This window comes from Oncorhynchus masou, chromosome 15 (genome assembly GCF_036934945.1).
Source record: "Oncorhynchus masou masou isolate Uvic2021 chromosome 15, UVic_Omas_1.1, whole genome shotgun sequence".
Classification (NCBI taxonomy): Eukaryota; Metazoa; Chordata; class Actinopteri; order Salmoniformes; family Salmonidae; genus Oncorhynchus; species Oncorhynchus masou.
In genome coordinates, this window is record NC_088226.1 from 19,295,485 (window position 1) to 19,356,432 (window position 60,948).

General features: G+C 42.6%; 3 protein-coding genes across 3 annotated transcripts; all 3 read left to right on the forward strand.

Annotated features, from left to right (window-relative positions):
- The first annotated feature begins 3,380 nt into the window (after nucleotides 1-3,380).
- On the forward strand, nucleotides 3,381-4,272 carry LOC135555019 (heat shock protein Hsp-16.1/Hsp-16.11-like). Its single transcript, XM_064987394.1, has one exon. The coding sequence runs from the start codon at nucleotides 3,481-3,483 to the stop codon at nucleotides 4,201-4,203; it is 723 nt and encodes a 240-aa protein (XP_064843466.1). The 5' UTR covers nucleotides 3,381-3,480; the 3' UTR covers nucleotides 4,204-4,272.
- Nucleotides 4,273-30,765: 26,493 nt separating this feature from the next.
- Nucleotides 30,766-34,716, forward strand: LOC135555020 (peptide YY). The gene is made up of 4 exons (XM_064987395.1): nucleotides 30,766-30,909; nucleotides 31,596-31,783; nucleotides 33,873-33,953; nucleotides 34,259-34,716. The coding sequence occupies exons 2-4, from the start codon at nucleotides 31,596-31,598 to the stop codon at nucleotides 34,281-34,283; spliced, it is 294 nt and encodes a 97-aa protein (XP_064843467.1). The 5' UTR covers nucleotides 30,766-30,909; the 3' UTR covers nucleotides 34,284-34,716.
- A 1,071-nt stretch (nucleotides 34,717-35,787) lies between these two features.
- Nucleotides 35,788-60,692, forward strand: mpp2a (MAGUK p55 scaffold protein 2a). The gene is made up of 13 exons (XM_064987396.1): nucleotides 35,788-35,852; nucleotides 45,086-45,186; nucleotides 47,918-48,021; nucleotides 52,662-52,814; nucleotides 53,032-53,187; nucleotides 53,519-53,746; nucleotides 54,884-55,015; nucleotides 55,173-55,278; nucleotides 58,270-58,341; nucleotides 58,469-58,630; nucleotides 58,842-59,044; nucleotides 59,171-59,299; nucleotides 60,210-60,692. Exons 2-13 carry the CDS (start codon nucleotides 45,156-45,158, stop codon nucleotides 60,384-60,386), a joined length of 1,653 nt encoding a protein of 550 aa, XP_064843468.1. The 5' UTR covers nucleotides 35,788-35,852; nucleotides 45,086-45,155; the 3' UTR covers nucleotides 60,387-60,692.
- Nucleotides 60,693-60,948: the final 256 nt, after the last annotated feature.

Sequence of the window (60,948 nt, forward strand, 5' to 3'; positions counted from 1 at the left end):
TTAAGTTATCTTGTCTGTACACAATGCGTATACACTCTCCAAACAGCATATCAATCTAATCCAACACTGCAAGCCTATAGGAGTCCAATAAAACATCCATACATCATTTGGACTTCTGCTTATGTTAAGACATTCTTAAGACCAGGCAAGAGATAAACTGCATTAAGGGCCAGTTGATTTTTGGGGGGGTTCTCTCTCTCTCTCTCTCTCTCTCTCTCTCTCTCTCTCTCTCTCTCTCTCTCTCTCTCTCTCTCTCTCTCATGGCTTTCTGGGAGAGAGAGCTGTCAGATTAATAGATGTCCTTTCCCCCCTCTGTGATGCGAGAGGCCCAGAAAGCCCCTCCCTGCTGGGGACTCACTGCTGCTAAAAGCACCGTTTTTGTGTTTCGAAGGGGAAAGTGGTTGGGAGGAGGGTGTGTGTTGAAGAGGGAGGGGGGGGGGGCTTGTTTGAGTGTGTTTGTGGGGGGGTTACTTGCGTGCGTGTGCGTGTGTTTGTGTGCGAGTGTGGCATGCAACACATTCCATTGTCCTGTTCCCCTCTGTGTCTTGGATTGTTTTCATTAGTCCTAACAATCATGTAGTAGGAACGCTAAATACATACAGTATACACCTCATGACTTTGCTCTCCATGCCAGTGAACCTGTGGCGACGTATCTGGTGTATCGGAGAGTCTACAAACTTAACCAACAGTGCCACCCACCAGCCAATAAGTATCCTGCAGCTGCAAGGAAGTTGCTTTCATTTAGTAAAATGGCTCAGGGCTGACCTCTAGTGTTCTTATTGAAGTCATACAGATGCTCTCAAATCAAAAGACGCACTTTCATCTCTATTTGGTCATGTGGTTCCACATACTCTGAGTGTACAAAACATTTGGAACACCTTCCTAATATTGAGCTGCAACCCCCCCTTTCCCTTTTTGCCACCAGAACAGCCTCAATAAGTCAGGGCAACTCTACAGGTTGTCGAAGGCGTTCCACAATGATGCTGGCCCATGCTGACTCCAATGCTTAACACAGTTGAGTCAAGTTGGCTGTATGTCCTTTGGGTGGTGGATCATTCTTGATACAAGTGGGAAACTGTTGAAAAAAAACAGCAACTTTGCAGTTATTGACACACTCGAACTTGTGCACTTGGCATCTACTTCCATACCCCATTCAAAGGCACTTAAATATTCTGTCTTGCCCATTCACCCTCTGAATGGCACACATACGCAATCCATTTTTCAATTGTCTCATAACTTTAAGGGAACATAGCTTTCACCTGGATTCACCTGGTCATTCTATGTCCTAATGCTTTGTACACTCAGTGTATATTTCAAGCCCCAGCTCTGAGGCTTTGTCATCACCTAGTGGATAAAGATAGCACAGATAATGTGGGGCATTGGTATGCGGGTATTTACTGCCTACCAAAAAGCACCAGGTGTCTTTTTATGGCCTAGCGCAACGGCACCTTATCAACTTATCACCAAGACCTTGTTTGGCCGAATCAGGAAGTGCTGGGCTGAGACAAAAGCCTGCACACACATTGGCCCTTCAGAACCAGCAGTTAATAACACTGTGTTGAGCAGCACTTCTATATTCAATAACTACAGTAAAACCAAGGCAGTCTCCTTGAAGAAATCACTTAAGTAATATTGCTGAATTGGGGAATGATGCAATTTGACCGATTTTAACTACCATCATTGATCCACCAGCATCCAATCAGCATCCAATCAATATCCCGGGCAGCATTTGTGGGTCTTCAACTTACAGTATAAATGCTAGAAGTGTAAGGGGTTGTAATATGACTCTTCCTGAGTTCCTCAGCTATAAATACTCTCTCCTATCCTCTCCTCTCCTCGCTATAACTATGACTGAGTGTCTCTAGGCCCCATCAATCTCCCGACTCCATCGCAGGGAGGATTGTGGGTGACACGCTGACATATGGCCCAGCTCCCAGCAGGCACTGGGAGACACCTGCCACATGCCGCTAAAGAATGGAGCAGACTCAGTTCTTTATGGCTTCTGTCTGTGGGTGATCAATACGCGCACGTACACGTGCACACACACACACACACACACACACACACACACACACACACACACACACACACACACACACACACACACACACACACACACACACACACACACACACACACACATGCGGGTGGAAGCACAGACACACACACGGGTGGAAGCACAGAGACACACATGGGTGGAAGCACAGAGACACACACGGGTGGCCATGAGGGCACACACGCACATACACACAAATCCGCCACACACAATGTCTAAGGGTGTGAAGTTGCACTGAGGGGTTGAGGTGAATTTGTATGAAGCTGTTCGACTTTGTATAGAATCACTATATGTGATCCTTAAATATCTCCAATTGGAGCGAATTACTGTGTTTTTTTGTGACTGTGAATGGTAGCAACATTCGAGTGTACAAATAAATAATTCTAGGTTTTAGAGTGTAGCCTGTTTCTGACTGTGAATGGTAATAACATTTGCTGAGGGTGATATTCTTAGAATGGCAGGTCCCAAAGCGTCTGAAGGCTGAAAAGTACATGCTGTAAATTTAAATTCAAAAAAGCAGCGCTCATCAATGTATTTTTTTACGCCCCTGTCATGTTGCTATACTCATGGTGTCAGCATTTACACTACCAGGAAGTTGTCTAAAATAGACCTCACTCAGTCTGCGCTAATGTACCAACGATATTCAAACGGACTAACTTCCTCAGACTTCTGTTAGTCAGCGATGCATCACGCATGTCTCTTCTCTGCTTACAGACATACCTGGCACATGGTGCATTAGCTCATTGAACCCATCCTGAACTGTGAGGATAGCCCCCTATAGTACATGGTCACAACACTTGGCTCCTTAAAGGAGAGTTGTGGGTTCACGTCAGCTAACCCCGGGGTTGTCCGGCCATCTGTAGCCTTCACTTCCAGTATGTCGCCACAACCTATCCAGCACCTCCAAATAGACAGGGGTGGGGCTCCACAAACACATGTATGACACACCAGGGACAATATCAGCCCGTTGATCTCATCCAACAGCCGTGACTCAGGATAGAGGGTGGAGACTGGTAAGGCGACCCTCAGCTGTGGCACGACCAACCCGACGGCTGTGACTAATGGACCAATGACAAAACACAGAGGGGGAAATAGAAGCGCCTGCCTGTAAAAACACGTAAACAGGACATGGCCATAAGCTCAGTTTAGCCCACCGACTCGTCGCAGGGAATTCTTGCCCCATACCACTTACTGCCCCCTTCCCCCGTCCTCCTTTACTGAGCTCATGGGTTGTAAATAGGGCAACAAGGGGGAGGGCCATAGGAAGAGAGGGAGTATATAAGCCTGAGAGGTGCTGCCACAAGTTCAGAAACACTCACTGGGAGTAGCTTGCCGACCAAGAGATCCTCGCAGCAAGAGATCCAAGGAACTCACACTCTTCTTCTTCGAAGCAGACCGGAAAGGAAAACGGAAAAAATAACAACATGACTCAGTCCGCCGCCCCAGCAATCGAGAGCATCTTTGGAAACGACCCTTTCTTCAGTCAGGAGAGGATGGTCTTCCCCCCCATGCGCCACCAGGCCCTATCCGGGATCCAAGAGGACTTCTTCCAGAGGAGGTCCAACCTGGCCAGTGATCTCCTCAAAGAGCTCCGCGATGGGCTCCCCAGTATGTACCAGCTGCACGAGAGGGCCCACCTCCGAATGGGCTCCCCATTCCTGGAGAGGAGGAGCACAGGAGTTCCAGCAGGAGCTCTGAGCCAGGGCCTCAGCACGGAGGTGGCTGGGACAGGCCGGAGCCATAGCCCCCTGGCCCTGAGCCTAAACGCCCAGGGCTTCAACCCAGAAGACATCACAGTCAAGCTGGACGGACGGAGGCTAGCCGTGGTGGCCATGAAACAGGCCAAAGCAGAAGAGGCTAAATCCACCTCCTCTGCCATCTCTTCCTGCTCCTTTTCCTCCTCCTCGTCCCAACAGAAAGGCTTTGTTCAGAAAATTGACCTGCCTGCTCACCTAGACCTGACAGCCTTGACCTGCTCTCTGGGAGAAGATGGACAGCTGAGAATCGAAGCCCCCACAGCCGCCCCCCAGCTGGAAGCCCCTACAGCAGAGCAGGAGGTCCCCCTCCGTTTCAGAACCTCCCTGGACGTACCCATAGCCAAGGGCAACACGGACGAGTCCATAACAGTGAAGACCTCAAAACCTTGAATTATATTTTATGAATCATTTAATTGTATTATCAATCCAGTGGATTACATTGTGGGGAATTGTTTATAATATGCCTATTTGAATATATTTGATTTAATAAAGACAATCTGATATTGGAATGATGGTTGCTAGAATTGTGGTGTGTGTGGGTTTAAAACAGTTTTAAAATAGATAACTAGAAATAAGTGGTGGATCCTGTCATTACTGGCATACTATACATTTCAAACAGTCATGTGAACTAAATACTTTTACAGTCCGAAAACACATGTATTCTTGCACTCTGCAACTCAAAACATACAATACCGTTCAAAGGTTTGGGGCCACTTAGAAATGTCCTTGTTTTTGAAAGAAAACCACATTTTTTTGTCCATTAAAATAACATAAAATTGATCAGAAATACAGCGTAGACATTGTTAATGTTGTAAATGAATATTGTAGATGGAAACGGCAGAATATCTACATAGGCGTACAGAGGCCCATTATCAACAACCATCACTCCTGTGTTCCAATGGCACGTTGTGTTAGCTAATCCCAAGTTTTCCATTTTAAAAGGCTGATTGATCATTAGAAATCTGCCGTTTTGAACGGTAGTGTATTTCTCTCACTGACATCAGGATTTGGAGACAGAAAAGATGACAAAGACATTGTTGCATGTCACATTGGTTGCATTGTGTGTTCTCTTCATCTGTATTGAAATCAGGGGCGTAGGCATGGGTGGGCTTGGTGGACACAGGCCCACCCACCGGGGAACCAGGCTCACCCAATCAGATTGAGCAAAAACAAACAAAAAATATTTTGCAGTATGATGCGCTCACCAACCTGAAGCTTGACCAAATGCTTAAAATACAAACAAGCATTGTAATTATAATTGAAGCACTCCAAACAAAGGAAGTGATGATGTTGCACTTGCTACTCTACCTACTAAAAACAAATGGTTCTATATAGTGCCAAATAAGGGTTATTTGGCTTGTAACCATAGCGGATTCCTTTTTGTTCCTGTTCCGAACCTTTCTTTGAAAGTGCTACTGTATAAAGAACCACACGCATAAGGCTCTAAATGGTACCTGTATGGTGCTATAATGTACCCTTTCCTAAGGTTCTAAAAATAACCATTAATACAAGGTTCTATATAGCACCAATAAAGTGTTCCGCTATGGCTACAACCCTTTTTGAGGCTATATAGAACCCTTTTTATGGTTCTTTATAGAACCTTTATGGAGAAAGGTTCTATAAAGAACCTCCCTCAATCTCAAAGGTTCTTTGTAGATTATTTTGAAGAAGCATACAGGGTTTGTTATTCGGGTCAGCGATATGATCTTGTTAAAATTCCTTACTGTTGTGTTAATTGACCAGTTGAATCCCTGAGACAACTGAGAACCACTGATTTAATCAACTGTTCCCACACAAGGCCGTGTGAGTCTTTCACAAAACACCTGTCACTGGCCATAGTCATATATAACACATATATAACACATATATAACACAACAGACTAGATCAACTAGAATGGAACTCTCACTTGCACAAAAAGAGCTGTTAGCAAACAACGCCCCAAATTATTTCAATAAGACGCCACCCCGACATTTGAATTATTACTAAAAAAAAGCAAAGAACCCTTTTGTGAACTGCAAAGAACCATTTGAAGTTCTTTGAGAACCAAAGGGTTCTTTGAGTCATTCTGGTTCCACATAGAATCATCACCATTCCAAAAGAACCCTCGAGGAACCCTCCATTTTTTACTGTGTATCCTAAACAAACGCTACCTCTTCAATGTCAGATGATGGCGCCAGTACCCTATAACAACAAATGTTCCATTACAGCTGCTGTCCCCGTAATTCAATCAATCATACTCTTCCAAACACTCTATTATTCTGTTGAAGCAATGGCTTGCTTCCTATTTTCTGTTGAGTAAATGATTTGCAACATTTGATTTGATTGTATCAGTTCTTATAGGCCCTGCGTACTGTCCACTGGTAAAGACCATACAAGTCTATGTAGATCAATGTTAACCTCTTGTCATGGTAAAAAAAACAAAGGGCGCACTGAGCAGAAACACAAGCTGTAGTTTGATCTATGCAGTGTAAGAGACCTCTTCCTCCTCGTTAGTTTCATGTGACTTTCATGTAAGAAATCTTTTATTTCTTACATTTTTATTGAACCTTTATTTATCCAGGTTAGTTTCGTTGAGGTAGAATGTATTTTTCAAGTGAGACCTGGTCCAAATCTGGGTAATCTAGCTATAGCTATATTTGCGTATGCCACAATGAATTTGCATACACTACAATTCAATTATCTCTTGGCGAACACCACAACTCACTCTTTGCTTATGCCACAATTCACAAGACACACTGAACCTCCTGGCTCAGAGTTATATCAGCCTGGTTATTACTGGTTGTGTAATGTGAACTACAAGAGAGCTGGGAGTCGAGTCGGGAAAGTCACAGCGAGTTAAAGTCAAGCACTAATCACGGACACGTCCTACACAGCCACCGAAACACATTTTCTCTCAACTAAAACTCACAGGCTACTTTTCAATCACCTCGAGAAGCCCTTCTAGAATCCCTTTAAGGCTGATGACGAAGAAACTCCCAGAGACAAAGGGGGTCAGAGAGGGTGAGACGCCAAACTGAAAGCAGCATCTTTAGTCTCTACACTTGGGGGGAAACTCGACACCAGGGAAAGGAGAAGAAGAAAGAGCTTTAAATGCTACCATTACACACAACTCCCTAAAGGGGCCTAAATTAGTATCTGTAAAGGTTCCTCTGACATTTGCTACCTGGGAGACACTATTTGTTGTCGCGCCATAATGGGGACAAAACACAGCAGTTAATATTTGATGAGTACTGCCTTGGGCGACAGGATAGACTCTAGGAAGAGAAGAAGAAAGGAAACCACTTAAATCTTTACCTTTATTTAAATGTCACCGAAATCAAATATTTATATTATGAGAGTTAGCTGACCCTTTCCAATCTGTTATGGCTCCAATCCAATTTAGAACAGGCAAATTGTTACAGGTGAAAGAGGTGGTATGTTCAGAGAAACATACACAAGTCAAGTTGCACTATTCAGTTAATAACAGGGATCTGTTTTTCTGTTTTTCACAAATTAATAGCGTTCATTGATTTTCAATGTGTTTTCTCTGCCTTGCTTCTACCAAAAGATCATCTCATATTAGATAGAACAATTTCACAATGTTTTCGGGACACAAGTAAAGGGTTGGCTGTCAATCCAAGTGGATAATCATCACTTGGAGGGAGGAACCAGAAATCTCAGGGATCCTGTTTCTCCACCTGAAAATATTGCTCATTGTACGACAACCTAAACCTTACGACACAGTCCACAGCCTGCCTGGCAGCTTGTATCATCTGGAAGAATATGTGGACAGCTTCAGGTGTTGCTCTAAACTAGTGTCTGACTGGTATCGATGTTCAGCCCTGATGAGGTACAGAGAGAGCTGCTGCCAAATCATCACAATCTGAGACATCCCTTTTATAGGGGTAGGACATTTAAAAGGGGATACTTTCTGTTGACATCTCTCTGCATCATCAGTATCTTCCAGAATTGAATTGGATTCTAACATTTAGAGGGTTCTGCTCTATCATTTGTCGTGATCTTCCAGAAATCCTCTCATCTCCCCCAGGTGGGGTACCTCATTTAGAGAGCGCGATGGGAAAACATTATTGCCCTCATCAGCTATTACCTCTGTAATATTAGATCATGTTGCTATTGGGCGTTTATGAGCCGGTGGTATGACAAGGTCTGGAGTGCAGGTCCCCCGGAGTTCCTGGATGTCATAGAGACGACAGCATGAAATGTGGTCCGCTGCATCAAAACCAATGAGCTTCGCCATGGCGACGAATATTAACTGGTAATAAAGATGGATTCCAGTGGCGTCTCGGAATGGCCAGGGCCGAGGCAGGGGGTCGAAGGCTGATTTGATTTGTCAGGCCATCTAGCCGATACAGGGGCGAGAGCAAGCAAGCGTTTAGCCGGGTCGCCAGTCCCTTACCTGGAGCTCACGGCACATTAGTGATGTTGGGAATAGCTCAGCCGCAGGTTGTAGACACTGTGGCGTACTAAACTGAGCAGACAGATATGCGTGTGTTCCCGTGGGATTATGAGGCTGAAGCATGTGACTCACGGGTTTAAAAAGATTTCCGCTTTGACAAATCTTGAAATACACATGGGGCCGGTGGCTATTAGTGGTATGGAAGATAATAAATAACTATAAGCAGGTACTCTCACACAAATCATAAAAAGGACAAACTAAGGAGGCAGATATTTAAAAAAAATATATATACACAGTGTATATACAGTTGAAGTCGGAAGTTTACATACACTTAGGATGGAGTCATTAAAACTCGTTTTTCAACCACTCCACAAATTTCTTCTTAACAAACTATAGTTTTGGCAAGTCGGTTAGGACATCTACTTTGTGCATGACACAAGTAATTTTTCCAACAATTGTTTACAGACAGATTATTTCACTTATCATTCACTGTATCACAATTCCAGTGGGTCAGAAGTTAATATACACTAAGTTGACTGCGCCTTTAAACAGCATGGAAAATTCCAGAAAATGATTTCATGGCTTTAGAAGCTTCTGATTGGCTAATTTACATAATTTTAGTCCATGGGAGGTGTACCTGTGGATGTATTTCAAGGCCTACCTTCAAACTCAGTGCCTCTTTACTTGACATCATGGTAAAATCAAAAGAAATCAGCCAAGACCTCAAAAACAATTGTAGACCTCCACAAGTCTGGTTCATCCTTGGGAGCCATTTCCAAACGCCTGAAGGTACCACTTTCATCTGTACAAACAATAGTACGCAAGATTCAACACCATGTGTATTGACTTCCTCCGAAGTCGGCACCTCTCCTTGTTCAGGCGGAGTTTAGTGGTCGACGTCACCGGATTTCTAGCCATCGCTGCTCCATTTTTCATTTAACAATTTGTTTTGTCTTGTTCCCTGCACACGTGGTTTTCATTCCCCAATCACACTACATATATTTATTCCTCTGTTCCCCCTCATGTCTTTGTGTTAGATTGTTTTGTGTTACGTGTCTATGTTGACGCACTTTACTGGTAGGCGTTTATTCTGTGTTTAATTTCACGAGGTATGTTATTGTGTTTATACAATATTGTTGTGACTGCGTATTTGCACTTTTGCATTGGCTGGAGGTTTCGACGCAGTGGCGTCCGTCTGTTATTTTCTCCTGCCTAAATAAAGTGTGCGCCTGTTCACAACTCTCTGCTCTCCTGCACCTGACTCCGCTCCCAATACGCACGCCATTTACAGAATCTCACACCAACCATGGAGTCAGCAGGAGCAGGTACCCCGGTCAAAGGAGTCAAGGAACGCGTCCAGGAACACTCGGCAATGCTGCATCATCTCGGTGCCATGATTGATCGCGTTGTCCAGACCATGGACTGGGGTCATTGTTCATTTGGAAGACCCATTTGCCACCAAGCTTTAACTTCCTGACGGATGTCTTAAGATGTTGCTTCAATGTATCCAGATAATTTTCCTACCTCATGAAGCCATCTATTTTGTGAAGTGCACCAGTCTCTCGTGCAGCAAACCACCCCCACAACATGATGCTGCCACACCCGTGCTTCACGGTTGGGATGGTGTTCTTTGGCTTGCAAGCCTCCCCCTTTTTCCTCCAAACATGATGATGGTCATTATGGCCAAATTATGGTCATTATGGAGTTCTAATTTTCTTTCATCAGACCAGAGGACATTTCTCCAAAAAGTACGATCTTTGTCCCCATGTGCAGTTGCAACCCTTAGTCTGGCTTTTTTATGGCAGTTTTGGAGCAGTGGCTTCTTCCTTGCTGAGCGGCCTTTCAGGTTATGTCGATATAGGACTCGTTTTACTGTGGATATACAGTCGTGGCCAAAAGTTGAGAATGACACAAAAATTAATTTTCACAAAGTCTGCTGCCTCAGTGTCGTTAGATATTTTTGTCAGATGTTACTATGGAATACTGAAGTATAATTACAAGCATTGCATAAGTGTCAAAGGCTTTTATTGACAATTACTTGAAGTTAATGCAAAGAGTCAAAATTTGCAGTGTTGACCCTTCTTTTTCAATACCTCTACAATCCGCCCTGGCATGCTGTCAATTAACTTCTGGGCCACATCCTGACTGACGGAAGCTCATTCTTGCATAATCAATGCTTGGAGTTTGTCAGAATTTGTGGGGTTTTGTTTGTCCACCCTCCTCTTGAGGTTTGACCACAAGTTCTCAATGGGATAAAGGTCTGGGGAGTTACTTAGCCATGGACCCAAAATATCAATGTTTTGCTCCCTGAACCACATGACTTTTGCCTTATAGCAAGGTGCTCCATCATGCTGGAAAAGGCATTGTTCGTCACCAAACTGTTCCTGGATGGTTGGGAGAAGTTGCTCTCGGAGGATGTGTTGGTACCATTCTTTATTCATGGCTGTGTTCTTACACAAAATTGTGAGTGAGCCCACTCCCTTGGCTGAGAAGCAACCCCACACATTAATGGTCTCCGGATGCTTTACTGTTGGCATGACACAGGACTGATGGTAGCGCTCACCTTGTCTTCTCCGGACAAGCTTTTTCCGGATGCCCCAAACAATCGGAAAGGGGATTCATCAGAGAAAATGACTTTACCCCAGTCATCAGCAGTCCAATTCCTGTTCCTTTTGCAGAATATCAGTCTGTCCCTGATGTTTATCCTGGAGAGAAGTGGCTTCTTTGCTGCCCTTCTTGACACCAGGCCATCCTCCAAAGGTCTTCGACTCACTGTGCATGCAGATTCACTCACAACTGCCTGCTGCCATTCCTGAGCAAGCTCTGTACTGGTGGTGCCCCGATCCCGAGGCTAAAACAACTTTAGGAGACGGTCCTGGCACTTGCTGGACTTTATGGGCGCCCTGAAGCCTTCTTCACAACAATTGAACCGCTCTCCTTGAAGTTCTTGATGATCCGATAAATGGTTGATTTAGGTGCAGTCTTACTGGCAGTAATATCCTTGCTTGTGAAGCCACTTTTTGTGCAAAGCAATGATGACGGCACCTTGCAGGTAACCATGATTAACAGAGGAAGAACAAGGATTCCAAGCTCCCTTTGAAGCTTCCAGTCTGTTATTCGAACTCAATCAGCAGGACAGTGATCTCCAGTCTTGTCCTCGTCAACACTCACACCTGTGTTAACGAGAGAATTACTGACATGATGTCATCTGGTCCTTTTTTGGCAGGGCTGAAATGCAGTGTAAATGTTTTTGGGGGATTCGGTTCATTTGCATAGCTAAGAGGGACTTTGCAATTAATTGCAGTTCATCTGATGACTCTTCATAACATTCTAGAGTGTACGCAAATTGCCATCATACAAACTGAGGCAGTAGACTTAGAGAAAATTAATATTTGTGTCATTCTCAAAACTTTTGCCCACGACTATAGATACTTTTGTACCTATTTCCTCCAGCATCTTCACAAGGTCCTTTGCTGTTGTTCTGGGATTGATTCACACTTTTCGCACCAAAGTACGTTCATCTCTAGGAGACAGAATGCGTCTCCTTCCTGAGCGGTATGACGGCTGCATGGTCCTGTGGTGTTTAATCTTGCTTGTACAGATGAACGTGGTACCTTCAGGTGTTTGGAAATTGCTCCCAAGGATGAACCAGACATGTTGAAGGTCTACAATTTCTTTCTGAGGTCTTGGCTGATTTCTTTTGATTTTCCCATGATGTCAAGCAGAGGCACTGAGTTTGAAGGTAGGCCTTGAAATACATCTACAGGTGCACCTCCAATTGACTCAAATTATGTCAATTAGCCTTTCAGAAGCTTCTAAAGCCATGACATCATTTTCTGGGATTTTCCACGCTGTTTAACGGCACAGTCAACTTAGTGTATGTAAACTTCTGAACCACTGGAATTGTGATACTGTGAATTAGAAGTGAAATTCTCTGTCTGTAAACAATTGTTGAAAATTTACTTGTGTTATGCACAAAGTAGATGTCCTGTGTTGAAAATGATACAAAACGTGCCAATGCATTATATATTGGCTCTAAGAAAATGTCACAAAGCGTGTTTCTCCACCTGATCTGTACTACGACACTGCTGTTATAGAGGCCGAACATTTTTATTTTTATTTTTTGCACTTATTATACTTTGCAACAATACTTTTTGTATACTTTCAAGTTGGAATTAAATTAAGTATTTTTCTGTACATCTCTGGCTCGTTGGTTTTTCCTTTTGTGGTTTGAGTGCTGATGCATCAGAATCGAACCACACATGAAATCAAATCCATCACAGCACAGCAATCAAAATAACATATGTAGTTATGGATGAAAATATTCTGAGGATGACCAAATGACTGTAGGAGGAATTCTATCGTAATCATAATTAAATGTGACTCCATGATCATGCGAATCAAATGCAAAAGGCCCTCTGATGGCTCCTTCAAGATAGCTAAACGTTGCATCAGCCTCAGAGACTATCATTTCACATATCTTGCGCTGTTATGCAATTAATAAAGTCCAAATGCTGAGCCGATTCTAGCCATCAAAGTTCTAGCATGAATTAATTAAGCCAAATTAGAGCAGGGATGTCAAGATGGAACCAAATCATTTCGATAGTGTAGTGTAACCTAATTACAGTAACATTATTCCATAACAACAAAACAAAGAATACAGTGAATTATGAGCACGGCAGTATGAATCCAATTTAAAAGTAACTAAGATACATTACAGGCATATGCAATCAGAATACAATTATCAAAGATGTACATACCATAGGTCTTCAAAGTAACTCATGCACCGCACTATGGCATACAAAGTATGCCCAGGAAATGTGCAAAACAACTTCTCCATGAATGAAGCAACCATCAACTTTTTGCCCTACCTAGGGCGAACTCAATTTCAATAACCCTCATCGTTGAATTAGCAGCACTCCGCTGGCCAGGAAACAATAGGCGATAACGAAAGGCGTAAAACTTCACACGCATTCTCTAAACCTAGTTACAAACTGGGGGGGTTTGAGCTCTGAATGCTGATTGTCTGAAAGCTGTGGTGTATGTAAGGGATAATCAACTCATGGCGGTATGCATTCTATGGAAAATAATGAACGATGTGGAAGGTCCACGGGAGTTGCATTATTTTCCAGAGAACGCATACCGCCATGAGTTGATGATCCCTTTTATGCCATGGCTATGATTGAAGTTATTTTTGCATTGGGCTGCATCTCAATCCACCGCATCCGCCTACGTCGGCCGGAGGTAGTTTTGTGCCAACAAAAATAAGGGGTTGAATATGTCCCCAAAATGTTTTTCTTTCCTGAGCTTTCTGATATCTCCTAGATATAGGACAGAGTCTCTCAAACCTTATTCCTTATGACTTATTTTCTGACTGTCTTTTTGGCCATTTGTGAATTTGATATTCAATGTATTTTTATGGGCTATAGTAGTAAAGGCCATCCACCCTCCTCCCATCAATCTAAACGATAGGTGCACACATCTGTGCAGCTTAAAGCTGACCACGGTCCGGCGACCAGTTTAGTTTAGCAGCTCTGTAAAGAGAAATCCATTACACGTATAGTACAGTGAAGATGTGCAGCTCTTTATGAGGTATTGAAAGGATCCAAACGTGACACTTAAATTTATAGAGTTACATTCACCACAAGTCAACACAAGTTTCATCAGCCTTCACGTCTCCGAGGGCGCCAGTATGGAGCTCCGTGGGAATGTCCCGCCCCAGAGGAAGCCACGGGCGAAGGTGTGCTCACTCCTGTGATGTGTAAACATACGGCCATACATTCGGACAGTGCCGTAAGTCGTGTTCAAACCATCAGGCTGTGCCTTAGTGCCGACAAGTCACCGAGGTGTCTTCATCACTACCTTCATCATCGGTCACCCACATGCTTGTATGGGTTATTAAATGCCGCTAGTGTTTCCAGCCCCTCTCTGGGCTTCTGGGCCGACCATTTTGTGTCTGAGACAAACTGCTGCAATAACAGTGGTGGCCATTTTGCTTGTGGCTTGTTGATGCTCGTGGCTGTGAGCCTCTTGGTCAGTTTTGAATAAAACAACAAAATTAGGGTATCAGTCACTTTTTAATAGGCCTAGCTGTATTTCTGCCATTATTTGATAGATGTTTCAAATAAGAGCAATATAATTTAATGCGACAAGACAGACTTGTTAAACGCTAGAAGCTAGCTGTTCAGAAATCTTCTAACAATGATACATTGAGGATACCAGTATTGTCTATGTCTCAATAATCTGTGTTATGTTCGTTCCTCACTGCTTAACTGACCTCACCCTCCCTCTCGCTGTCCTAAGGTAAAGAGACAACATATGCTTCATTCCAAAAGGTGGATTAATAGTCGAAATGAGCTTTGTTGATTCCGTCAAAAAAGCACTCCCATCTTTCCAACCTCCACCGTCAGAAACACACTCCAATCTTTCCAACCTCCCCCAAGCACTGACAAAATGGATGAAATGTAGGAGGAGGATAAAAATGTATGTCCTGAGTCTGCCCGGTGGTCAACCCCCTCCTTTCACACCTCGCCTTCTCAACACAGAACTCCCGGTAAGCCCCTGAAGAGCCAATGCAGCCCTGTGGATTTCCAGTAATGTTTCACTTGTATTGTGTATCCTAAAAGCCACGGAAAACTGTCATAACCATGAAAAGTCACCTTTCATAATAACAAAGTACAGGTGACAGAATACAAACGTTTCTTTCTGGACACATGCAATGACTACAAAGTGGCCATTTGGCAAACCCCCTTTCTGTGCCTCCTTCCACTCCAAACAATTCCTCCTATTAGTGGAAATTGCCAGCCATTAACATTACCTTGTTACAATACCTCAATGACACTTTCAATTCAGATGTGTCACTTTTGTGAGACATTTGCGACTCATGAGGAAACAAAGTATTTGCTCCTATCCTAACCATGGTAAACTGTCACAGCATGAATGAACATGAAATCATAAAGAAACGGTATGTATTTCTTCAGGTGTGAATGGTGTTGTTCACTGGCCTGACGTGATTGCAGTTCTCATGTTGTTTCCTTTCTTTCACAGCTGTTCGTGAAGCCGTCTTGGTCTGCTAGCGGAATCCCTTGTGGAGTTCATACCACATCACTGAGTCCCTGCTTCACTCATTGTTGAGTGAAATTTCCTACTGATTCTGTGGCACATAAACATGCAGATATACTATACATGCCTTCACTGACAGTGATAGCTGTCTCGTGTGACCGGCTTTAGGCTTTGATAAAGTTATAAACAAATGGACATAACGTGTCAATTCGTTTCTTAGGGATATTTGAATGTCATTTTGATTTTGACATATGGGAATATACAGAACACTGTGTACAAAACATCAAGAACACCTTCCTAATATTGAGTTGCAATGCCACCCCAAATCCTTTTGCCCTGAGAAGAGCCTCAATCCATCAGGGCATGGACTCTGCAAGGTGTCGAAAGCGTTCCACAGTTGTGTGAAGTTGGCTGGATGTCCTTTGGGTGGGGGACCACACGGGACACTGTTGAGCGTGAAAAGCCCAGCAGCGTTGCAGTTCTTGACACGAACCGGTGCGCCTGGCGCCTACCACCATACCCCGTTCAAAGGCACTTCAATCTTGTGTCTTGCCCATTCATCCTCTGAATGGCACACACACACACACACACACACACACACACACACACACACACACACACACACACACACACACACACACACACACACACACACACACACACACACACACACACACACACACACACACACACACACACACACACACACACACACACACAGACACACACAACCCATGTCTCAATTGTCTCGAGGCTTTATTTTTTTAACCTGTCTCCTCCCCTTTCATCTATACAGATTTGAAGTGGATTTAACAAGTGACATCAATAAGGGATCATAACTTCCACCTGGAGTCACCTGATCAGTCCATGTCTTGGAAAGAGCAGGTGTTCATCATGTTTTGTTCATAACGACACAACTTTCTTTCTTCACAGACCATAATATGTGCTGTACGGGTTCCTCTGGATGACATCTTCCTTATGGCCTTTGAGACCCTGACAGTATGAAGTCTTTTATTGACCAGGCTTAGCCTCAGTAAGCTGAGTAGCTCGCCAACTGTAATATCCATCACGAAAGACAGATCTGGAGGCAAAGATAGATACGGCACATCTAAGAAAGAAATAAATCAAACGGGCAATTCTACTATTTCTAGAGGACCTCTTTATATCGCACAAAACAATGGACAAAACACTACGAGAGCAGATCCAAAATTCTATGACTAAATATTTTTGTTACCAAATGTTCTGTCAAACCGTAAAGACACCGTGTGGTTTACATACACTGTTCTCTCTTGTCAAATAAATAAATTCCCCTTGGACAGAAGCGACACCAGTAGTGCCTTGATGTTTCATATGCAGCCATTGATCTGTTCACTTCCTTTTTTTGTGTGTGTGTGAATTGAGTAAATATATTAAAATACGGCCTGGGAAGCCAAGCAGATGTGGACTATTCCCTGGGTTAAGAAATGATCTGCCTACTGAGCCTTGTTGCTTTCACATCTACATTGCTTTCTCTGTTGTAGCCTAAGCTAAAATCTTGACGTGATTCCTATCCCTTCGGTGATCGGCCACTTATTCACATCTATTGTATGTCACGGCTTCAGCTTTAACCAAATGTATAAACCAGCACTATGTGTGGATTAAATTAGCTGAATTTCTCTCATATTCAGAATAGCCACAATTACACAATTGAAAATAAAGCTTGTGTTTTACACTTTTAACTCAAAATCAATGGTTGCTTTTGTGGTTTCGTGCCACAATACACCCCCCAAATATCAATGTACTGCATTGAAGTACCTACCGTAGTATCTAACCAACTTTATAACCCTGTACACCTGGTAGTTGTGCATTATCTGGATATCGTGGCCATTGGGCAGTCTTCCAACTGTTGTTTGCTTGCCTTGGCTCTGTTGAATGACACTATCAGTGGGTAGCTTATCGGCCATCCCATAGACAAACACTGGAGTTTAAACAAGCAGTGCTTTCCTAGAGTGCTCTGGACCCCTCACTTAGAAGATAAGACCCGGGATCAAATGCCTGTTTCCTGTCTAGAAAAAAGGAAGAGATGTGTATTAAGTGCAATTGCCTAAAGGTTAAAGTTCTGCCCATCTACGTTATTCTGGCTGACCTGGAGCATTGGTCAAACCAAACATCCTGCTGATACAACTGTAAACCCTGTCATGTTGTTAGATCAGAATGAACCGATAACACAGGAATCTGTGACCGAATGAGTAACTTCGGGCATCAGAGAACTGATTTAGGGTGAGCTTTTAACATAATGTCCCTACTATCATATTTGAGAAGCAATTTTTATAACATGTAAATATAGTTTTGATATCCATGGATAATTTGGGGCAGCTGGATCTGAAATGTTCCCATTTACAATTGGTCAATGGGTTATTATGAGTGACCAGATTTGTTGGCATTTGATCGGAATATTACCTTTTCTCTGCCCTCTTCAACCTCATATCTAGCGGCATTGTCCGTAGATGCACTGCTAAAATAAATGCCAATTTGCACTGTTACTTCCATAGTGCAAAATGGCACAGCTCAACCACATGATTCAAGTCGTTCAGTCTATCAAGGGCTTTAGATGTCTCTAAATAATACCATGTTGACATTGAGAAATTGCGAGGTCACGGTAGATTTGAAGCCTACAAGGCAGATTTTATTTGTGTTAAGGAAGTTAAGTGTTTTTCTTGCTTGTAGGCCCATGCTATGATCGCTGTTTCGGTGCATTTTTACAGCTCATACAGACTGACTTTTGGACTAATTCCTGGACAAGCTGGATACAGAAATTTGATTAAACGAGGCAATGACAATCACATGTAAGAATGAAAGCTGTTTCTTGTTATCTCCGATAGTGGAAAGGTTCTCTGCTCGTCTGTTTTGCACCTCCATTTGTGATGACCTTTTACCAACATCAACATGAACATCAAGCAACCTGTCAAAAACAGTCAGACGCAGCCTAGACGCAGCCTAGCGCCTATCACACCATCAGCCATGCCTGACATATCCCCGGCGCTGATAAATACTATCAAATGTACTATCAGATATCACCGGGAACCAGATTGGCACTGCTCCCTCTATTAATGTGTGTCATATTGTTGTCGTCGCGGTCTGGTTTTGACAGGAGCGGTTCCGTTCTGTCTGGCCCACTCTTTGCTCAGTGCGTGCCTAGTGCAGGGCCCAGGCGTGGCACCCTCCGATCTGATGTCAACCGCTAGTTAGCCTAATGTTGTTTTAACATAATTTTCCCTTCCATTAGAGGGGAAGACTAAGAGGGTGACACCACCTGGGCCTGTTCACTGCTGGTTATGTAATGCTGCACAGGCTGCTGGAGGAGAGGGTGTTTGCTCAATTAAACTTGGCCCTGATGTGGACAATTTCGGGGTTGGAGCGGTCTGCCCTGAAGGTGGAACACAAAGACTCCGTTCTAAAGGCGCATACATACAGAACAGAGGTTCTACCAACTACCCAGTTGGCTCTGCTTCCCAAAGTATACTTAGCAACTCTGAGAACTCCCTCCATTCCACATGATTCTAGAAGCTGGTAAGAACAGTCTGAAGCACCGGTCTTTTTCAAATTGGACTTCTCACAACTCTATACACGGCGCATTGGGATGACAGAAGATGGGACAGGCTAGAAATCAAACACAAGCACACGTCAACCGCGCTTACTTTTTTGCAAAGACCACCACCATCATGCACACAGGTTACATGCATGATGCAGTACTACCTGCCCACATCAAGTTCCTGGCTGTGATTATGAAAGTGTGGAGGTTGGGTCACCACTGCTGGACTGGTTAGTGCACAGGCAGCAGGTGCTAGAAGCAACTGAGACCCTTAGAGAGGAAGGAGAGCTGTCAGCTCTGATCAAAGCCCAGACTGGATCCGTAGCAGTCTCATAGTGCCTCTCGTTCTCTCTCTCTCTCTGCACCACCCCCGCTTGAAGGCTGGACACGGCGGATAGTGGGCTCTGAACCGTCCCTCTGAGGTGAACCTTCAACGCAGTCGGCAAGGTGTGGGCTGGGGATGCCAATTCAGGCCAGCAAGTAAAGCTACTGGGAACATTCACTGAGGTGTACAAAATAAGCATTGTGCATCGCAGCTTGTCCAAGACAAATGATTATTCCCGGGCAACTGAATCCCTATTTGAGCCAATTGGCTCATTCATCCTCCCTCCTCTCCCCTGTAACTATTCCCAAGGTCGTTGCTGTAAATGAGAATGTGTTCTCAGTCAACCTGGGGAAATAATAGTGAGATTAAAATAAATGCAATTATTGAATGGAGGTAAGTTACATATAAATGATCCAACACGTCATGGTTGGAGTTGAGCAGTGGCAATATAGGCCAAGTGTCATCCATATACAACTGTGTATAGTAAAGACGTGACAACAGCGTGACTACATATCCCATCCCATAGTGAACATCAGATGTCCCTAGAATAGTTCCGGGAACATTTACTCAGCCCAAGAGTCACTCGATAGAAATCACAAACATCCCCCCCTTCTCAGTGGTCTCAATTGTAATTGCCCTTTCAGAAACACATTAGCTCAAGGCGCATAGCCTTGTCCAAACAGCCTCTATACACATGTAGAGCTTCCGCACACAAACACACACATGTTTGCTCCTCATACATATAGATTGGAGAGGCCACGTGTAATCTTGGCTTGGTAGAAGGGGGGAGTCCTACATGTGTTGATGATAGGATGATGGTGGAGAGAACGTATAGGTCATAGTGTTGTGGGGGTGCTGGGGGTCAGGTATGGATGTCCTAGCCTTACGGCTGGCACGCAACAGAACAATTTTCACAATGAGAGTCTGCGTCAGCTGGACTTGTGTCCGTATAGTAGAGTATAGCACGCGCGTCTGTCTGTCTGTTTGTCTCCTGGTGTGCCATGGGTGTGTGTGTGTGTTATTGTGTGGGTGGGCCAGCCAATGGTATCTGTCTGGGGGTGTCTGTCTGTCTCTTTGTCTCCAGGGGTGTCCGTCTGTGTGTCTGTGTGTCTGTGTGCAGGTGTCTAGGCCAGCAGCTGGGTCTGGCTGACTGTCAGTGTTCGTCTGTAGAGTGACGCACTACATCTCAGCCGTAACAGTGTTACACAAAGCTGATTCACTACCACTCAAATTCAGTGGTTTAGGGGCCACTGCTCACACACACAGGTGCGCACGGACTCACACACATGCACCCACGGACACATAAACGCACACATACACACACATACACAGCTTAAAGAAACGGAATAAAGGCCCAGTGCAATCAAAAACGTGATTTGCCTGTGTTTTATATATATTCCCACACTATGAGGTTGGAATTATGATAATTATGATAATGCCCTTTTAGTGTAAGAGCTGTTTTGAAATTGCAGCCTGTTTTTGTGGGATGGAGTTTTGGCCTGACTGGTGACATCATCAGGCGGTAAATTACGTAATAGACCAATAAGAAAGAAAGTTCCATACCTCTCTGCCAATAACAGCTAGATTTCAGTTTTTCCCTCCACATTCAGACCACTCCAAGACAGCTCGAGCAAAATTCTTGTTTGAAAAGTTTCTATTTGCTAAGAAGCTATTTTTATTTTATATTTTACCATTTTAATTGAAAGCAATCACAATAAGGTACTTAATCATTACGCAGATATGTTTTGATATTGAGAGCCAGAGAGAGGCAAGGATAATGGGATTTGTATGGTGATGAGATGTCTGTATTTTCATACTCTTTTTCCAGGAAAGATGGATCTCCTGGTGTTGTCAAAGGCAGTGCTGCCCACTAGAAAAAATAAATTTTTTATATTGAATGATTTTCCTTTTGGAAGAATTGCATGGAAACTACCCTGCTAACAAAAATGTGTAGTTAGGACGTCCCCAGAACATCATGAAATGGTCACTATAAAGTGCTCAGGATGTTGTGTCATGGTCTCCGAGGACATTTTTAGGACGTTCATGTGACATTATTTTATTGTCCTCTGGTGGTTTTTGACTAGTTCCTGGTTTGTCTCGGCAAAGTCCCTGAGGACATTCTTAGGATGTGGTGTGATGGTTCCCTGGACGTTTTTGCCTAGTAGGCCTACCCGGCTTGTTCCAGGGACGTCAACTGATCACACCCGAGTTCTATTACACACACCCCTTGTTAGTGTTGCCAAGCCCATCATGGCTCTGATTGGTGAAGCACTGATCCATCATGGCTCTTTGTATTTTGACAATGTTAAGGATAGCCCCTCACACACTGCTTTTAACATATAGAAGAATGATCATTGAATTACCTTAGTGAATTATTGTTTGTTTATGTGTCAATTAATGCCATAAGGGATGGGTTGCCAATTGAACACAGAAATAGAATTTCATTCTTACAGTGTATTCAACGTAATACATATTTGACACAAATAATTGCACATGTTAATTCTTACAGTAATTATTATTCAATTTGACCTCACATCCTCTTGGGTTGCAGGGATTTGAACTCACATCCTTTTGGTTCACAGCATGCTGATCTTCCTTCTATGCCGTCATGACTGATATCACCTGTATTCCTACACTTCGTAAATCTCAGCTCTGTTGAACATACACTCATCAAACAAACAAACGATTATACTTATCATAGTGATTCAGGAATGATATTAAACCAGGATAATATGCCCCACCAACGTTAGACAACGGTACTGAAAATCCAAACTCAAATTGCTGAAATAAGTAAATGAAATCAATGATGAGAGACTAGTCAGATGAACTGATAGCAAAAGAGGACCATGTGCACGTTTACTTTAGTTAAGTGCCAGGATGTCTTCTATGTAATGAATGCATAGGGGACTACAGTCTTTGTGGCGCAGCAGAAAGATCAGCATACCCCGAATTCAGAGGATGTGAGTTCAAATCCCACATGGGATCATACTGAGAAGTCAATACTAAGTGTAATTGTATTGTCATTGATTAAAGACTTGTACACTATTTTAGCTGAACAGTGTAACACATACCTTAATTAAGTGATCATGCCCGAGAAGCTGGTGTTTGGAGGATATATTGTCACGGGTGTTGTTAGGCCCAAGATAAAGTCAAGGGCTGGCAAACCATGTCAATATATCCAAACACCAGCTTCAAGTGAATTATCACTTTTATACAACGGGTTACCAACATATTCAAATAATGACAGATGTTCATTAAAAACATAATTTTGATGAATTTATTCATACTAATTCATCCTTCCACAAGATATAGTCCCGAAACAAATCGAGGGTTGCTACCCAAGCCGGCTGGTCGTTCGTTCTATTGGTTCGGCTGCCAGAGACGCGACCCAGTCATTCAGTCTTTTTATTCTGTATCTATGGACACAACCCTGTTGTTCGTTCTAAATGTTCCATTGCCATACTGATTGGCAACATTCTTATCTCTAGCTTGCTAGCTAGCCAACTACGTCAAACAGTGCAGACAGAATAACAACAGTAGATACATTTGTTTAAGCTGTTTTTTAGTGACATTAATTTGGATACATCCATAACAATGATCTAATGAGGCACAATTTCACCTGGCGTAGAAAATGTGCTCTCTCGTCAGGACACTGTTGTTCAGAGGAGCTAGCCAACAACAGAGCTAACACAGTCACTTCAAACTGAAGCTGGAAAGACTGCAAACTTGCTGCACTTCATTTAATTTGACCTTTTTTCAATTTACATTTCTTTGTATATATCCATAAAAATGTATGATTTCAACTGGCTGAGAAACGCAGCCTGCGACTCCAGCACGTTCATTACTATGGGACAGTTGGAGATTGAATTTGAATATTGAAGCAATGTTGCAAATGTTGGAGAGACAGACAGCAAGGTTTATACAAACTCCACTTTTGAAAACTAAATGTGAGTGGAAATTAATGTCAATAGAAAACAGCTACTTTGCTGTTATTCTGGCAGCAGAGGTCATGACTGCGTTAGCCATAGCTAGCTGGCTAGCTAGCAAGCGAAGGACAATAACTTTGCCAGCGAGCATGGCAACGGAACATAAAGAACGAAAGACTGGGTCACGTCCATAAATATCAAACTAATCTAACGAGCGACTGGGCTGCTTCTCTAGCAACCGGAAGATGACGAAGTATGTAGAGTGCCTTGCGAAAGTATTCGGCCCACTTGAACTTTGCGACCTTTTGCCACATTTCAGGCTTCAAACATAAAGATATAAAACTGTATTTTTTTGTGAAGAATCAACAACAAGTGGGACACAATCCTGAAGTGGAACAACATTTATTGGATATTTCAAACTGTTTTAACAAATCAAAAACTGAAAAATTGGGCGTGCAAAATTATTCAGCCCCCTTAAGTTAATACTTTGTAGCGCCACCTTTTGCTGCGATTACAGCTGTAAGTCGCTTGGGGTATGTCTCTATCAGTTTTGCACATTGAGAGACTGACATTTTTTCCCATTCCTCCTTGCAAAACAGCTCGAGCTCAGTGAGGTTGGATGGAGAGCATTTGTGAACAGCAGTTTTCAGTTCTTTCCACAGATTCAGGTCTTGACTTTGACTTGGCCATTCTAACACCTGGATATGTTTATTTTTGAACCATTCCATTGTAGATTTTGCTTTATGTTTTGGATCATTGTCTTGTTGGAAGACAAATCTCCGTCCCAGTCTCAGGTCTTTTGCAGACTCCATCAGGTTTTCTTCCAGAATGGTCCTGTATTTGGCTCCATCCATCTTCCCATCAATTTTAACCATCTTCCCTGTCCCTGCTGAAGAAAAGCAGGCCCAAACCATGATGCTGCCACCACCATGTTTGACAGTGGGGATGGTGTGTTCAGGGTGATGAGCAGTGTTGCTTTTACGCCAAACATAACGTTTTGCATTGTTGTTCAATGTTGGTTTCATCTGACCAGAGCACCTTCTTCCACATGTTTGGTGTGTCTCCCAGGTGGCTTGTGACAAACTTTAAACAACACTTTTTATGGATATCTTTAAGAAATGGCTTTCTTCTTGCCACTCTTCCATAAAGGCCAGATTTGTGCAATATACTACTGATTGTTGTCCTATGGACAGAGTCTCCCACCTCAGCTGTATATCTCTGCAGTTCATCCAGAGTGATCATGGGCCTCTTGGCTGCATCTCTGATCAGTCTTCTCCTTGTATGAGCTGAAAGTTTAGAGGGACGGCCAGGTCTTGGTAGATTTGCAGTGGTCTGATACTCCTTCCATTTCAATATTATCGCTTGCACAGTGCTCCTTGGGATGTTTAAAGCTTGGGAAATATTTTTGTATCCAAATCCAGATTTAAACTTCTTCACAACAGTATCTCGGACCTGCCTGGTGTGTTCCTTGTACTTCATGATGCTCTCTGCGCTTTTAACGGACCTCTGAGACTATCACAGTGCAGGTGCATTTATACGGAGAATTGATTACACACAGGTGGATTGTATTTATCATCATTAGTCATTTAGGTCAACATTGGATCATTCAGAGATCCTCACTGAACTTCTGGAGAGAGTTTGCTGCACTGAAAGTAAAGGGGCTGAATAATTTTGCACGCCCAATTTTTCAGTTTTTGATTTGTTAAAAAAGTTTGAAATATCCAATAAATGTTGTTCCACTTCATGATTGTGTCCCACTTGTTGTCGATTCTTCACAAAAAAAATACAGTTTTATATCTTTATGTTAGAAGCCTGAAATGTGGCCAAAGGTCGTAAAGTTCAAGGGGCCGAATACTTTCGCAAGGCACTGTACTTGCTTATATAAATGAAAATATCAACAGAACAAATGTATTTCTACACGTAAATGTGCGCTTAAAGTATTGTTTTCTATGGCAACTGTGTATACGTGGAATAAACAGCTTTAAGCAAATGCAACAGCATCAACTTTGCTGTTATTCTGGCTGCAGTGGTCCTGCCTGTGTAGCTGTAGCACGGTGGCTAGCTAGCAGCAAGCAAGGGATGAGAACGTTGCCACTGAACGAACGACTGGGTCCCGTCTCTAGCAACCAAAATATGAGAATGTATGAATTTGCTTATAAAAATCAAAATATAAACAATACTGTTTTATTTGGCAACTGTAGTATACGAGCGATAAACGCCTCCGTTCTGTACATTACCTTGAAATGAACTCCGCAAAAGGGACTTGGCTCTGCCTCGTTCACCTGCGTCATCCATTATTTTCAAGGTAATGTACAGAATGTCTGCGTTTAGCGCTTACATAATGGTTTGGGACATCTGGGGCCATTATGTGACAAAAACCTCCAGGGGACCATGACTCAACGTCCCAAGATAGTCCTAAAAATGTCCCCGGTGACGTCCCAGGGACAAAACGGGAACTAGACAAAAACCTCCAGGGGACCATGACACAACATACTGACCACTTCAGGTGACCATTTCGTGATGTTCCCGGGACATCCTAACGGCAATTTTTGGTTTGCAGGGACGTTCCCTTGGGACCATTACGCACCGTCCTAATGACTAGTAAAATGAAAGTTTGAGAACGTCCTGAAAAGTCCTGACATGGTCCTCCGTGACGTCCTGGTAACTAGGGAACTCGACAGAAGTTCCCCAGAGAATGTTCCCTTGGGACCATCATGCGACAAACCCTTGACCAACATGAAACATCCCCTTGTGGTCAATGAATGTCCCATGGATAGCATCCTTATAGGCAAGTATTTGAAAGTGGTGGAAAGAGTTGGTAAAAATGTAAATTCCTAGAAAAGTGGAGGCCATGCCACCGTTCTTACTCTGAAGATCATGTTAATGCATTATAATGAAAAATCCATAAATAAATGACATTACTTTAGAATTACTGACTAGGATGGAATTGCACAATATTGCTATATCTCATCAATGTATTCATGATTGCATTAGCATGTCTGAATTGTACGCTTCATAACTGAATTCATACCTCCAATATGATATGCAAGAATTTTCTTCTCATAATAGCCCGTTAGTATTATGTTCAATTTTCTAACCGTAACGCATTTACTTTATAAGAATCGAACTCTCCTCCCTTCATCACTAATGAGAATCTCATGTTCCTGCAGTAGGTTAGACTTGGAGTTGTCTAATCTCGAGGTATTGTGTTTACTGACGTCTCTAGTAAGTAATCAGTTTGTCGACTGAGGTAAGTAAGTGTCTGATTTCAGAATTGGATTGGTGTTTTTGCACCCACAAGCTCATTGAAGGTTGTAGGAAAAAATACATTGAAATCATTGTTATTTAAGCAATTTATGGGACATGGTGTACATGCCATCTTATGTCTAGCAAGGCACATTGATAACTCTTAAGTGTAGTAATATTGACTGATGAATGCCACTGTGAAGACCTCTTAACATTTTTGACACTCCAGAGTCAAAGGTAATGGTACTGTCCGTCAGCCTTTTGCCAGACCTTGTCTGTGATGTTTTGTTTTCTCTTTCTCGTCACACCAGCAGTGTTGTCCCATAATGGCACTTATGCCTTTTTCATCTTTTGTTTTGTAGCCGGTAATAAGCTGGAAGATTGATATTTTTTGTTTGTTTTTGGAGCAGACAATTTTAGGGTGACATTTCAAAGCATGGGAATAGACAGCCACCTTTGGAATACATCTGATCTTTTAGCCCAATAATTGACATCAAAAGCGGCACGCCCATGTTTTCCCACCTATAGCATTGGCATAAGTGGTGGAATGATGGAACAGTGTGTGTCTGTGTGTGTGTGTGTGTGTGTGTGTGTGTGTGTGTGTGTGTGTGTGTGTGTGTGTGTGTGTGTGTGTGTGTGTGTGTGTGTGTGTGTGTGTGTGTGTGTGTGTGTGTGTGGGTGCGTGTGTGTGTGTGTGTGTGTGTGTGTGTGTGTGTGTGTGTGTGTGTGTGTGTGTGTGTGTGTGTGTGTGTGTGTGTGTGTGTGTGTGTGTGTGTGTGTGTGTGTGTGTGTGTGCGTGCGTGCGTTTACTGATTAGATTATTCACAATATCATGATGCAGTTGTTGCTAATGGTAACACTATGTGGATTAGATTGCTCTATTCCTCTTAAAATGAGACACAGCTATATTACAGCACGTACACCAAATGCATTCATGTAATCTGCCTCTCTCGCTTTTTAGAGAGAGCAACTTGATACTTGATGTGTTTGAGATCAAAGCAATTAGTACCTAATTGGATCTTAATTTGCAAGCCACTTGACACGTAATAAGGAAAACAAGAAGACGTGGATCGTTTATCTCTTTCTCGATCTTGCTTTCTCCTCCCGATCAAATGTGTCCCTTCTCCTCACAAACTGCTTACCCTCCATCTCTCATTGAGTTAAACTGTAAACAGTGGGATATTGAGATGGAGGTTAGGTTGGTGTTCGTCTCTTGGGGCCTTTATGACTAGCTCACACCACGAGGAGTTGTGACGGACGCGGCCTGTGTGTGTGATGATAGGCAGAGGAGGATCAGTATGGATGAGAAAGCCACTGACGTCTCATGTGGAGCCACGTCAGACACTTTGGCCGTCTTTTCGGAAGGGGCCCTTGTATACGGGGAGGGGGCATGAGCCATGAAGTTATTTTGAGCCATTTGACGTCTCATGGGTTATGGCCGGGTGGGAGAGTTGAGTGAATCAACAACAACAGAAAGGGGAGAGAATGGTCATAGTCAATCAAGAGGAAGTGTCAAATAGGGGAGAGGGCCAGAGAGCAAACGGGAGGAAAGGAGGGGAAAGCCTCTGGGCCCTTAGAGATACTTCCGTACAACTGGCGTTTTTTGATTCAGTGTCATACACTGACTGACGAACACTCATGTGGATTTTTAACTGGAATAAAATCTGGCCTTTGGTTTATTGAAAATAGACCTAATCATTCCCTTTGCTAACATATGTATTCAGGTTGTGTGTTGACTGTATTTTAAATGCTTAGCCCGTGGTGATGATTTCACACATCTCTGCTCATATTCCAACATACATATATATATATATATATATATATATATATATATATATATATATATATATATGCATTGTAAATGTGGTTCTTTGTACAAATACAGCCCTCTTCACCTGTGATAAAATATTTGACTTGTATATTCCTAGTCCACCCTTGATTCACACTGACCTGAGTAAGTTATCGAATGCGTCTCTTGATTGGTCCGATAATTACTCACTCATAGTCTTAGCCAGTAATTGATGGAAGACATTGATTCGGCCAGGACGGCAAACAGTCCGTGAGTTTTATAATCCCGTGGGAAACTGTGTTTGATTTCTGATTCACCCGACTCCCGCATCTTCTCCTCTCCAAATCACCTGCAAATAATTTGCAGTGCCATTTAATTATCGTGAACCTAGAAAAGGGAACAATGAATATCCAATTATTAACACTTTGTTTACAGGATGTGGATTCTAATCAAGTCTAATTATAGCTAATTGTTGTTATAACCCGAAGCAGCTAGATTACTGTGAATAATGATATTAACTTGATTATTTATGTTAATAAAAGATGGATATAAAACACAGGAAGCCCTGTAGAAAGTGTAGCTCATATGGAAAGTGTAGCTCATATGGAAAGTGTAGCTCATATGGAAAGTGTAGCTCACATGGAAAGTGTAGCTCATATGGAAAGTGTAGCTCATATGGAAAGTGTAGCTCACATGGAAAGTGTAGCTCATATGGAAAGTGTAGCTCACATGGAAAGTGTAGCTCATATGGAAAGTGTAGCTCACATGGAAAGTGTAGCTCACATGGAAAGTGTAGCTCACATGGAAAGTGTAGCTCATATGGAAAGTGTAGCTCACATGGAAAGTGTAGCTCACATGGAAAGTGTAGCTCATATGGAAAGTGTAGCTCATATGGAAAGTGTAGCTCACATGGAAAGTGTAGCTCATATGGAAAGTGTAGCTCATATGGAAAGTGTAGCTCATATGGAAAGTGTAGCTCATATGGAAAGTGTAGCTCATATGGAAAGTGTAGCTCACATGGAAAGTGTAGCTCACATGGAAAGTGTAGCTCACATGGAAAGTGTAGCTCATATGGAAAGTGCTCATATGGAAAGCTCATATGGAAAGTGTAGCTCATATGGAAAGTGTAGCTCATATGGAAAGTGTAGCTCATATGGAAAGTGTAGCTCACATGGAAAGTGTAGCTCATATGGAAAGTGTAGCTCATATGGAAAGTGCAGCCTATTTCTCTTAATCATATCACAATCAACTTTTAACAGTTGAATGAAGACACATATTAAAATACATATATATTACTATATTTTTTCTGATGTTATTAAAACATGCAATTTATGCTTGTTAAATGTGCACATATTTGCAAACTGCGCAAATACATATTTCTGGACACCGGATGTAGTCAGCCTAAATATTTTTGTTACATTTTGTTAAGACACTCCAGGACCCGACTTGTCCAGAGCAAATAATTTTTTTCATCTTTCCATCTGTAAAATACTATAGATATCTATTGAAAACGCAATTTTAGCAAAAACAAATTCACGTAAAATGTTACCTAGAATAAAAAAATGGATAACATATCAATAAGTCTCTCTGGGCCAGTCTGGGAAATATATCAAAGGATAAACACAGACAATTTGGTGAATACAGATGCTTCTGAAACTGATTATTTTTGTTGGCCTGTGGGAAGAGTCTGACTTTCAGGAAATGGCATTTAAAGACAAGTGTGCCACTGAATTAAGACTACCAAAAGCCTACAGTATTTAGACCCAATCACCATTTCTTCAAAGTCACTAAATGTACTCCAGTTTTGTAACATTCTCTATGAAATGGGCTTAGCAATTCTGTGTAATTCAATATAGTTAGCCTTGAAATTATTTATGCATGTCCATTTTAAGGGGTTCAAATTCATAAAAATGTTGATGGCAGTAGTATGATAAACTTAAGAAAATAAACATTTTCATCAAGCTTTTTTACATTTTTAAGTTTACTTTTTGAAAATACTAATATTAATGGACCAAAATGCCAACAAATCTCAAAATTGATATGTAGATGCAGAAAATGGAATTTCAGCCTGTAACGATTGGCTTTAAGGGCATTACTGTACCAATTGGGACTTGTGCGCCACCTGGTGGTTATTGGATTAGGCTACTAAACCAGACTTTTTTTCACTTTCTGACCAATAGGGAGTTTTGTTCCTTGTAAATAATAATTATAGGCAATATTAATAGGTATTTAGCCCACTGATGTCGAATCAGTGTAATCCTTATTATGTCGAGACCCGGCCCTATATGTTGTTGCTGTTTTAATCAAGATATCCATTGGAAATTGTGAAGGAATGAGGAAAGGCCTAATGATTATCGATATTTAACCTGTTTGTAGCTTAATACCATTTAGCTTTTTTGGACATCGTCTGTCCAAATTGTTTGACATCATTCCATTGGTTTTTGTCGATAGGACAGGTGTCAGATATTAAAATTGCGTAAACCCACATAGTTCGACTAGGGTGATGCATTAGTAATATGTTAATCATCAGGTGACGTCGGTATTATGCCCACATCCCCCTTCTCACCATCACAGCCACCCGTCTCACCCCGTGGACGCGGCGACGATGGGTATATAAACCCCCTTGTGTTGGAGTGAAACAAAAGACCAGCGATTTGCTGCAAAGACACCAGTTGAAAAAGGAACATTGCAGAATCCAAGCAATTGAATCCACACTGCTGGACACAGACACAGACACCCGTTGTCTTAACTACTTGTAGCTCACGTCGAGTCTTCTGAAAGTAAGAACAACTTTTAGTCTTGTGAATTTTAAATGTTTGCCGGTTTTACTTGTATTACTTTTAAAGCTTTCATGATGCGGACGCTCACATGTCTTTGCATATTGAGACATTAAAAAAAATGAGTAGCTATTTGTGCAGTTCGTCATTGAAAAAAACGGGAATGGTCCGATCACCTATGCAGAGATCTGCATGTTGCAACCTACAGCGAGAATCGTTTTCCCAACTGGAGTTGGTTTGAAAATGGTAGAAAATCCCAGAAAAGGCATTTCAGTACCACGGACAGCAACGGCGCGAAAGTTGCGCAAATATATGTGGATATAAAGTCGTGATTTCTGCACGCACAGCATGCATTCCTATAACAGTTGCAAATATTTGACAATAGCATAATAAATCATGTTCATGTTGAATAGTCCACTATTTTACCAATAACTAGTGAATTATAGCGAATACATGTTTCAAAGGGGACATATAATATAATTGGTCAACTTTAACCAATTATTTCTGCTGTTATACTTGTTGCTTGTTCCTTTTCAAACTCATTCCTATTACTTATTAGGATGCCTGCTCATCTTCGAAATTGGTGTAATATTGATTGGTGGGCTATTTAGCCTAGATTATTTATCTCCGTTGAGGCTTTTTAACATTTAACAATCACGTGCTCCCTAACCCCCTTCTCCTGACCACAGATGGCCATTATACTGAAACCCTGGACCGTCTTGGTCGCCTTGGTGTTGTGCGTGCTGGTGTGTCTCGGGACTTTCGTGGACGCCTACCCACCTAAACCGGAGAACCCTGGAGAAGACGCGCCTCCTGAAGAGCTGGCCAAATACTATACCGCGCTCAGACACTACATCAATCTGATCACGAGACAGAGGTAAGCAGACCGTGCTCGTGCTCTACGTAGCAGCTTTTCTATTTAAGTTATCTTTCTTCCTAGTCCTAACATCAGAGGACATTTTTTTCTATTAAGTTATAATAAACCACATACCTCGATTTATATGGCAAATGGAACTGTTTTTCATTTGAATTCCAATCTAGGTTAGTCTACTGTGACAGTGACCGCTGAGTCTTCTGCTCTTATTTTTTGCCACAGGCTCCTAATGCTCCATATACCATGATATATATTTTCTACATTTTATTACAGGGCATTAGGCTCAAAAAGCTTCAGGCTCTCCATATAAATAATGCCATAGAAATCAAACCTGTGAAGACAGACCCACGTGAACTCTCCAAATCAAATTATGGATCCCTATGTGCCTGCAGGTTCCCTAATAACATATTCTACACTGATATGGTGATGTCTGGCTTGAATAGGTGGTCTATGTCTTGTGCTGAAATGGCACGGAATCAGGCACACCTGATATTCAAATAGGCCATTGATCTTTAAGAAATTATATTCCACCCTATTACATTCAACTTAGAGGGCAAAATGTTTACTCTTTTTACAATCCATTATCATAGAGCATCCACATTTAAGTTGTCATAATATAGCAATGGCTTGGATGATAACCAATAATATACTGGAATAGTGTAGATCAGAACTATATAGTCCAAGAGGAATGACATTTAGTGGAGTTTGTTCTTCTTGTCTGTCATAATAAATCATTGGACTACATTTAACATTTTAGTCATTTAGCAGACACTCTATTCAGAGTGACTTCCAGGTGCAATTTGGGTGAAGTGCCTTGCTCAAAGAGCACATAGGCAGGTTTATCACTTTGTCGGCTTAAGGATTTAAACCAGTGACCTTTTGGATACTGGCCCAGAGCTCTTATCCGTTAGGCTTCCTGCCACCAAATATGAATGATCATTCGGAAATGCTATTTGAACAGCAGAGAAGATTTGCCTGCAGCAAGAGCACGGATTTTCCTGGAATCCAAAATACATAACAGTAATATTGTCTTCTGCATCCTCACAAAGCGGTTTCTAAGTGGAGAGATGAGAGCATGGTCCGACAACGATGGTTCCCTTTTACATCTTGTTACAGCCGCCTGTCTATGAAGAAGGTGAGATTGCCTCACTTTCTCAGAAGGCGTGGTTGATCATGCTTCCCTCCACTTCACTGGCATCACATTGGAGTGCCCGAGTGGGGTTGAATTGGAGTGTGAAATTGCACAGCTGCTATGAAAGTGTGGCAGGTAGCCTAGTGGTTAGAGCGTTAGGCCGATAACTAGAAAGGTTGCTAGATCAAATCCCTGAGCCGACAAGGTAAAAATCTGTCATTCTGAACAAGGCAGTTAACCCACTGTTCCTAAACTGTCATTGTAAATAAGAAGTTGTTCTTTGACTGACTTGCCTAGTTAAATAAAACAAAACATTTATGAATGCCAGGTTAGGTGGCATGATGGGAAAGTTTACTTTTTCCACTCAAAACGTTTTCCCCACAGAGGAAGGAATTCCAGCCCAATCCCGCTGAGATATTCAACTTCCAATTTCAATTTCAAAGAGAAATTGATCATTTGTACATACATTAATCTGTGCAGGGAATTCTTATACACCAACAGACAAACACACCGGAAAGAAAAACAATTAGATCTTGCCTGAATGATCCAAGCATAGTGTCTCAGTCTATTACCTACCTTACTACAGAGGACTACATTATCGTGCCAATAAAAACCCTCATTATCTTTGGTAGTTGAGCAAGAAAGGCCTAGAACAGCATCTTTTCAGAGGAAAGGAGCTCTGACTCTAATTGGCCTTGTCGGGTGGCTCCGGTGTCTGTGGGATGACATGCTCAAGTTTCACACATGTACACATAATTACATCACCCCTCTCCCATGACACACACCTCAGACAGCTACCATGGCACCCTGAGACACATTCAGACAGCAAAGTGTTCTACCTGTCATTGAGAAGCGGGATCCTCCTGCAGAATGCTTAGAGTGGAGTGTAGGTTTGACAGTCTTTGCTCTCTCTCTCTCTCTCTCTCTCTCTCCTCTCTTCCTTTCATTTTTTTTTTCTAGGTACGGTAAGAGGTCCACCCAGGAGGGAGTGATGTCAGAGTTGCTGTTTGGCAACAATGCAGAGAGAGACCAGAGATCAAGGTCAGTCCATCAAAGATATCAAACATTTCCAATACAATTTCAATGGCAGGTGCAAAGACTGATATCTCTTTGTTTCTGGGGTTATTTCAATAGTGTTGTGTCAAAGAATTGTCACTCTATCGGCTACATACACCTACTGTACAGAAAAAGACTGGCATGCACAACCTTTAGTAGGTCTGCCTTTGGGTAGCCCAGGATTAAACCAAATGTTCATTCCCCCAGGACTCATTGTTCCCTTCTCTCTCTCTCTCTCTCTCTCTCTCTCTCTCTCTCTCTCTTTCCTCTTTTCTCTTTTCCCTCTCCAGATATGACGACTCCTACATGTGGTGATTCCTCGTCCTCATTGGGCATTCTCCCCAGGTGTCCACCAATAGCTGGAGAGGCCGACCAGTGCTCCCACAACCACCTCCCCCTCTGACCCCTGACCACAACCAATGATCATCACAGACCTTTAAGACAACGTAAAATCAACCTGGAATACCAAACCCTCATTCCCCTGCTTTCCCTCTCTCTCGGACTTCTCTCTCTCTCTCTCTCTCTCTCACACACACGAAGTCTCTGACTCATTTCTTCACATGAAGACAGTTGTACATAATGAATTATTGAATTAAGATATAGAATACAAGATATATAATGATTGATGAAATCATGTGTAACCATCACTGCTGTATGTCTTAATAACAGAGAATTATCTTTTATGGTTGGTACTGTATAAATGCATTGTGTGTGATTAAAGTTTGATGGATGGCTATGACAAAATAGATGATTGCGTCTCATTCATTCTTACAGTCAACATTATTTTGGTGTTTCAAAACGATCTCTCGGAGTAAAATCATTTGTTGATGAGCAGAAGACATTACATCTAGTTGAAAATGTAAGACCCCCTCCGTGAGGAGCTTTCCAAACCATGTGTCTGGTCCAAGTACTGGACATCAGGCTGTGTACATTCTGCCTTACGCTGATGTCTCATCTCGATCAATATGCAGATGATATACCTCTTAACTGTAATACTTATCTTCATCCAGTAGATGTCACTCCTGTAAGGCAGGTACTTGACATGAACATGAGTGCAGGGTGAATACACTGTGAACACTGATTGAATGAGTAAATAATGTTTTTCTGAAATACATATATTATAATGGAGTACATAATGTATAATCCGAAGACATATTACAAACTTGTATACACGATATAAGTACAATTAATTACTTAGCATTTTTGCAATAGTGTGTTGCATGAGTTGAAGAGCATATGGATGTATAGCATTTTCGAGAGATCTCGACGATTCAGTTCCATTAAAGCCACAGTCCGTAAGATTTCTATTTGCTCATTTGCCATTTCAACGAACGGAATAGCCATGCTTTCTGAGGAATGTGACTCATAGATGCCCTGTCCTACCTTGTCATAACCAAAGCAATAAGGACACATTACGCCATTGTGTATGATACTTCAATAATACTCTGCACAATTTAGAGATTGGCTTTAACCCAAACAAACGTGGGTTAAAATATGAATATTCATTGGAAGCGTAAGGATTACACACAGCTCATGTGATGAAAATCATGTAAATTCATGACATGTAATGGTAGTCAATTATTAGCGTCAAGAATATTTGTGTGTTCTCGACTTATTGTAGGTAATTGTCTGTATTTGTTATTGTAAAAACATGAAATGGGTCTGCAATAATTATTTGTTTTCTAGCTTAGAAATACTGTTAAAAAGACAATATATCTACTCTACGCTATGACCGTACGTAGTTGGTGGGGCCCACAATGAGGCAAGACGTGCATTGCCCGTTTAAATCTCCACCGCGACGACTTTACAGTGGTTTGACAATCAGTAGCGGTTCAGAGATTTCATATTAAACGGAGACAACGACGCGACCACGAGACGGAACAGGTTAGTGCAGTCAGGTTATGTCAAATTGCGTTTTTATGTTTTTTAAGTATACGATATATTTTCATTTGAATACATGGCAGATGGTCTATTTGATTTGAGGTATTTTTCGTTGTGCTTTGTTTACGTGTTGGGGCTTCATGCAGTCAAGTAGTAGGTGATTCCAATAATGTAGATACATAGTCAGGCAAATACTCAAATGGTGCGATCTAGACATAGATTAACCGATCCCAATTTCTATTAAAATATACAAAATTGTGTTTCGCATTGCATTTATGTTAGATACATTATGTATGCGTTTCTCTGTGTCTCAGTTGCAGACCCCCAGCGTTTTGGTGGGCTACCTGGGTACCATATGTGGATGTGAGCCATCGGCTACGCACCAACGATAACGGTTCTCTTCAGTCATTTTAATTCAATCTAAATACACAATAATATTAAGACTGTTTTGTAATACAGTATTTTCGTTAATGGGGAATACCATTCGTGAATAGTATGGTATATTAGTGCATGCTGCAAGCAAAACAATACAATTCGTCCCTACACTTCCGCACGCACCCAACCTGCACGCGCAGACTTTTGGCAAGGTGCAGTAGTATCATAATATCACACACGTCATGTAGGCTATAAGACGCACCTAACCACACTCTTTCTCTTTCTCTCCATCTGGGGGGTGGAGGAGTTTTCTCAGGTGTAAGAATCAGACCTTTGGAACATTGGGTTTTCGGTTTTGTATCCTGTAGGTAGAAGCACGATAGTGAAAGTGGACTGTCCTCTTACAAATGTATTGCACTATTATAGACCTGTCATGACGGAAATCCAATTTCCCCTTCCCGATTAGAGTAAAACCGTGTGATTAGTTCGAAGCCAATCATATAATTGTGTGGTGACAGTGAAAAAACATATTTATTCTTGAAAATATGTCAGGGATTAATTGATAAGTAAAGATGTATCAGTAATTTGAACGATGTCTTAAAATTAATGTCTTAAAATTAAACATCAATTTTTCTATATTTTTCTCAATCACTCTCTCTTGCTCTCTGAATTGAGTCTTTGGGACAAACCACAAAATGCAAAGTGACTGGCTAACACACTGTGTTGATAGGAGCCATGCACACACCATAGTCTTTAGAGAGAGGGGGACAGATATTGTGACACAAGCAGATGGGGCGTGTAGCCTATCTCTTAGGGAGCAGGGTGGATGAGAGGGGGGTAGGGAGGGGTGGGGGGGCAATGAGGGGAGCAGATGGAGTTCACATCAGCGTGTGATCTCGTTAGGGCCTGGACATGGTGTCGTTAGCACAAGAGGCCACAGCATGACGTGTGTGTGGAGGAGGGGAGAGAAAGAGCGAGAGAGGAAGGAGAGAGGGATGGAGAGAGAGAAGAGAGAGGGATAATGAGAAGGATGGAGAGAGGGAGAGAGGGGGGGTGGGAGAGAGGTAGGGAGAAAAGTGGAGAGGGATGGGAGAGAGATGAGAGGGAGAAAAGGATGGGGAGAGGAATGGGAGCGTGGGAGGAAGTGGAGGGATGCGAGAAGGATGGAGAGAGAAGAGAGAATATGCACTACTACTACATAACGGTCTGCCCATTATGAGTGAGGAGAAAGGGATAGAGAAAGGCAAAGGGAGGGAGGGATGGAGAAGAGTGGAAGGATTCTATTAACTACCCAAGTGGGCGTCCTGCCCTAAGGTTTGTAACCCCCCAATATGAGTCAACATGAGGGAGGGAGGGAGGAAGGAAACCTCCATAGGGATCTGTGTGTTATTGCTGAGCTTGCATATTATCTACCATCGGCGAGGAGCACTGTGGCAGGTCTTGTGGGAGCAAGGTTCACATTTAGGAGTAGAGATACTGAGCTGGTTTAGTAGGGGAATAATGTACAGTAAGCAGGATCTCTTTACGCCAAGAGATAAAATAGGTACAATAGAAGAAAAAGCAAGTGGATGTTTAGGGTGCTCTCTAAAGTTGTTGTTTTTTTAGGTTATTTTCTATCCAATTGATGTTAGCACAGAGAGAAAAATGAAATCAGTTCAATTGGGATGAACAGTGGAGAGAGAAACGGTTCCTTTACGTCACATTGACTGGCAGAGAATCGGCCACAGCAGTGCAGGCTCTGCTGCTCTCATAGATTCTGTGGGTTTTTGGTTCCCCAGACATCCTCAGACACCACAACTTCCTACCCACTGTCTGTTTTTTCATTTTTATTTTATTTTAGGGGGTAGATCAGATTTAATATTGCAGATAGATTGTTGCTTCCATCAATGTAATTGTCTGCATAATTTCCAATCCCCCATATTGTTTTGTGAATATATATACACTGTATATAAATTATATATATTTATTTTAATGTATTATTTTCCACTAACCCGACCATCCTCCTCTAATTGGAGTAAAGTAATAGACAACAACACTTAGGCTTCTACTTCCAGCTTATACATACTATATACATTTTACGGATACAATTTATTTTACAATAGTTATCTTTTGTTTGTTTTTAGTCCCATCCTTCAGCTCCACTCAACCCCTCCCATCTATCTCTGAAGAACGTCCAGTTTTGGATTTTTTTGCCCTATATTTTCAAATGTGCTGTGATGTTTAACAAAAGTTCTGAACCTTTCTATTCTCATAGATTCTACATATTGCAAATTAAAGAAAACATTTTTTTTGCTAAGAGTATTATTCAATTATTGGTCGATTGACTATGCCTTTTTAAATCACCCAGCATTGCTATCTGCAGAGTTAGCACCAGGTAAATGTTGCAATATGGGCCATTCCTGCGACCAAAAACAAGCTACATATGGACAGTACCAAAACAAATGATCTAATGATTCTGTCTCTTCGCAGAAAATTATGCAGACCTGGGATGGTTGTATCCCCCATATATGTCAGATGTTTTTGGTTGCAATACATTTGTATAATAATTTAAATTGAAAACGTTTTGAATCCAGCGTTGTTTTGTGTATCAGTTCATAATCGATAAATCGAAAATCTCTTCCCAACTATTTCGCAATCTCAATGGCACATTCGTTAGCTATAGCCATTTGCATGAGTTACATTGTAAAATAAACAAATATTGTTAGTGGCCTAAGCAACGTCTCTTCTAGTTATTGTTAGGGTAAATATTGTAACGCTTACTGCTTTGCTAAATGCGCAAATGTGGCGGCAGGTAGTCTCGTGGTTAGAGCGTCGGACTTGTAACCGAAAGGTTGCAAGATAGAATCCCCGAGCTGACAAGGTACACATATGTCGTTCTGCCCCTGAACAAGGCAGTTATCCCACTGTTCCTAGGCCGTCATTGAAAATAAGAATTTCTTCTTAACTGACTTGCCTAGTTATATATAAAAATATATATAAAAACATTTTAATGTTGTTTCATACTGTTTGGCAGAATCATAATTCAGCCATTGTATCTACCAAGTTATTGTACAAAATCATGTACAGGGCATTCTGCCATTAAAATAGCTGACTACACATAATAATCTAATGCAATTACAGAAGAAATATCCACACACACAGACTTGCTCCTAAAAAGAGACATTTTAATTAAATTATTTGAGCATGGTTTAGGTCAGACATTCCAACCATTGCTTAATTCTTGTGTTAGATTAATCTTCCCCATGTATACACTCTTAGGGGACATTTTGTGCATAAAAGCCAAACAAGCCACCACAGCTATCAGTGGCTTTATGGATTGATTAACCACATTGCCCCTAGATGTTTCTAGATGTACTCCCTCTCTATCTCCACCTTCTCCTTCTTACAACAATGCCTAGCAGCAGTGTGAATGTGCATTAAAGGGGGCGGGTAGAATGCGGTACATCCCATTGGTTGCCTACCTCCCATCATGGCATAATGACCCTTTTTCCGTCTTTTGGGTGCCCAAGCTGGGGAGGCTGGAAGGCTGCTTTGTTTCCCCACCTATAGCATTGGCATGAGTGGTGGAATGATGGAACAGTGTGTGTGTGTGTGTGTGTGTGTGTATAGCTTAGATGAATCACACCTGCTGACGGTGCTCCTCTACCCACGTCCCCCCTGCTCCCCCTCCCCATCACAGCAGTCCCGATAACATGCGCCATGCGCTGAAAATATGCGTCCCGATCCCTTTCCCTAAGCATCGTTACTGGTCACCATGGCGGCTGCAGACTTTACTAGCAGATCGTCATAGCAACTGGCTGACGGGGAAGAAAGGAGGCAGTCCATCTCGTACGCCCCTGGATACCTACAGAGAGCTAGGCTTGTCTCACCACAGATCTATAGGTCGATAGCCCTAGGAGATGTCAGAGTGTCGGCAAATATAGCCTACCAGATCAACCACTCTCAGTCCTTGGTGTGAGAATAGCATACTGGGGGACCTGGGATTTCTGGCATAGGTGGTATTGGACTGGGCATCTGTGTGTCTGTGTGTATGCTTGCGTGAATATGAAGCATGTACATACAAGCATGCATTGGTGTGTGTGTTTTGTGGCTCTCCCTAGAGAGGGGCTATTTTCAGACCTAGCTTATTAAAGCAGACCAGCAGACAGAGAGGAAAGGAGAGCTGCTGGCTTGGTACTCTGGATGGATGAATAGAAGGTAGCCATCGGCCAATGGCAGCCAAGTGCACACATGTTGTAACACCATCACATCTAATTAAATCATTCACAGGATAGATACTGTATGGCTGGATTCACAGATACATGGCACAGTTGTCTTCTTACCATTTTACAGATACAGTATGTTTCTTCTACGACTGTTTTGACAAGTCATACCTTTCTTCTGAGATGAAATGTTATTTGAAGATGAGCAATGACAATTTCACTCCATATCACATTCACAAGTTTTGTTTATCTAATGAAATGCAATTGGTGCCACAACAAATGTTTGTGGGAGTAATAAGTAGACCTAAAGCCACTCGTCACCGGTGTTGTGGATGTAATGGGTCTACTGTTGGTCAGTGTGTTGTTGTTGACCACAGGACTGCCCTCTGACTAGACCTGTAAGGCAGGTGGACTGGGACACCTGGATTAGCTGGCTGGGGTGTGTTGATAGGCTACTGAGGGGGTACTGAGTTCAAAGGTCACAAATGAAAAAATGTTTCAGCAGCAGTGGTTCTCTATTTTGACCTTAGATCAGCAGTACGAGAGAAGAAACGTTTGTGGTCACGAGAGTTTGTGGTCGGCATGCCGATTCATTTGTTTGTTGCCAAATCTTTTGTTTGCGGCTCCACACATATTATGCTTTCCATTATGTTCAAAGTCACCTGTATCCTAACTACAGTGATTTTGTCAGGATTAAGGGGAAAGTTAAGCTAACGTAAATACCTACTTTATTTGTCCTTTGTCCATGCTTTTAAACTGTGTTGTGGTTCATGCCAAATTGTTGATTGTCCAAGGGAGAGGATAATTGGTAGCCTAAGCATTGACATGTGAAATGGTATATTCCATGGCTACCCCTCAGAGCATGGTTCGTATATAGGTTTTTGCCTCGGCTCCTGCCTTTTCCTAGGGACTTTTTCCTAGCCACCGAGCTTCGACATCTGCATTACTCGCTGTTTGGGGTTTTAGGCCGGGTTTCTGTATAAGCTTGAGACATCTACTGATGTAACAAGGGCTGTATAAATACATTTGATTTGATGGTGAGATACATTATGGGTTAAAGGCATGGCCAAACAGGGGACGGCTGGGCTATACTTGCCGCTGCTCATGCTAATTGCTATCGGGCACTACTGAGGCATGAGTTAGCTAGGTCAGATCTCTGACTTATGGTGCTCTTCTTCCTGTTAATCATTTTGTAAATATTGTAAGTACTTTTGACGCCCATTTATATCCACTTTGCAAATAAAAGCTCTGGGAGAAAAACATACCATCCTTGTCTGCCTCCTCACATGTACGTACATCCACCATAACGTTCCACCGAACAGTCAGCCACACGGCACATTAAGTCAGGATTGTGTTTTGCAGTAGGTCTTAATAGCCAGGAGGAGGGGAGTTAGTTCATGGAAATCCAGACTTGAAGGCACTTGTATCATTATTCTCTTTGAGTAGATTGCATTACTAATAATGAGTTATAGGAGGTGGATGTGTCGTGGTGTGTTGTTTCCCCTACAGTAGGAGTCCCTACAGGCTTCGACCGTTTAAACAGGTGCCTACTCTAACCTGTGCTTCATTGTTATATTTGATCATTTATGTATCCTGCATTTATTGTCTTATGTGTGTGGCTCCTCTAACGTCACATCGGTTTGTGCAAAAGGCATGTCACTATGACAACGGTTACCATCCGAACAGCGTAATGTGAGCGGAGGCCTAGCCATGGCAACTGTTTCTATCAAGTTTACTGCCTACTTACTACTGGGGCATTGCTTGACAGTTCTGGTCACGGGGACTCACAGGTCATGCTGGCTTTTGTTCCAGTCCAGAACCAACACAGAAACACACCTGGTAATCAAGTCATTGATGATTACAAATGAAACTGCAATATGCTTCAATGGCTGGAATGAAAAACTAAACGTTGCCAAAGTGAAGTGATACACATAACTATTACGAAACAACAGCGACAAGAATAAGAATAGTACCTATAATAGTAAATAAAAAAGTATATATATATATAACAGATTAAACAAATAAATATCCAATACAGAAGTGTAATAACTGTAGTAATGGTAGAAGCAGGTGTAATCTATGTGAGTCATTCATGTGGATGCTATTCTCCTCCTCATGACTTACTGCCTGTCTTGTTGCCCAGTAACATGTGTTGTTTTGATCCTGAACAAACAACCACTGACTCAGAAGAGTCTGCAAATGAGGGGAATCTGGCCGATATCTGTCGAGCAGAAGTGATCAAAACACTGCGAAGCAGCAAAATGGCTTCCTGAGTGTGTTGGTAGAGTACATTTATCTGCCTGATTTGTCTGTCTGTCTGCCGCCTCAGGCTATTATTATTGTTTGCTTAAGTAGAATTGTCTGCTCTTCATTCTGCTCCTTTAATTTGACTCTCGCTCCCTTTCTGTGTCTCTCTCATGCACTCTCTCGTCTTGCTGTCTAACTCTCATTGTATGTCTCAATTGCACACTCTCTGTCTCCCTTTCTCTCTCTGTCTGTCTTCCCTCCCTCTCAGTCTCCCATTTGTCTCTCTCACGCTCTGTCTCCCTGTCCTTCTTTGTCTGGTTTCTTCTTACTGTCCCACTTTTTGTCTCACTCTCACTTTCTCTCTCTCTTTCTCTTTCTATGTATCATGCTCTCTCTTAAACCATCTCCTTTCAGCATTCGACATATACAGAACCTCTGTGTATGGTTTTTACTAGCTCTTCTCTTCGGGGGGGTGAGACAGTGTTTTGGTGGGGTGGTGCTGGAGTGGGGTGGGGGCTCTGCTCTCTCTTTTTGTTCTCCTTTATTGCCCCCACCTCCCCATTCTTACCATACATTGAGCCTGTTGTCATGGATACAATGGATTAGCTACACCAGATGCCCACTCTGTCTGTGACGAAGGAAGCCTTCTCTCTTGTTCGCGTCTCCTTACATTGTCCCGTGAGAATCGACACCCGCACACCGTCGGAGGGTTAGAAGAAATACGAAACAAAGGCTTTCATTAGAGGTCTTCACGTTCCAAAATGGAACTGGGCCTTTCCCACCCGAGCCCGATATGCTTAAATGAAACGTGTTTTATATAGATATCCATTCTGAATGGGCCCAAGGACATCTAGACCCGTTTCGTATAAATTTGGTTGGATCCAGATTGGATCAGAGGAAAGCTCCTTAATTAGCCAGAGCTGATAAAGGGTGTGGGAGAGGAGGGAGAGAGAGGTGCTGCTCTAGCAGGCGGGAGATTGGCCGTACTGTGTGAGCAAGTGAAACGGGAGCAGGGAGGGAGAGACGAGAGACAGCAACCAACCAAGCCGACTCGCGCTATAGTAGACTAATAGCTGCCATAACTAGGTTATTTATCATCAAATATGATATGACTGTATCAAACCCGGGAGAGGTTAGTTGAGCTAGTTAACGTTAAGCTCGCTATCTCCTAACTTTTTTTTCCCAACATGGAGGCTCTATGACTGTAGCCTATTGCCGCTTTGATGACTTATGATTGTCCAACAACAAGCTACCTGCTCGGCTCCCGGATCAGGCCTCGGGTATTTGGGTACAGGTACATTCGTGAAGACCTCTAGCTCAGAATGCAAAACATTTGGGAAAGACAAAATAAGTGCCTTTGAATGGGGTATGTTAGTAGGTGCCAGAACTGCAACACTGCTGTTTTTTTTACTCTCAACAGTTTCTTTTGTGTATCAAGAATGGTCCACCACCCTAAGGACATCCAGCCACCTTGACACAACTGTGGGAAGCGTTGGAGTCAGCATCGGCCAGCATCCCTGTGGAGCGGTTCTGACACCTTTTAGAGTCCATGCCTCGCTAAATTGAGGCTGTTCTGAGTGCAAAATGGGGCGCAACTCAATGTTAGGAAGGTGCTCCTAATGTATTGTGCACTCAGTGTATATAGATCAAGGAAAACATCCGTGCTTATTGGTAGTCCATCGTTCAAATTTGAATATAATCTGTTGATGGGAAAACAGCACTCCCTACTGGTGAATATTATACTAAGAAAAATGTCTGTATGCACCTGTTGGATTCTGTGCTGGTGTAAATGTGTATTGTTACTGTACATTAGAGCTCTTCATGGATCCACTTGTACCCGAATAGATGGTCGGATCGAGAATTGTAAATAATGTCACAGGTCTGGGTTGGATCTGATATGATTGTCGGGTCTCAGTTATGTGTAATTTTAACTGACGTGTCCAGAAGAACCCATACAGGTCCGAACGTGACTACTACAGTAGAGAGAGAGAGAAATTGCAGTTACCTACACACACAGCATGGCCCCTGCACCTCTCTCTACCTCCTCTCCCTCGTGCTTTATCAGCTCAAGTTAATTAAGTAGCGTTAAAATGGATCAAATTGGACCGGGTCTGGATCTGACCAGGTCTATACGGAAAGGATCTAGTTGTCCTCGGGTCCGTTCGTAACAAGTTTTATATTTTTTAAATGAATTTATGCATATCGCTTCCGGATGGGAAAGCCCCAGGTCCATTTCTGAACGGGTCCAATCTTTTAGATCCTTGAAGGCCTCTACCATACATTTTAGCTCTGACGACTGCATTCAAAATGGATGTCTGTTCTGGCTCACATGAGGGAACGCTCTCAATACAAATTAATTTTTGATTAAACGGAATGTTTATTAATGTTCGCCTCCTCTATATTTCTCTCTAGATCGCTCTCTCTTTCTCTCTCTTCCTCTCCTCTCTGCCGGCAGCTGACACAGTTTGACTAAAGCCTCAACATGCCTGTGGCGTCGACTGGCACAGAGCCTGGTGAGTTTTGTTTTCCTCTCCCTTCCTTTCCTCCCTCCATCCCTCCTTTCCTTCCTCTATCCCCCTCTTCTTCCTCTCATCCCTTACCCAGCCCATTACCTTTCTCTGTAGCTCTGACAAATGGGGCCGTCGCACATTCTATATGACACCCACATCCATAAACACACCACACAGCCGTTAAGACCCACAGTTTCTCACTGCCGCAGCCAGAAAAGGTCTACTTTAATGAAGCCATATAATGTGGCCCCTAAATGGAGATTGAATTGACACGGTTACTTCCTGGAAGTAGACCCATTTTTCACTGCTTGTCCAGATAGCTGCCGCCATCTTTTCCGCGTAAGTTTTGGGCTTTGGTGGAGGGAGTCTTGGGTCACACTTTACATTAAAGGGCAATCTAGAGTTGCTACATCCATTTGTTGACTTATAAATGAATGATATGTACCCATTGATTCTCGAAGAATATAACTTAGAAATGCCTCGTGAGCATAGTTCAAGTGCCGTACCCCCATCAGAACCCAAAATAAGCTTGTTTTACTTCAAAGTTTTTTAAACAAAGTAAACGTAAACAAACCCCGTGGAGCCTCTAAGCATGGTGAACATGATAATGTTGATATCATTGGATGGCCAGTCCTTGCATCCATAACTCTGTCTGTGAATTTGAGAGTGATTACATTTCTCCAGCCTCATCCCCTCAGCTTTTTTACTGAAACAGTGGTTGGAAAACTCTTTATTCATTATTTCAACTGCTGATGGCCCCTTTAAGATACACAAATGCTACCCAGCAGTGAAATAGAGAGAAGATGCTGTATGAGCTCTTTTGTTTTCTCTGTTAGAGCGATACCACAAAATGGACTGTTTTTAATCAATAGCAGAAGATGGTCAACTGAGATCTTGGGCAGATCATATATGAGATACTATGACATTAAAGTATACAGGCGATTGATTGTGACTAACTATACTCATTCAAGGGTTTTTCTTTATTTTTACTATTTTCTACATTGTGGGATAATAGTGAAGACATAAAAACGATGAAATAACACTTCTTTGGTTACTACATGATTTCATATGTGTTGTTTCATAGTTTTGGTGTCTTCACTATTAGTAAAAAATAAAGAAAACCCCTTGAACGAGTAGGTGTGTCCAAACCTTTGACTGGTACTGTATATATATTTTTAAAGTCCTTATATCCTTTACTGGAGAGTGGCATGCTAACGACATGCTAATGTCATATAGACATATGACATTGTCAGTCACTCATAGCTTTGCCACTCATAGTTTAGTTACTCATAGCTTAGTCGCTCATAGCTGGGTGCAGAAATGCAGAGGCAGCATACAGATACAAATCTTGTTTAACTTGGGGAGCTTTGCTGACTGGGGTGTAAATTGAATTGAAAGTCTGTAAAACAATAGTTTACTTTATACATTTACCTGCATGCGGAAGGTTTTATGAGATAAAGCTCAAAAAACGGATGATCCGTTCAAGGTTCTTACAGTATTTGTGGGGCCCACAAATAGATCCCACGGTCCGCTTAGATCACATGGTCTGGAAAACCTCCTGAACCTTAGCTGTAGAAATGTGATAACGCCTCCAAAACGTTGACTTTAATTTTGACTTGCCTTCGCAAAAGGGTGAGTCTTTCCTCTTTACAGGGGTCAGTCCTGAACTCAGTCCTATGTCGCTGTGTGAAGCTGGGTGTAACTCATTCCCCTGAATCTGTATCTGTGTTTCTGTGGCTGTGTCTGGGTGTCTGGGCCCCTGAAGTTTCTGTGTCTCCTGAATCTGAATCTGTATCTGTGTTTCTGTGTCTCTTGTGTAACTCATTCCCCTGAATCTGTAGTCTGAATCTGTATCTGTGTTTCTTGCTGTGTGAAGCTGGGTGTAACTCATTCCCCTGAATCTGTATCTGTGTTTCTGTGTCTCTGTGTGAAGCTGGGTGTAACTCATTCCTCTGAATCTGTATCTGTGTTTCTGTGTCTCTGTGTGAAGCTGGGTGTAACTCATTCCCCTGAATCTGTATCTGTGTTTCTGTGTCTCTGTGTGATCTGTGTTTCTGCTGTGGTGTAACTCATTCTGAATCCCTGAATCTGTATCTGTGTTTCTGTGTCTCTGTGTGAAGCTGGGTGTAACTCATTCCTCTGAATCTGTAATTGTGTTTTTCTGTGAAGCTGGGTGTCTCTGAATATGTATCTGTGTTTCTGTGTCTCTGTGTGAAGCTGGGTGTAACTCATTCCCCTGAATCTGTATCTGTGTTTCTGTGTCTCTGTGAAGCTGGGTGTAACTCATTCCTCTGAATCTCATTCCTCTGAATCTGTATCTGTGTTTCTGTGTCTCTGTGTGAAGCTGTGGTGTGTAACTCATTCCTCTGAATCTGTATCTGTTGTGTCTCTGTGTGAAGCTGTAACTCATTCCTCTGAATCTGTAATCTGTGTTTCTGTGTCTCTGTGTGAAGCTGGGTGTAACTCATTCCTCTGAATCTGATCTGTGTTTCTGTGTCTCTGTGTGAAGCTGGGTGTAACTCATTCCTCTGAATAACTCATTCCTCTGAATCTGTAATTGTGTTTCTGTGTGTAACTCATTCCTCTGAATCTGTAATTGTGTTTCTGTGTCTGTGTGAAGCTGAGTGTAACTCATTCCTCTGAATCTGTAATTGTGTTTCTGTGTCTCTGTGTGAAGCTGGGTGTAACTCATTCCCCTGAATCTGTATCTGTGTTTCTGCATCTCTGTGTATAGCGGTACCCCCCCAGGTCCTGGATACCCTGAGTGACAGCAACAGCTCCACCACCGCCAATGACCTGGACCTCATCTTCCTCAAGGGCATCATAGACAGCCCCATGGTGAGAAAGAGAGAGACCTAGTACACACACATTCAAACATGGCAGGATGTATTCACACACAGGCCTACAGAGAGCCTCGTAGTGAGTCAGAGAAAGGTTAAATATGTAGGTCTAGTATGTAGGATTACACACACACACTAACAAACACACACACACACACATATACACACACAAACCAGAGAGAGTGATTGAATAAGGCCCACAGTCCTAAAAACCAAGAAATATCAGTGCCAAAAAAACACTGCACATTCCCAGAAGCTATAACTCATTCAAGCCTTCACAAACTCAAAACCCGGTATGGCAACAGAGACAATGCCATGGGAACTGACACCCTCCCTCTGAACATGCATTCCACAAAAGGTGAGAGGCATCACAGCATGTAATTGCAACTGATACCCCCCCCCCTTCTGCCGACATGTATTTAAAGAAGAAGGTGAGACAGATCAACCTTTCCAAAAATCCGTTCAAGGATTTATTACCAAATGAAAATAGCAGTGGAAGCTGTAAGTCATTACAACACTCTACATGGCTGAGGGGAAATGGAAACAACTGCTGTGAACAAAAGAGACAGCAAGGGAAATCATTCAATTGCTTAAGAAATAAATTGGGTGTTTAGCCTTTTGTTTAATGAATTGTCCCCAATGAAAAGGGTTGTGCACCTTTTAATTGAAGTTGCTCAGTGATTAAAGGGGGAGTGTCTGGGTACTGTGTTACTGGAAATACAGAGGGATGTTCTGGAACAAAGGCTACAAAGACGTATCTTTTTTTTTTTTTTTAAAGCACAACAGGTCTTGATCATTTTGTTATTCATTTATTCATGATGAGCTGGGGCCAGTAAATGTAATTATTTAAATGAGGTAATCTCTTGCGTCAAGGAGGACTGATGAAGAGGGTAATATGATCTCAAACTAGGCGACATCTGAGGATGTGGAACTGTCATGCCCCAGCACTAATGACTGCTGCTGGACCGCTTTGATGTCAGATGATGGGAGGGATCTCTCTCTCTCTCTCGCTCTCTCCAATCAAATCAAATTGTAATTGTCACATGCGCCGGAATACAACAGGCGTAGACCTTACAGTGAAATGCTTACTTACAAGAACTTAACCAACAATGCAAATAATTAAAGAGCAGCAGTAAAATAACAATAGCGGGGCTATAAACAGATGGTAGTGGTACAGAGTCAATGTGCGGGGGCACCGGTGTCGAGGTAATTGAGGTAATATGTACATGTACGTAGAGGAATTAAAGTGACTATGCATAGATAATAACAGAGAGTAGCAGCAGCGTAGGAGAGAGAGGGGGGGGTGGCAATGCAAATAGTCTGGGTAGCCATTTGATTAGATGTTCTGGAGTCTTATGGCATGGGAGAAGAAGCTGTTAAGAAGCCTCTTGGACCTTGACTTGCGCTCCGGTACTGCTTGCTGTGCGGTAGCAGAGAGAACAGTCTATGACTAGGCTGGCTGGAGTCTTTGACAACTTTTAGGGCCTTCTTCTGACACTGCCTGGTATAGAGGTCCTGTATGGCAGGAAGATTGGCTTCAGTGATGTACTGGGCCATACACACTACCCTCTGTAGTGCCTTGGGGTCAGAGGCCGAGCAGTTGCCATACCAGGCAGTGATGAAACCCGTCAAGATGCTCTCGATGGTGCAGCTGTAAAACCTTTTGAGGATCTGAGGACCCTTGCCAAATCTTTTCAGTCTCCCGAGGGGGAATATGTTTAATCTTTTCCTCTTTCCCACTTGGTGTGCTTGGACCATGTTAATTTGTTGGTGATGTTGACGCCAAGGAACTTGAAGCTCTCAACCTGCTTTACTGAAGCCCCGTCGATGAGAATGGGGGCATGCTCTGTCCTCCTTTTCATGTAGTCCACAATCACCTCCTATGTCTTGATCACGTTGAGGGAGAGGTTGTTGTCCTTGCACCACACGGTCAGGTCTCTGTCTTCCCCCTATAGGCTGTCTCATCATTGTCAGTGATCAGGCCTTCCTCTGTTGTGTCATCGGAAAACTTAATGATGGTGTTGGAGTTGTGCCTGGCCATGCAGTCAAATTAACATGGAGTACAGGAGAGGACTGAGCACGCATCCCTGAGGGGCCCCCTCGTTGAGGATCAGCGTGGCGGATGTGTTGTTACCTACCCTTACCACCTGGAGGTGGCCCGTCAGGAAGTCCAGGATCCAGTTGCAGATGGAGGTGTTTAGTCCCAGGGCCCTTAGCTTAGTGATGAGCTTTGAGGGCACTATGGTGTTGAATGCTGAGCTTTCTAAAATAAGTGTTCCTTTTGTCAAGGTGTTGGGGTGGTATGCAAATTGGAGTGGGTCTAGGGTTTCTGGGACATGGTGATGATGTGAGCTATGACCAGCCTTTCAATGCATTTCATGGCTACAGATGTGAGTGCTACGGGTCGGTAGTCATTTAGGCAGGTTCCCTTAGTGTTCTTGGGCACAGGGACTATGGTGGTCTGCTTGAAACATGTTGGTATTACCGACTCAGACAGGGAGAGGTTGAAATTGTCAGTAAATACACTTGCCAGTTGGTCAGCGCATTCTCAGAGTACACGTCCTGGTAATCCGTCTGGCCCTGCGGCCTTGTGAATGTTGACCTGTTTAAAGGTCTTACTCACATCGGCTGCGGAGAGCGTGATCACACAGTCGTTCTGAACAGCTGGTGCTCTCATGCATGTTTCAGTGTTTCTTGCCTCGAAGCGAGCATATAAGTTATTTAGCTCGTCTGGTAGGCTCGTGTCACTGGGAAGCTCTCGGCTGTGCTTCCCTTTGTATTTTGTAATAGTTTACAAGCCATGCCACATACGACGAGCTTCAGCCGGTATATGTCACACCAAATCATATTAGAAATAACAGTTCAAACCAGATTCAGTTTGTTGGATATCTGCTCAAAAACAGCACAAATAAGTGAACAGCACAAATTGGTGAACAGCACTGTTCAGAGATCAAAGTGGTATGAAATGACATCCTGGCACCTGAGCAGAGCTTCTTTCAGCACCCCAAATGCAGCCACATCAGCCGGTGTAGTACGATTCGATCTTAGTCCTGTATTGACACTTTGCCTGTTTGATGGTTCGTAGGAGGGTGTAGCGGGATTTCTTATAAGCTTTCTCTCTCGCACGCACGCGCACGCACACACACACACACACACACACACACACACACACACACACACACACACACACACACACACACACACACACACACACACACACACACACACACACACACACACACACACACACACACACACACACACACACACACACACACTCCCCTACAGGGGAAATGAGAAGTGACAGCCCAGACTAAAAATAGCACTCCTCATGGAGGCCTGACATTGATTTGCCTTTAAGCACAGTTTGTCAATGAACCAGATATAAGGTGTGTGTGCACTCCTAGTCCACCAGGTGGTATGATTACCAAAGAGTTTAAATTACAGTTTTGGCCTGGCAGTGAGGCCCATATACTCTGTGTAGGTGGTTCGCCTTGCCCTTAAGTGTTGATCCCAGTACAGATTTGCTTAATCCCTCTTCATAGTAAGTTTATGTTTAAGGAAGGATAGGGTGATCCTAAATTTGCTCTTATGACAACCACTGAGCTAGAAGCCTAAATTCCTGGCTGGTGCCAGATGCCACTCAGTCCCAGACCTCAGGGTCGTGTCTGGCCCATCCCTTCAGTTGTTAATGTCCACTAATTCTCTCAAGAATTACATTTCAAACATCTGCTTTTACAATAAAGACATGATCAGCTGACTTTGAACTCAATTCCTTCTGTGAATGAAGTTCAAAGGGAAAGTCAGTCAGCCAGCCAGCCAGGACATTTTGGGCGGATCTTGGAGCTTCTGTGAAATATTAATGGCTTCCACTCTACTTTGATAAAAAATAGTTAATTAATCAGATAAAAGTCTAAACTAAATAAGTACAAAAAATAAAATAGAAAGATTTTTATATATTTTAAGGTGCAAAGTATGTGTACTTACTATTTTTAAAGTACCCAAAACCATTCTGAAGCATACTTATTTCCATCTTAAAGAGATTCTCCAATACTTCTGTATACTTTGTAGCCAGTAGTTCTGCAAATTGTGTGCACATTTTGCTTGCTGTCACTCAAATGGTGAGGGGCTGAAGAACATTGGCTAGAACTCAAATTGTTAGGGGGCTGACCCACGTGGCAGAAAATATAGGAAAAACAGTCGCTTTCAAACTAGGGATTTTGTAGCTTATTGAGGTAAAACAGTAATTCCGCTCATAGATTATGCATGTATGAACTGCACATTGACACATCCAGCCCAAAGCGGGAGGTTAAAAAAAAATAAAAAAAGTTCCAGAGCATGTCTTTAAAAGTATACATTTGCATGTCAAATATGTATTAAAATTAAAGTATAGGTGTGTGTGTGTCTCCTTGTGTCTCCTTTTAGTGTTGTGGTGTTTCTCTTGTCGTGATGTGTGTTTTGTCCTATAATTTTATTGAATTTATTTGTATTTTTAATCCCAGCCCGCCCTTCCCACAGGAGGCCTTTTGGTAGGCTGTCATTGTAAATAAGAATATGTTCTTAACTGACTTGCCTAGTTAAATAAATGTTCAATTAAAAAATCTATATATATAATAATTTAAAAAAAATGTTCTGTAGGAGCCAGAGAGTCTGGAAGAGACCAGGTTGGAGGCGGTGAGGGACAACAACGTAGAGCTGGTCGAGGAGATCCTCAGAGAGCTGAGTCCCTTCACACACCAAAGCAACAGCGCAGCAGAGCTCACGCGCATCCTCAACGAACCCCACTTTCAGGTACACACGCAGAAGCACACATAGTGTGGACACACACACACCCACACCCATTAAACCACACACTCATGTGCACATCAATGCACGCATACACTTACCAAGACGTGCAGAGAAGAAATGTCCTTCATCACATAATCCACTATTTAGTCTTATGAAAGTATTTCTGGTAGCCTCAGTCTGCTGTCAATCTAATGTTCTCTCTCTGCCGACTGGTTCCCAGTCTCTGCTGGAGACCCATGACTCGGTGGCGTCCCAGGTGTGTGACACTCCACCCCCCAGCCCCTGTGCCTACATGGAGCTCCCTGTCAGCAACCAGCCCGTGCCCCCAGATGCCGTCCGGATGGTGGGCATCCGCAAAGTGGCTGGTGAACACTTGGTTAGTACCACCTTGCTCTTTGTCTATCACCTATCTGGTATAGATAGCATGGCACCCAGAGTTTAGGTGTTTTAGTCAACTCTTCCTTCTTTGGCTGAATCACAAACAGGCTAGTGGTTTTAACCATAGTTTATCATTGTAACCCGTAGTGTATCCTCATTCATGTCCTTTTTTCAAGAGAAGGAATTGCCATTATTTTGTCATTTTAGATATTTGATTGAACATGTGGGGCATTGTAGAAGGACAATTAAGAGAGGAGAGAGTTTGTGCCAAAGTAGCAACACCCCATGCCACACATCCTCATTAGTTTATATGTTTTGAACCTGTTCAGGGCGTGACTTTCCGTGTGGAGGCGGGGGAGCTGGTGATTGCCAGGATCCTCCACGGAGGGATGATCGACCAGCAGGGACTCCTCCATGCGGGTGACATCATCAAGGAGGTGAACGGGAAGGAGGTGGGTGAGGACCCGAGGGTTCTGCAGGAGATTCTGCAGGATGCCAGCGGCAGCGTGGTGCTCAAGATCCTCCCTAGCTATCAGGAGGGCCACGCGCCAGGACAGGTAAGAGTTAACAATAAAGTACCAGAGTTAACAATAAAGTACCAGAGTTAGCAATAAAGTACCAGAGTTAGCAATAAAGTACCTGAGTGAACAATAAAGTACCAGAGTGAACAATAAAGTACCAGAGTTAGCAATAAAGTACCAGAGTGAACAATAAAGTACCAGAGTGAACAATAAAGTAGCAGAGTGAACAATAAAGTACCAGAGTGAACAATAAAGTACCAGAGTGAACAATAAAGTACCAGAGTGAACAATAAAGTACCAGAGTTAGCAATAAAGCACCAGAGTTAGCAATAAAGTACCAGAGTGAACAATAAAGTACCAGAGTTAACAATAAAGTACCAGAGTTAGCAATAAAGTACCAGAGTTAGCAATAAAGTACCAGAGTTAGCAATAAAGTACCAGAGTAAACAATAAAGTACCAGAGTGAACAATAAAGTACCAGAGTGAACAATAAAGTACCAGAGTGAACAATAAAGTACCAGAGTGAACAACAAAGTACCAGAGTGAACAATAAAGTACCAGAGTGAACAATAAAGTACCAGAGTGAACAATAAAGTACCAGAGTGAACAATAAAGTACCAGAGTTAGCAATAAATTACCAGAGTTAGCAATAAAGTACCAAGGCACCAGTCTGCTAGAACGTACCCCCTCTTCCCAGGCTGGTTGTCATGGATACCACCAGGCGGAGGGAGCTGAGTATTTCCGTACAATATGTCTTTTGGGGGGGGGATTTCTTTCCTTTTATCTAACACTCCTGTGGAAAAAAGAGGGATGGGAAAATAGTCTGAAAGTACAAACCAGTTGTCAGCAGAAGGGTGTTATGGCTGCTGAGGAAGTGTTGATATTTACAGTAACGCATTTCAACTGAGGTTTGTAGAAAGTGGTTTGTCTTTATGCATTCTTGTTGATAATGGCATTGATCAGCTGGAATACTGTATACAGCTGTATACTCTGAATGCACATACTGCATGCTCTAGAGGAAAACGTCCACTTCGATAAACAAATGTAAACTTTGCAAGTTAGAAGTGTGACAAATCGAGCTTCTCCTTTTGAATTTGGTACGAAATGTTCAACACTATCCAACAGTAACAGACTCATAACCATCTGTATGTATCTACTTCCTGTTCCCCACAGGTGTTTGTGAAGTGTCACTATGACTACGACCCGGCCAATGACAACCTGATCCCGTGTAAAGAGGCAGGGCTTAAGTTCTACACCGGTGACATCCTGCAGATCGTCAATCAGGATGACCTCAACTGGTGGCAGGTGGGTCCATAGGGATTATTTTGCAACTTGTTTTGTGTATTGCTTCTGTTGTCAATACCAACAGCCTCTGTATTCGTCTACTTGTGCCTATCGGTACACGGTGTGCACGCTGGTGGGTCTAAGTATTGATGAGAGAATAATCCTGTGGGTCTGTCAGGCTCGTCGTTGTGTGGAGGGAGGCAGCGCTGGGCTGATCCCCAGTCAGCTGCTGGAGGAGAAGAGAAAAGCCTTTGTCAAGCGAGACGTGGAGCTGGCCCCTGCAGGTAGGACCAGTGCATAGGGTTGTGGCAGTCATGACATTTTGCCAGACGGTCATTGCCGTGCAAAAGACTGTCGGTCACACGGTAATCGACCGTTAATTAACATAAACATGTTTGGTACCTCCAGGTCTCTACGCATCCAAGCCAGTGATTGTGTGCCGTTGGAACATCTACATTTTTGAAAAGTATTATAAATCAATGTAATATACATCATCACAATAAATCCATGATTTATCTTAGTCAGGTCTAAGGAAACGTTATCAAATGAAAATGTATTTCAGAAGAACAGAATATGAGTTGGCCTGCTGTATCTTATCTGGCTGTGCTCCATGCCATAGGCTGCAGGCTTGTTCATTTAGCGGACAAGATATGCTTATAAGTCCCATGATATTATTTAATTTTATCCGATTTTATAGTAAGAATATAATAGAACTCAATAAAATAGAAAGGATACGTTTCCCATTACAGAGCGAGTGTGAAGTGGCTATGTTGAGCATAAAATGATGATTTGAAACAGGTCCTATGTGCTAGCTTTAGAGTTATTTGGCAACTTTAGTTGTGAATGATACAAACCTTAGAATGTCTTAGAAAATCAAAACATATATGGGCTGCTGATTTGATTTGAGATGATTTGAGAAAGTAACAAAAAAAAAGCTTGTGCTCTCTGTTCCTTGCCTCAGACTGCACATTTGTTTTCTCATCAAGTGATCATATTTACACCCATCAGACTATTCTCAATTTAATCTGGTCTTCACTAAGAAAAGATTCTCTTCATCTTGTCTTTACTCAAATTTGTTTCCATTTAGAATGGCCGTTATTAAATGGGCAGGAACAGGGGAGGAACAGGTGCAAGGGGGGGAATGCATGTCATCTGTATGCACTCAAATAGCGAATGGAGGCTGTGTTTTGAAGGCTACTTCGGTTTTATAGCGGAGCATAAGCTTAATATGAGCAACTGCGAAATAAATATAAGAAGACTTATTTCACTCCACCCATCAACAACTGTTTGAGGAGCTTGTTCTCTCTGCCCGATACGTGATATTTTGCCCAAACCATGGGCTCCCAAACCTTGTTCCTGCAGCTACCCAGTGCTTAATTTGGGAAACCAAGTGAAATCTGTTATGGAACATCAATAGCAACATCTTTTCGCAACAAAACATATTTCGCTCAGGAAAGGAATAAAGGAGAGAGTGGAGGAGATGGAAATACATGATGGTGAGATATTCTGTATAGCTGAAGGTAATGTCACTCTCAATTAATTATGAAAATATATTTAAAATCCCTATTACCTGGCTATTCAAAATCAGGCTAACTGTAGGCTAACTGTAAACCGCCCTGCACAAACAATGAATCAACAGGACTAGGACTGGCTATACATTCTCTCCCAGTCTCATGGATAGAACCTTTGCAGCATAGCATAAGGTAACCAGTCCACCCAGTATATATAATAATACGGTCCACACTCAAAGGCGATTATTCACATTAGTTTAATTTTGGAGCATAGGCGAGACCAATTATGTACCAAGACATCTTCAATCAGTGTGGTTTCAATTGTTTTCTGCCATGCGTAATATGCGGTAGCCTATGCTTTGTTTAACGGCACAATCATGTTGGGTACAACCAAAGCACGACTAGAGTACATAAAAGGAGATTACTGTGACTCAATGGTGAAACTACATTTTACTGTGGTCATCACTCATAACTGCCGGTGTGGCAGTCATTCAGTCACCCAACAACCCTACCAGTGCAGCCCACCTTATTAACACATCATAACACTTACCCCCTGTCTGTCTCTCACTCCTCACAAATGAACAGACAGCTTTTAATATGAGCCAGATTGTCAGATCCTTGATGTGTAGCTTATTATGTAGAGGGGAATGATGTTGTACTGGGCATTAGAGGTCTTCATAGATCCACATGTACTCTACCACAGAGAACCGATCCGGGACCCGAATGGGTCTGGATCCAGAATTCAAAATAATGTCACGGGTCTGATATGATTGTCAGGGGTCTCGGGTCTGTTTAATCGTAACTGACTTGTCCGAAAGGACCCGTACATATCCGAAAGGCGAATGCTACAGTAGAGAGAGAGAAATTGTATAATTTACGCTGCTGCTCTTTTCACGATGGTGGCACGTGTAGCTTGTTGTTGGTCAATTACAAACCATCAAAGCCATCAAAATCCATAGAGCCTCCATGGAAAGAGTTATGCGATATCTAATCAATGGAAGATGAAATTAAAAGTTAAAGGAGCAGGATAGGCTACAACAACCATGAGCCAACAGTTAAGCTTCTACTTAATATTCTGATGGAGTTGTTGTTATTTCTAACTGTAGGACGAGAAAGCTCATGCAGCCTCAATTGGCCTAGCTAGCTTAACTAGCTTCTCCCGGTTTTATGCGGTCAAGACAGGTACTACTTAATTATATTGGATGATAAATAACCTAGCTATGGCAACAAGTCGGCTTGGTTGGTTGCTGTCTCTCGTCTTACCCTCCGTCCTCCCTGTGCCACTCGCTCTAAGTAACACACCCCTCCCCCACATGCTAGAGCGGCACCTCTCCCTCATGCTTTATCAGCTCTGGTTAATAAGTAGGTTAAAAACATCCCTTTTCTGCTGCTTCCTTCACTCGGATCGGTTCAGGATCCGACCAGGTCTATAATGAGTGGGTCTAGTTGTCCTCGGGTCTGTTCGGAATGGGTATCTATATTTAAAAAATATATATATTTATGCATATCGGGTCCGGGTGGGAAAGCAACAGGTCCATTTTGGAATGTTTCCAACTTTTTGGACCAATGACCTCCACTTGGCATTGTTATATACTGCCCCCTAGTGTAAAATCAAATGGATGATTAATAAGAAAACCATGTGAATACCTGTGGATGAATGTGGATAAATGGAGTTTGTATGGGATCATGTTTGTATGGGATTATATTTGTATGGGATTATATTTGTATGGGATCATCATTGTTTATTGTGTGTTATTGTGACAGGAAATCTTTGTACTGGAGTGGCGGGAAAGAACAAGAAGAAAAAGATGATGTATCTAACCACTAAGAATGCAGGTGGGAATTTATTGAATTCTGATCATTCTGAGTGTTTCTGTAAATTACATTGAAATGTTAACAAATAAACAAAGCTATCAATTTCTCTCTCTCTCTCTCTCCCTCTCCCTCTCCCTCTCCCTCTCAGAGTTTGACAGGCATGAGTTGCTGATCTATGAGGAGGTTGCCAAGGTGCCTCCATTCCGCAGGAAGACGTTGGTTCTGATTGGTGCTCTGGGAGTGGGCCGACGCAGCCTGAAGAACAAACTGCTGCTGTCTGACCCACAACACTACGGCACCACCATCCCCCGTGAGCGTTGCTAACGCTAACTTTCCAACTAGTTAACAACAACAAAATGCTTACATGCTAAAGCCAGCCCTTTTTGATTTTGGATTGAATCCATTGTGTTAGGACCTTCATACATTAACTAGGGATTGTTGAAACCGTTTCCAGCAAGTTTCTCTGGATAAGAGTGTCTGGTAAATGACTCAAATGTAGATCATCTTCTTGCCTCCTCCAGACACCTCCAGAAAGCCAAAGTCAGGGGAGCGGGAGGACCAGATGTATGCCTTCACCTCGCGGAGCAAGATGGAGGCGGACATCAAGAATGGCCGCTACCTGGAGCATGGCGAGTACGACGGCAATCTCTACGGCACCAAGATGGACTCCATCCATGAGGTGGTGGAGGCCGGTCGCATCTGTGTACTGGACGCCAATCCTCAGGTAGGAGCGACTGGCCACATTGTGGCCCCACGCACCACAATCTGGAGCCCTATCTGGGTGAATTCAGGGTTCTAACAGTGACATTGGTACCTCATACAGACATTGTATTCCTTGTACTACTTCCAGGCCTTGAAGGTACTGCGGACGTCGGAATTCCTGCCTTACGTGGTGTTCATCGAGGCCCCTGATTTTGAGGTCCTTAAGGCCATGAACCAGTCGGCCATCGAGACTGGAGTTGTCACCAAGCAGCTGACGGTAAGCACCAGGGTGAAGCCAAACAGAGGATAATGCCTGAATGGAAAACTCAATGACAGCTACTGACTGTCTTTCATGCCAACGTGCCTCAATTTGTTTAGCCATTATACACTGAGTGTACAAAACATTAAGGACACCTGCTCTTTCCATGACAGAGACTGACCAGGTGAAAGCTATGATCCTTTATTGATATCACTTGTTAAATCCACATTAATCTGCGTAGATGAAGGGGAGGAGACAGGTTAACGAAGGATTTTTAAACCGTGAGACAATTTAGACACGGATTGTGTGTGTGTACCATTCACAGGGTGAATGGGAAAGACAAAAGATTGAAGTGCCTTTGAACGGGGTATGGTAGTAGGTGACAGGCTCATCTGTTGTGTCAAGAATCTTTGTGAATTTTGAAAAAGTTCATTTTAACAACCAGAAAGTTCAATCTGCATAAACCCATTTGAACTTGGAGCTATCCAATCACAAGCCTGAACAAATACAGACGGACCAATCGGAACACGTCTTTGCCATCAACACTGTCAGAAATCTTAAAGTAAATTGCACATCATTGTTCAGTGATGACAGTAATCTGTCTGATGATCATAATACATTGCTTATCTGGGTAAAATAGTGTTCTATCATTTATGTATTCAAATAACTACAATCTTCTTAAAAACCGAACATGCATAATTCATAAGTGTCAGGTAGAACTATGCTTTGTGCAGATAGAACCTTATAGTCCCAAGGTCACAACTTGCTGTAAAGCTGAAAGGCCCTAATGTTGCTCACTAGCTACATGCTTGAACTTCCAGGTTCTTACCTATTGGCACCTTTCTAAACAGAACTCATTAGCTTGTTCAGGGCCTGTTCCCTTCCTGTTACTCTTAGTTCTAACAACTGACATCTTTGTTCTCTGTAGGACTCAGAGCTGAAGAGAACAGTGGATGAGAGCACCCGCATCCAGACAGCCTACGGACACTACTTTGACCTCACCATTGTCAACGACAACCTGGACGAGAGCTACAGGAACCTGAAGGCAGCCCTGGAGAAGGTCTCTGCTACCCAGCAGTGGGTTCCAGTCACCTGGGTCTTCTAGTGGGAGACAGAAGGACAAGAGGGTGGTGTCGAACACTTGTTCTCTCATTCATCCCCACAAGACATCTGAAGACACTGTCTGGCTCATCATCACTGTGACCTCTGGACCTCTGACCTTTGGACCCCATACTGTACATAAGACTGAACTGACAGCATTCTTTTTGCTGTGTATGTATTGCTTTTAGAAATTTGTCGACAAATTTGGGCATTATGGGATTCTGGTGTGTGTGTGTGTGTGTGTGTGTGTGTGTGTGTGTGTGTGTGTGTGTGTGTGTGTGTGTGTGTGTGTGTGTGTGTGTGTGTGTGTGTGTGTGTGTGTGTGTGTGTGTGTGTGTGTGTGTGTGTGTGTGTGTGTGTGTGTGTGTGTGTGTGTGCATGTGTGTGCATGCATCCGTGCGGTTGCAGAGTGTCTTTACCATAATCCTGTTCACGACATTGACTCTTTAGTTCAGCAAGACTTCATCTATGTTTACATGAATCATAAATGGACATTCAGAATAGTAAATAGGTCATCTTACATCAAAACAGTAAACAGTGGTAGATGGCCTTCTACTGTTTATGTC

What these genes read in the sequence shown, in the direction of transcription:
- LOC135555020 (XM_064987395.1), top strand. Translation starts at nt 31,596, where the DNA reads ATGGCCATTATACTGAAACCCTGGACCGTCTTGGTCGCCTTGGTGTTG. An exon ending in AATCTGATCACGAGACAGAG is followed by an intron (nt 31,784 to 33,872) that starts GTAAGCAGACCG and finishes TTTTTTTTCTAG; the next exon opens with GTACGGTAAGAGGTCCACCC. An exon ending in GAGAGAGACCAGAGATCAAG is followed by an intron (nt 33,954 to 34,258) that starts GTCAGTCCATCA and finishes TTCCCTCTCCAG; the next exon opens with ATATGACGACTCCTACATGT.
- mpp2a (XM_064987396.1), top strand. Translation starts at nt 45,156, where the DNA reads ATGCCTGTGGCGTCGACTGGCACAGAGCCTG. An exon ending in CGTGGAGCTGGCCCCTGCAG is followed by an intron (nt 55,279 to 58,269) that starts GTAGGACCAGTG and finishes TTATTGTGACAG; the next exon opens with GAAATCTTTGTACTGGAGTG. An exon ending in TACTGGACGCCAATCCTCAG is followed by an intron (nt 59,045 to 59,170) that starts GTAGGAGCGACT and finishes TACTACTTCCAG; the next exon opens with GCCTTGAAGGTACTGCGGAC.
- LOC135555019 (XM_064987394.1), top strand. Translation starts at nt 3,481, where the DNA reads ATGACTCAGTCCGCCGCCCCAGCAATCGAGAGCATCTTTGGAAACGAC.